The sequence below is a fragment of the Adiantum capillus-veneris genome, chromosome 6, assembly GCF_014529385.1.
Source record: "Adiantum capillus-veneris isolate H3 chromosome 6, ASM1452938v2, whole genome shotgun sequence".
Taxonomy (NCBI): domain Eukaryota; kingdom Viridiplantae; phylum Streptophyta; class Polypodiopsida; order Polypodiales; family Pteridaceae; genus Adiantum; species Adiantum capillus-veneris.
Window position 1 is genome coordinate 57,801,074 of NC_140936.1, and position 72,089 is coordinate 57,873,162.

Genomic DNA, 72,089 nt, shown 5'->3' on the forward strand with positions numbered 1-72,089 from the left:
TCTTACACAGAGGGTTGCCACCGATTACAAACGAGTAGTCCATCTTGAGCTCAAACCTAAGCATCAAGTACTCCCTTAGATTTGCCATATTCCAATCAACATTGATGGCCACGTCACACACTTCCTCCTGCTTGCACACATGCAGTTCAACTTGCTCCATATCACTTATGTCCGAATCGAGTGCTTCCCATTCACCTCGTGTCTACTTCCACAGCCGATAAGGGAATATAATGGAGATTTGATGCTTCACAATGTGGTATCGGATGATCATTTTTTCTATTACAACGATGCACTTTATGGTATCCCCATTATGCTGAACAATCTTTGTAGTCCCAAGCAGATGGAAGGAAGGCATTCATTGTTGTTCCACCCCTAGCAATCCACATGGTAGGCATGCGATGAACAATCACACATGTGGACCAGTAGAACAAAGTGGTACCAGTTCAAATCAAAGAGATGCATCATTATCTTATTATCTACAAGTGCTTATTATCCCTTACGCTTATTTTCCTTAAGGGACTCGGCCAAGGGCCGGTTTGCACCGAGTAGTCGTCGACAATGGGGAGTACGGCAAAACCATCATATGAGGAAGCCCTGATGGGTGACCAGGGGCAGACTAAGGGCTCCACGTCCAAACAAGGGGTAGGGGGCACGGATGCCAGCGCACAATGCAGAGAAAAGGCGGGCAAAGTATGGTCAGAACAACTTGGCTGGAATGAATAAAGAAGAATGAAGAGGGTGCAAAGCACAAATCAAGAAAGAACTCACGGATATCCTTTTTTGCCCTATTGCTGAACAACATCGAGGAAGCAGAGGCTATCACAATTTCACGAGGGGGATAGAGCCTTCCAAGCCCTCAAGAAAATGCTTCCACATAAGGTGGAAGTGGAGGATGCAGTGTTTGGCTTCATGAGCAGGGTGTCGGCCAAAACCAAGTTGGTAAACTGGATGTATAGCCCTAATGTCTTAAACCAGAATGGATCAGTGGTGTTTGTCCAATACCTTGTGAAATGTTTTTTCTTTGTGCAATTCAACGACGAGGTAGTGGTTGCTAAGATTCTTGCCAAAAGCCCGTTGTTCTTCAATCGCTCACCGGTGTGGGTGCTTCCGTGGGATCCATCATTTGAATCCACTAATGCATGTAGTGAGATGTGTCTAGTTTGGGTGGAATTTGTCAATCTTTCATTATGGCTGAGGAACAACCTAAAAGATCTAGCAACAGCACTCGGTATCCCATTGTTCATTCCCTCTTGTAGGGCTGCTAGTATCACAGCTAACAAGGTGTGTAATTGGTGGGATCTCAGAAAGCCCCAGCATAAGAACCTAGTAGTAAATGTGGGGGTCGGTCTGAGGGTCATTCCTCTAAATTTTGGCACCTTTTTTGGAGTGTGCTTTAAGTGTAACAAATTTGGGCACTTTGCTAGATCGTGTATGGTTGCCTTGGTAACGGCCCAGGCACTGATGCCAGCAAAAAAGGCATGACTACAATGCATCAGATGGATATTGAATCAGGGAATCCACCTCAAAATGTTAATGAAACAACTCGAGAAGAGGGGTAGTCCAATGTAGGCAAGGAAACCCAAGAGAAATCAGAGAAGCCCATGCAAACCCAACATAGCAAAGGAAAGGCCACCCCTAGATACCCCTTCATGTCTTGTCACCCAGCAAAAGACATCATCCCTAGTGGTCCAAAAAATTGTCATGCCACCCTCAGATGGAAATAAAGACGAAGGTTGGCAGAAGTTTCCAATTTTTTGTGCAAATGTTTCAAATCCCAAGCACGAGCATTGGGACTGATGAAAGAAGCCCCACTAGACATCCCCAAAACCCCCTTTCTTTATGATAATATTTTTGAGATTCTTCAAGATGCCAAACCCAAAAATTTGATGGTAACCAAGGGGAATGGGAATGGATTGATGGAGGAGGATTGAATGAAAGAGGACACAGAAGAAGAATTCCAAGAGGTTGAGGAGTTTGTACCCCTTTCTCAGCAATGGAAGAGTTGGTTATCCAATCACGGAACCTATAGGGGCTTAAAACCCAAAAAAAGACCTCCCTATTTTGGGAAGAAGTTAGAAAAGGCAAGGAAATCAACTACTAGGCAATCCCAGAGCATCACTTCGATGCCACTAGCAAAAGAAAGCAAGCTATAGGGAAGAAGCTAGTATATTACGGAGAAGGGACTGATGGATTCAGTGGAGTCGTCTTTATTGTGGATAGAGACCTAGAGCCAAAGGGGGTGTTCAATCATCCATTTGGGAGAGCGCTAGGAATAAAGATCACATGGGCAGATCAGCACATTACCATTGTCAACATTTATGGACCATGCTCGGACCATGCTTGGCTAAGGAAAGAGCAAAGCTATGGGAGCACCTGAAAGGTGTCCAGGTGGAAGGGGAATGGCTCCTTGTGGGAGGCTTCAATATGGTGGAGAAGAGAAAGGAAAGAACAGGCTCATTGAACGTGTTAGCTGGATCAAAAAAATCCAAATGGCTAAGCATGTGTGAGAAGTGGCTTTAATGGATTTGTAGGAGGTGACCCGACACAGCATCTTGACTGGATAGATACTACTATTCCCATCAAGCCGATTGGCTACCACTACTACTTGAATGAAGGTGGTGACCTCTTAGTGCCTGTCGGATCATTTGCCGTTAAGAATGAAATTCTAAAAAACCACAAGAAAAGGACACTGCCCACAAGGGTCGAAGAAGCTTTTGACTATAGGGGCTCATCTCTTCAAAGATCCTCACTTTAAAAGCTTGGCCTTGAAAGATACAACCAAGCTTCCGAAAGATGTGGATTCGACAGGACCTAAGGTCTAGATATCTTTGCCAAGAATATTCAAAAAGCAATCAAGACTACAAGTCCTAGAAGGAAGAAACACCACAAGGAACACTTGAAGCACCTCACTGACGAAGTGGAGCTATTAACTACCAAAAAACACGAAGGGTCAGCTTTTGAATATGAGCATAAAACGTGGTTAGAATCAAAGTGTGACTTGATAGATCAACAACTAGAGGAGGTGAGGAAGGCTATAATATTATCTAGAGAAACCTTCCTCCAACCCGGGGAGACTAACCAATCCCACTTCTTCAAGGCCCTCAAAGTCGAGAGAAATCGGGACATCGTCCACTCGCTAGCTGATGCACAAGGAAATGAGGTTAAGGACCCCAATGAAATGGCTCAACTGATGCTTGACCACTTACAATAGATCATTGGCTAGCCTGAGGCCTGCTCCCCATAAGTGGATGAAGCCAGAGCTGCTCTGCTTGGAAGTGTACAAGCTTTGGGCAAAGAGAAGGCTCATTGATGGGATGACTTGACTACGGAATTCTTTAAAGAATTTTGGGTGAGCTTAAGTCCCCAATCACACGTATGGCAAACCAAGCCCTAATCAATGGAGCCCTTGACTTGAGCATCAAAAGAGGCCTCATCAAACTTATCCCCAAAAAAAGCCTAGTCATTATAGTCAGTTTGCTATTTCTCAAAGATAGCTCTTTCAGTCACATGAGTGTTAACTTTGTCTGCATGGAGAGGTTGAGCCGAGCATCCGAGAAGGCTGATCTACCTCAAGGATCATCAGTAACATCTTACTTTCCATCCAAAAAATCCTTGTTCTTGAAAGTGAGGAACAAATCTTTGTCCACAACGAAAACCATTGACGATTTTAGAATTTGACATCTTTTTGGGTCAGAGAATACGTACAATATGAGATCGTAGAATTTACACACCATACACAAAACGATGAGATGTTAGCACAATTGAGTCATTTGCAGAAAGATTATTAGAAACACAAACATCAATGCTTTGAATATAGAATACTCAAGCTCAAACGAGATGCATATGGCTCAAAAGATGCAAAAAGTAAAAACTAAAAATAAAGCTGTAAAAACATATGACAAATGAAAAAATTATAATGTCTTGATTTTTATGGCCAAAAATAGGCAAAGAATTGGCTAATTTTGGCAAAACAACTCAAAATTGAGTAATCACAAGTCAAAGAAGTTTGCACAAAAAACAACGTAACTTACAGCTCAAAGCTCTGTTTTTTGCAAACCTAGACTCAAATTGAAGAATACAAGCGGCTCTACATTTTTTTCCACATGAGATTAGTGTAATAGATTACCATTAATCTCGATCACTTTGCCAAATTCTCAGCAAAAGACCCTTAAAAATTGATCAAAAGTTAGGAGTGTCTAAAAAAACCATCACGCATGCACAATGATGATCCAATATGACTACAATCTAATCATAATGATCACTAAGAAAACTTATTCAAAGCTTGAAACTCATGATGCAATACATGCACACATGAAAACCATCACACATGCACAACAATGATACTATATGACTACAATCTAATCATAACATGACATAATATACAAAACATTCGCAACATGCACAATACTTCAAACATAGACATCAAAATCATAGAAATCATGAGCATGACAACGACTACGCTTGTTTACTTCCTTTTGTCTTCATGGGGTGGTTTGCCATCACCCCATGAAAACCATCACGCATGCACACATGAAAACCATCACGCATGCACAACAATGATACTATATGACTACAATCTAATCATAACATGACATAATATACAAAACATTCGCAACATGCACAATACTTCAAACATAGACATCAAAATCATAGAAATCATGAGCATGACAACGACTATGCTTGTTTACTTCCTTTTGTCTTCATGGGGTGGTTTGCCATAGTGAATTTGTGATAGCTATGATACCATGTTGAGATGTAGAGACAAAGGAGATGAAGAGGAAACCAACACACCATGTACTCTCCCAAAGACCAAATCATATTGATCACAAGTTTGTATAGATAGGTAATACCTAGTCTAGTTAGGACAAGCTATATATTTCTCCAACAATTTTCCCACATTTTGGCTCACAAAGAGAGTTCTCGTAGCACTAATAGTTCAAGATTGTGCACATGTAGTTAAGTGTGTGAACTTTCAAAGAGGTTTTTGATACATGGTTTTGTGTATTTTTGTCATGTAAGACTTATGTGGATACATATGGAGCTTGTGATGGCTCAAATTTGATAGATTCATACGTGTACAAGAATTTTAGACAAGTGGATTTTTCTAGAGATCTATTCAAGTGAGAGTGAGCCTTTTTACCATGCTTTTGGCCTTGATGTATGCCTTTTATGGATTTGTCAATGAGACAATGCGTCTTTCATAATTTTATGCCCTTTGAGGTGCCCCACAATATGTTTTCTTCTCTTCATTGGATTTGAATGGTCAGCCACATGTGATTTGTCTTGGTGTATAACATATTTGAATGAGAGACAAAGTCTTTGATTTTCACATTGCCTATTCGCTTTTGGATACAGGTTTCTTCATGAGAAATCTTGTACATTTAATGTGTTCTTGGAGTCAAATTTCAAATTTACGGTTATGAGAGAAGTTTATGTATATGGTTTGCACTTCCGAGTGCTTTTAGCTCTTATGCATCCCCGTAAGGATCCGATTTTAGTTGCAATACCATATCTAATGTGTTTTGTATTTTCAGATTACTCTCTAATAATATAGTGATCCAATTAATCTCATGGTTTGTGTTCCTATAGCCACTCTCACAAGAGTGAGATTATTTGTATGCTTATTGTGGCTACAAGTTATAGGTAGCTATAGGTTCAATTGGCTACAAGTTATAGGTAGCTATAGGTTCAATAGGCTACATGTAGTTACACATTCTATAGGCTACATGTATAGATTTACTATAGTTATCCCCTTTTGCAGCCTCTGGGATGAGTATTGAGCATCACATTTTCTCTATACATACGCATGTGGTCATTTGTTTTATGCTCCATTGAGAGTTGTTTATCCTAATTATGAGCATCATGTTTTCTCTATACATATGTGTGTGATCATGCGTTTTATGCTCCATTAAGAGTTGTTTATCCCAGTTTTGAGCTCGCTATGTCGTAGTGACACTCATTGTTCTTGAACTATCTTTTTGTGCTTGCTTACACGTGGATTCTGCTTGTTGTGGCAGAGCTTACTCCATTGTTATATGTTGAGTTTTAAAGAATGCATCTATACATCATTTTGGTAGCACCATATTGTTAGTTGTCAAGCTACATTTTTGCATATGCGAACATTGGATTGATGGGGTGATTAGGTTTGGTTAATGTAGTGGTCAAGTGATCTCCTACTTTAATGCATATGTGATTTTCACATTAGATGTCATTGCTTCAGATGTATGAGGCAACAATGGAGATGTATGCAAGATTCAAAGACAACTTTGACATATGCTAGAGAGGTGGGTGAGTATGTGAGTGATGGTGATGTCATAGTTACCTCTTTCTAGTGTTCCTCTTGATTTTATGTCTTCTAGAGATGACACTTCTTCATTTTGGTTACTAGATGAGGATGGAGTTTTCCATGTCATACCATGTCACGAGTGGTTTAGTACCTTCTCTAGTGGGAGTCTTAGAGGATGGTTCAACGTATGACATTACAAGTGTAGGAGATATATGCTTGCCATTGCTCAATGGTGCATACATGCTTCATCATGTACATTATATTCCACATCTGAGATAAAGCTTGATCTCAATGAGACCATTAGTAGATAGTGTATGTCATTTATTGCTTAGAGAGAAGTCTTTTTGCTTTTCAAGGAAAAGCGCCCACACTGGGAACCTTTAGGGCTCTAATACCATAGGCGATACATGTGAGTGAAGTACCAAATCAAGCTGAGATTTCTCTTCCAGCTTAAGATTTTACATTGTGGCACTTTGATTTCTTGTTTGTTCATTTTCAACATTTTAATTTTGCAACTTTGGGGGGTCATATATCACTGTTACACCTCCCCAGGCTCATCACACTAGTAAACTCCCTTTATAATACTTAAGCTAAAGGTCAATAGTGTTAGGAAATAAGACGTAGCTAAATAGATAATTGAGTAGATTACTTAATGGAGAGAGACAGATTTATATACACGAGATTATAGAGTAGAGAGAGAGAGAGAGAGTACACACGATATACGTGGTTCACCCAATGTGGGCTACGTCCACTGGAAAGCAGCCACTCAATGGCTTTAGTACTTCAAAACAAGAAGTAGTTTACAAAGGGATTATACCCTTAATGGAGCTCCCGCCTTGCTTCACTCTCACCACCTCACACTCACCTTGTTGCATCAACTTCACACTATGAAATGTGTGTAGAAATGGCCTCCTTTTATAGGCCAAAAGGGCTGCCCTCTCTTATGAGAGACAGCCATGTGTAGCCGCCCTTGTGCGAATAAGTCCAAATCGGACCCTCCAATCCGCCCATGTGTGGCCGCCCTTGAGAAGACAAGTCCGCTTTTGAATTCGGCCACCGGCCATTGAATTCGGCAACCGGCCACCGGCCATTGACTTTCGACCACCGGCCACCGGCCATTGACTTCCGACCACCGGCCATCGGCCATTGACTACCGGCCACCGGCCAACCGACCGGTTGTTTTCCGACCACTTTCCGGCCGCCGTCCGGCCATAGTATTCTTGTCCGTGAAAATTTTGGTTTCCGGTGAGTGATTTTCCTTCACGCACGATGGCTTCTCCTCATAATGGGGGCCTTACAAATGTGCGCTTTTACCACAGAAAATTACAAGGGTAAATCAGGCTCCATACTTAACAAATAGGGACTAAGCCCACTAGAAAGCCCTAGTACAGTTCACACAATGCTGCATAAATCGGATTAAGAACCTAAGTAACCATTAATTATTAGGAAGGCATTCCCCATGGTATTGAGAGAAGATCTTTAACGCTTAGCTTGTTCAAACTAGCTTAGTCGGACTGCTTGATTTTTAAACCTAGACAAGTGATTATGACAAAAATTACATTGAATTTAATGTTTGATACTAAACAAAGGCACTGAATATTATGCTACCAATCACAATCAAAGCAGACAAACATAGATGCAAAAAAGATAAGGGGCAATGCTAATGGACAAGAAACACTTGTTTGTGTTGATGGTCGCGCTTGATTTGAAGTGTGAACGAGAGAAAGATCCCATGAAGGTCCAAATCCTAACTACAGCAACACGTTCTTGTACACACTAGGAAACACAAAGAATACCTCTAGGAGGCATATCAGTGGGAAAAGGTACCAACACTTATTGAACACAACAAAAAAAACATAAGGAACCCTAACCTAATTATTTGCACTCCCCTATTGTGCATTGCATATCAGTAGTGATTGCAAGGGGAGCAAGGAGTGGCTCTCTTTCATGAATGAAGAGCTCCAGAGTATTGTGCACAACATGTTTGTAGATGCAAAGTTAGAGAAGCCATGCTCTAGTGGCACAACAGGTGTTGTCAAAGTCTGTGTGGATAGAGGTAGAGCGGTTCTACTCCCTAGAGACATAAAGAGAGATGGATGACAATGAGTTCTTTGATATTCTCATGGTAGAGGTTGATATGGTGATGTTATAACTCATAGAACCATATATGGATGACAAGGACATGATAACCATCTTGGTGTCAAGTATGACACATCCATATGTGATGAGTAGTCCTGATGCTGTAGAGTATGCATATAACACTGAGGTGGCTTGCATAGCCAGGATTGCATAGATTTTTTAAGCATTTGGGAGTCTCATGTATGATCTTTTAGTGGCAATCCCTGAGATAGTAGCTATAGTGGGAGCATCTATAGTTGGGTTGTCAATTGAGCGATGATTGACACTATCATGATGCATCTGGAGCTATGTAGGACATTACATGATTCCTGTAGGATATGCATGTTGATTCTAGCAGGGATTTATGCTTTTGTACATTGCTAGCATCTATTTGACAACATGCATGTATTTGAGAGATCCAGTTGGCATAGTTTGAGAGTGCCTCTCACCTATAGCTTGTATATACTCGTAACTAAATAGTAGGTCCACTCATCAACACACTCTCCTCTAAGCGGGAGGTTGTTGGTGTAAAGGTAATGTGTGCCTATTACCCTGGGCCATAGGCATCTGGCTATTGTACATCTATTCCTTATTATTTGTCTACAAAGAATAAGGGGCACTCTTTTGTGGTTGAGAATATCTCCACCCCCATCTCTGTGTCTCCTTGTTTGCATCACACTGTGCACACACAATCCCTTCATGTAGATGGCAAAATGATTGCACAAGTAAGTAGGAACCTAATTACGCAGCCCAAAAGTCCTTCCTATGTGGCTCGACATAAACTCCTTATTGTCAAAAGAGGTACTCACAATATGGTGGGAAAGCCCTTTGAGCAGGTTGTTGTAACCACATGCTTGACATTGAAAAAAGTTATTGCACAATGGTTACATCTCCTTGTCCTTACAGTTCTTGAAGCCAAAGAGCTTTCCTTTTCAATGATGGTCCAAATTTCTAGGGTCTCAATCACGGTGGGGTTCAGTAGTGATTGGTTGCATGGTTACTTACTTTAGAGAGTATAGAGTGATATTTTGAAAATATTTTAATATCTCCACTTTTTGGGCTTGGAGGTGCATGCTTTGGCTTTAGAGGTCCAAAATGTATTTTCAATCATAAAATAGGAAAAATGTGACTTTTGAAAATGTTAAAAATTTCCAATTTTTAGAGTATTTAAAAATCCAAGTCAAAAAAGGAGGGAAAGGGTCAATGTGGTGGCTCCCCCCTCCTCAAGTTCTCAATAGGCAAGAGGCCACTAAGAGGTGTAAGCTTACTTTGTTCCCCTGCTCTTTTGAGTGTATAGAGTGCGTGTACACCATCCCCTTCCTATTGGTTGGCCTCTAATTAACTTTAATGCCAAAGGGCCCCTAAAGGGTTCATATTTTTCTTAACGTGTCATTGAGATTTCTCTTTAATTGCCACAAGGAGACTTGGAAGAGCTTACACACACCAAACATGGAGATAGAGAACTAGTCCTACCATTGTAAAATTTGTTTAAAATTATGATATTTCACATCATAGATCCCAACTTTTGGGGTGTCATGAGAGGAGTGTGTACTTGGAACTATTGGTGCTTTTATTCTAATTTTTACAAGTTCATTAGATCTAGTTTGAAAGACCAAGTTAATTGTGAATAGTTTTGACCAGTCACATGTAAGCCCTAGATTTTTGGGCCCCATTGTTATAAAAAAGGGCTACTCAAGTATTTCTGAAGTTTCCAAGTCTTCATTGAGTTTAGTGCCACTTTGTATAGAGCTTGGACCTTGAAGGAAACTAAGGAGGATGTGCCCTAGCCCTATCCACACTTTTTATCACTCATGTTTTGTATGCAAAACTCCCGCTTGCTCTCTTATGCAAGGTGAAGCAATATTTTCTCTATTCTTTTAGTATTCTCTTTTTCCTTCTCTTAATTTGTACCCAAGTTGAAGAAGTACTTGGTTTTGTAATGCTAATCTCCTTCATATGAGCTTCTAGTTTGGGTTCTTGTTGTTTATATAGTGTCTTATAATAGGTTATGGTAGTCATGGGTTGTTGACATATACAAGCCATGCAAAAGCTCAAAATAAAACCACATGAAAATTTTGAGAACACAAAGATCCACGACACTATTTGAAGCCCCCCTAGAGGATAAATTACCCCAAAAACACGCACCAATGATTGCCTCCAAATCAGAGAGTGGAGCAAGGAGATGTTGACAACGCTATTGAGATGTCAAAACCTCTCTTATGTATGCTTTTGGAATTAGAGATGCAAGAATGCACAAATAGCTAGGAGAAAAAGGAGCAGCTCAAGGGCATACAACACATGATGAAGCTTACTGTTCAAGTATATTTATAACCCTACCTTAGGATGATGGCCTTATGTACATTGCACGAGGGAAAAAAACTATCAATGAGGGTAAATAGTGCCTTGATTGACCTAAATTTTCTCATACACCTCATTTTCATAATAATGTAGCATAGTTAGAGGAATGTCACTCACTTTGGAGGTCATGATGAGAAACATTTTTCGAAGGAAGGGAACGTGAGTGAGAGAATTTGTGAGCATGGGTAAAATTGGGACTACTTAGGGTGGGTTCAGATTGGAGAGGTGGAAGAGAAACACCTTTCCACCACTTCCAGGTAGAACACACAAAGAATCAGCTTTGCCGCCGCCCTAGCGTTCACACAAGACGGTAGTCGCTTTGCCTGCATGGCGCGGCTCCATTGGCTGGAGAAGAAGGCATGAGGGTGGAAGTGCTCACGGGCGGGCGGGGGGGGGGGGGGGGGGGGGGGGGGGTCGGAAGAAAAAGAGGGCAGGGTGGAAGAGAAAAAGGCGAGCTCTTCCTCGACATGGCAGCCCAGTCAACACCTTCCACCGCCTTATGTGAACAAGGCAGCGAGCTGGGAAGATTTTGATTGGTCCATAAGAAATTCTCAGCTCTTCCGTCGGGCGATGTGAACCCAGCCTTATATGATAGATAAGGATCTCTCACTAGGAAAATAGGTCATGTGAGACAAAAGTAGGGATGAAATATATATTTTTGAGCAACACCTACATTTCAAGAAACCGCCTTATTTGGTTAGGTGGACCTATTTTGAGAAAAGCATCTCCAATAATTAGGGTAGCCATAAAGAAAAATCCAAATAAAGAAATTCAAGCCCCAACTATGGTATTAAAGTTTTTTTATTATGGTTATTCTTGAGTAATTTTTCTTGCATAGTGGGTTGATTATAAATGAATCCAAAACAAAGGTTATGCTTGTGAAAACCAACCATAAGGAGAAGCCATGCATTGTGTACAATGATGAAACACTTGAAGTTGTACAATGATGAAACACTTGAAGTTGTGGAGAGCTTTAAGCACCTTGAACTTGAGGTTCAAATGTTGGGTTCTCAAAAAGTACCTTTTTAACACATTGGTGACACGGGTTCTTCTTTATGGAGTTGAAGTGTGGGGTAGGAGCATCTCAAAGTCTACTTGGAGAGAGTTTTAGAATTTTCAAAAGCATTCTCTTATAAACTTTCTCCAAGTTAAGATGCAAAGACCATATATGCTCCTACTTATTGAGTTGATATCTCTTTTGATTGAGGTTATGGGCACAGAAAGGCTTGTGGAGCACATGATAGAGATGCATCAAAACCCCTTACACTGACTTCCTACAATTTCTTGGGAAGCAAGCAAAAAAGTTCAAAAGACACAAAAGCAAGATCTTGAACACAAAATGGATATAAGACATAAAGAAGTTGTTTGCAAGATACGATGCTTACACTTGCTACATGATGAATCAATAGACTCCCAAGTGGATGAATCTTTTCTACAATGCCAATGTATTATGGCTTAGGAGAGAGCTGGTGGGTCGTCCTTCATACATTACACCACCCACGTTGGCCTCAACTACAAAACCATGTTCTTCATCAAATGAGGAAACCACACTCACCCTTGTATGCTTGAGCCTATCCCCTTGTTGGCAATATGCACTATCGCAACCTTTCGGATTATCTTTCACTCCCTTCGATGTGAGGCAGGGTGTTGGTGCAATAGAAAAGCGTCAAATTGACTCTGCACATTATGATCATTGTCTACAAGTTCAAGAACATGATTATCACACACTACTAGAGTGCTTTGCTTTTGCTCACATCCAAAGTTGTTTCCCTCACATTTGCAACCATGACTTAGACCTGCACGCTTTCCACACCCAGTCATAGTGTGGGCTCTTCATTGCAATTCTCATCACCAAAATCTTAGAGGATCGAGAATCACTTATCCATACATGGTGTATCACATGTATCCATTATTAGCTAAATTTGACCTCCAAGGTTGATAATAAAATCTCTCTCTCTCTCTCTCTCTCTCTCTCTCTCTCTCTCTCTCTCTCTCTCTCTAATGCACCGATCTTGCATTTATATGGCTGGCACAACTAGGGATCGCATCTTTGGATCACATCATAGTCTCAGTTTTTCCATCAAATCAAGCATCTCTATGATCTAAATATTTATTTATTTAGTGTATGACCATCCCAGCTACAATCAACTTAATACACGACAAAAGTCATGCCCCTCCCACCCACACCCACAGCACTTTCCATAACCTCTTAGAATGCGATAGGTCGCAACTTGTGTGGCGTACTAATAGAGAGAGGGGGGGGGGGGGTAACCCTTTTAGACTCCTCTTCATCGTCCATAGGTTCATATGTTTGATCATCATGACTCTACATTAACCAAAACAAAGTTAAACAAATTAAAAACTCAAAACAATCAATACAATATGGTTTGTCTAAACTTACCGCCTGTAGAGATCCAATAGCTGAGTCGGACTGCTCGCAAAAGATGTGATGGTTCTCCAAAAACCATCACCAAGTATCAAATTTTGTGAGACTCCCTTAATACTTGACCATCTCTCTCGTCGGGTGACTGGGAGTGATATTCTCCTAAAGATGCAATAACAAGAGAAATTTATAATCTAAAACCTTTTTGAATCAGTTTAGGCCGAATTTAGAAAAAAACATACATATTTATCCTTCCAAGCTACTTTGCCTCTCGAACCATAGTGTGTAGGAGTTTGTCTTGCCCAAGCTTCTCGCTGTTGTCTATAGGATGAGCCCGTTGTAGCTTGTTCACCCTTTTCTTGCATGGCCCACTCCCACTCTACATTTGCCACGTTGCCCTCTACGGTAGCTCCTATCTGGATTTACAACCTAGTTGGCTGCTGCGCGTCGTACGCTTGATTGCTACCAAAATAAACGAACCCACAAGATCCCCCCCCCGCTCATCTCTCTCGACGCTCACTACCTTGAGACGAACGTCAATGCGTGCTACCAGAGGAAGTGAGTCGACGATGCTAGAGTGAAACTAGAGTGGAATGGAGTGGCGTAGGACCTTGTGATGGAAGGGGAGTGGGGCCATGCCATGGAAGGGGAGTAGGTCGGTAAGAAGGAATTGTATAAGGAGGTGCCATTGGTGCGAGGCTCTGGATGAAGGGAGTCCCTCCCTAGATCCCCCATGGCATGGTCTGCTGAGAAAGATCGTAGGCTACAAGCCATTGTGGAGTGTAGCGGCCAAACAATCCCTCCATTGAACGGAGTCTCACAAAGAGAGAGCACGCTAGAGGTCTGGATCTACCACCGGCGGAGGAACCTGGGTAGATGGACCAGCACCTTCGTAGGTGTAGAAGGGCCTTGCCTGCAAAGGACAAAGAGAAATCTACACTCATGCTCCTAAAAAACTAGCTACAAATAAGTTTAATTTCATTGTTTGGACTTACCGTCTGGGTCCATTGGAGGCGATGTACACACTGGATGGGAACCCATTTGGGACGTGAACCAACCAAAAGAAGAATGTGATGGATGTTCCCCACCAAATGGTCTCTTGTTTGACATCTACATTAAAGACTGATAAGTATCAGGACCTATCCCTTTCTATATGTCTCTCTCTATCTCTACCCCTTTCCTCTCTCTCTCTCTCTCTCTCTCTCTCTCTCTCTCTCTCTCTCTCTCTCTCTCTCTCTCTCTCTCTCTCTCTCTCTCTCTAATGTATAGAGGGGGTAGAGATAGATAGAGATTAAAGCATTGGTTTCTACTTCTCTTAGCCTTCAAAAAAATACACCCAAGTAACTACACCCGTGGTTTAAAATATTGTTTGTTGCAAAGAGTAGTGGAGTGGGTTTAACAGTACTAAGTTGGCACCGGTTCCTATCGAGCTTGCTAATAGCTCAATAATGGTTAAGCCATAGACAAGTCTAAAAAGACTCCATTATTAAGACCATAGTTCTTGACGGTGTCCCACAAACCTTGTAAAAAGGTGTGCCAATCGAGATAATAAATCCCAGTCCCACTTACCCTATTGCAATGAACAACTCCAACCTTTCATAGATTAGAGGAGTGCATCTCTTCTTAGGTAAAGAGGAAAGAAACCTACGCTCCACTCTATGACTATCTATATCTACATTCTCTCTATAAACTCGAGAGCGAGCAATAGGAGATTTATCTACTCTTATTGCTCCCTCTCTACTCTCTTGCTCTCCCTTTATCCCTATCTCTATCTCTCTTCCTCCCTCGCTTTCTATATCTCTCTCTCCTTCTCCCTCTCTTTCTCTATCTCTCTTCCTCTCTTTCTCTATCTCTCCTCCCTCTTTCCCTCTCTTTCTCTATCTCTCTCTCCCTCTTTCTCTATCTCTATCTCCCTCTCTTCCTCTATCTCTCCATCCCTCTCCCTCCATCTCTCTCTTTTCCTCTTTCTCTATCTCCCTCTCCCTCTCTTTGTCTATCTCTCCTCCCTCCCTCCCTCTCTCTCTCTCTTCTCCTCTCTCTCCCCCCCTCCCCTCCCCCTCCCTTTCTCCCCCCCCCCTACTCTCTCTCTTCCCCTTTCTCTACCCCCCCCCCCTCCCCCCCCCCCCCCCCCCTCTATCTCTCTCTCTCTCTTCCTCTCTTTCTCTATCTCTCCCTCCCTCTCTCTTTCCCTCTCCCTCTATCTCTCTCTTTCCCTCTTTCTCTATCTCTATCTCTCTCTCTCTCCCTCTCTTTCTCTATGGAGTTGAAGTGTGGGGCGGGAGCATCTCAAAGTCTACTTGGAAAGAGTTTGAGAATGTCCAAAAGCGTTTTCTTACAAACTTTCTCCAAGTTAAGACACAAACACCATATATGCTCCTACTTCTTGAGTCGGGATCTCTTCCAATTGAGGTTATGGGCATGGAAAGGGTTGTGGAGTACATGATAAAGATGCGTCAAAACCCCTCACATCGACTTCCTACAATTGCATGGGAAGCAAGCAAAAAAGTTCAAAAGACGCATAAAAGCAAGATCTTGAGCACGGGATAGATGCAAGACATAAAGAAGTGGTTTGGGAGATGGGATGCATTACACTTGCTACATGATGCTTCAATTGACTCTCAAGTGAATGAAGCTTTTCTACAACGCCAACGTATTACGGCTTGGGAGAAATCTGGTGGGTCACGCTTCATACATTACACCACCTATATTGCCCCCAACTACAAAACCATGTTCTTCGCTGAGAGAGGAAACCGTACTCACACTTACATGCTTGAGCCTATTCCCTTGTCCGCGATACGCACTATCGCAGCAATTCGGCTTAGCTCCCATTTCCTTCGATGCGAGATAGGGCGTTGGGGCAATGGAGAAGAGTCAAATCGATTGTGCACATTATGCTCACTGCAAGTTCGAGAGTCTGAGTACCACACACTACTAGAGTGCTCAGCTTTTGATCACATCCGAACTTGCTTCTCTCACATTTTCAGCCATAACTTAGACCTACACACTTTCCTCTCCCAGCCAAAGTGTGGGCTCTCCATTGCGACTCTCATCACTACAATTTTGGAGCATCGAGAGTCACTCATCAGCCATACACATACTACATCACATGTAACTTTGGTCCCATAGGTCATATTTGACCTCCGAGGACGATAATAGAATCTATCTATCTATCTATCCCTATTCCCTTTCTCCCTCTCCCTCTCTATCCCTCCCTCTCTCTCTCTCCCTCTCCCTCTCTTTCTCTATCTCTCCCTCCCTCTCTCTTTCCCACTCCCTCTATCTCTCTCTTTCCATAGTTCTATATCTCTCTCTCTCTCTCCCTCTTTCTCCCCCCCTCTCTCTATCTCTATTCTCTCTCTCCCTCACTCTCTCTTTCCCTCTCCCTCTATCTCTCTCTTCCCCTCTTCTCTACCTCTATCTCTCCCTCTCTTTCTCTATCTCTCTCTCCCCCCCTCTCTCTATATATCACTATTCTCTCTCCCTCTCTTTCTATCTCCCTCTCCCTCTCTTTTGCTATCTCTCCCTCCCTCTCTCTTTCCCTCTCACTCTATCTCTCTCTTTCCCTCTTTCTCTATCTCTCTCTATCTTTCTCTATCTCTTTCTCCCTCTATCTCTCCCTCTTTCCCTCTCTCTCTCTCTCTCTCTCTCTCTCTCTCTCTCTCTCTCTCTCTCTCTCTCTCTCTATCTCTCTCCCCCTCTTTCTCTCTCTTGTTTTTCTCCCTCTTTCTCTCTCTCCCTTTCTATCTCCAACTTTTTATTTATTTCTCTCTCTATCCCTTTTTCCCTCTTTACTATATCTATATAAACCAAACATGATTTATTTTTCATAACTCTTCAATCTCTCTCTCTCTCTCTCTCTCTCTCTCTCTCTCTACTTTTCTCTTTCCATTTTACTATTTCTATCTATTGTTTTAAAATTCTATTTCTTTCTCTACTCTCCCTCTTTCATTTCTCAATTTTTTTTTGCATTTATGTACTTTAACCTAATTCTTTTTCTATTCAAATCACAATCCATTTGCAAAAAAATATACTCTCACACCTATTTGTAAACAAAGCTACTTGAGTATCCGCTTGCAAAAAAAGCAAACAAGTTTACAACGACACGCGAGAAGATTTATCTACTTCACTAAGCAATCTACATTAAAAAATCTATGTTGCATCAATCGATCAAATGAATGAGGTATGTGCACTTCTTAATCTTCTATTGTTTCTATCTTTAAGCATGTAAGTGTGTGTGTGTGTGTGTAGAATACAATAGGGAAAGAAGGGGGGAGGTTATGTGATTACCTTAAGTTGTAGAGATGGCCGTTAGGTTGAGCATCCTATGTCAATCGCGGTAAGCCCCCCTTCCAAGACTCCTTCACAAACGACCCGAAAATGTGTGTGTGTGTACGCATGCACGTTGAAATAGAACTTGTGTATGCTTGTGTGTTAGTGTGCTTGTGTGTGTGTGTGTGTGTGTGTGTGTGTGTGTGTGTGTGTGTGTGTGAGAGAGAGAGAGAGAGAGAGAGAGAGAGAGAGAGGAAACTTGTGTATGCTTGTGTGTGTGTGTGTGTGTGTGTGTGTGTGTGTGTGTGTGTGTGTGTGTGTGTGTGTGTGTGTGTGTGTGTGAGAGAGAGAGAGAGAGAGAGAGAGAAAGAAAGAAGAAAGAGATAGTAGAGGGGAAGAGATAGAGATTGGGGGGGTGGAAGAAGGAAGGAACTTGGGCTGCAGGAGCGATGGGAGCAGAGTATGCTTCAAATGAGCGGCATATTCTGCTTCTTCTTTCTTTTTTAGGTGCCAAATATTACCGCGTTTATTGCCACGGTTATTACCACTACTATTACCACGACCATTACCGCTTCTATTACCGCGTTTATTGTCGTGGTGGTTATTACCCTAAACGGATACTTTGTATCCGAGGTAGTTGGGGGAAGTACAAACCACCTCCTCTACCTTTAGGTTGTATGATATGCTTTAGGTTGAAGTCCTATGATTGGCACAAGATGCTACAGGTAACTCTTTCTCTCTATTCTCTCCCTCTCCTTCATCTTGACTAGATATTGGTTTGTGTGTGACTTTATCTCACTTTCTCTCTCACTATTTTAACATTGTAGTTCATTTTTCCGATGAGTATGTGCATATGCCGAGACAAGAAAGTGAGGGAAGCTATTTTCAAGCTTGGAGAGTTAGTAAGGTACACCACTCAACTAAACTTTTATATGTACACAATACCTTCAATTACCACTTAGTGTACTCTTGTGTTTTTTCTTGTAGATTTGTAAGCTCCAAGGAAATTGAAATAGATGCCATCCCTGCTGCTTAGACACTTGCAGTGGAAACCGTGTGTGCCATTGAGTATGCCTTTCCTCGGTTGGTTCTTCTTAGCCAAATCCATATCTTGGTTCAAGTGGTTGAGGAGATTGCTATATGTGGAGTAGTGCATGCACGATGAATGTTCTTTTTAGAGAGGTTTCTAAAGACTCTCAAGGATTTTGTGCAGCTATTGTCCCAATCAGAGGCATGTATTGCGAAGGGTGGATCGTGCAAGAGGCATTTGTGTACATCTTGAAGTATTTGGCACAAGTTGATCCCTCGATGTCTCAAATGTAGTCAGACGAGGAGGATGCAAGGATGACATCACACTTGCCAAGTGAAAAGGGAAAACTATTTAACATGGATATGGATCTATCTCGAGTAGTCAATAACTTTTGCATCCTCAATACAAAGGTTATGACCAAGTGGGTGGACTTGTGGACAATGGCAAAGGCAAGGCGTTTGCAGGAGAGGGAAGCATGGAAGCAAGTACATGGAGGCAAAAGAGCACCCCCAATACCTAGACACCTTGCATGTTTCCCATATCTCATTAGTGCCGAGTGGATTCATGAGAGAATGATCGAAGCAAAAGCATGCGGAGAAGACATCACCAACAAAGACTGGGAGTATGTACGAGGTTGCGTATCATAGGTAGAGTACTCATATACTTAAACCATATTGTATAGCCTTTTCTTGATTGTATCTTTGAAATTGATAAAAGATATTTTCTTCTTTTGTAATTCCTTTCCTTTAACTCTATGTGGTCAAAGGGTTGACACTTTTGTACACGTCACATTGACGAGCCTCGGACCACCATGGACTATGGCATCATGGGCAACTTTGACACAAATGGTGATGAAGCCAGGTACTGTGGGACTATTGAAAGGATATTAAAGGTTAATTTTAGAACCTTTCATACCTTCATCTTTGAGTGCAAGTGGTTTGCAAATGTGTCTATACGGAATGAGAATGGCCTCTACATGGTGGAGTCTAGTGTGCATCACACATGGAGGTATGACAATTTAGTTTTGCCACGTAATTGTGAATAAGTGAGGGACTACTTTCTTTACCCTCTCTCGCTTGTAACATTAATTATACCAATGTTACTCACTTTGAGCTTCTCTTCTATAGGTCATCTATATCCCAGCAATCCACCAACCAAAACTTTGGTTCGTAGTTCTCGTAACACCTCGAGGGAGAACCATTTTTGTCAATAATGAAGTGGATACCATCTTCGACCCGCTACCACCTACTACTTTGGATGAGGGGGAGATAGAGGAGAGAGACATCGATGATTCAAGTCCCACGGCCGCAAGTCTTAGCGACGATCATTGTCATGATGATGATGATGATGACGAGATGGAGGATGAAGAATTCGAATATGATGAAGCCAATACATCCACAAACGACAATTATATTTCTCTCTTTATTGATTTAGGAGCAATGGGCTTAGAATTGGATGACGCTTCTTGTAGAGATCTTTTGGAAGATGATTCATAAAAATTTAGTATACTTTAAGTTGTGGAAATTTATTTTTGTGCTGTCCATTTATCTCTCTCTCTCTCTATCCCTCTTTCTCTCTCTAATTTTGTGAAGAATGCTAAATTAGGTTAATCAAGTGAGAATGATTAATTTAATTGATAACAAAATATCTATAAGTTTTTGAAACAATATTTACTTATAAAAAGTAACAAATGCTTTGTATTTTTTTAAGAAGTGTTGATATTATAAAGCGTTATGGGTGCAAGTCGAGCTAGCATTTTGTATTGTACACATTGTTGCAAGATAGCGCTTGAAGAAACTAACATAGGTGCTACCATCTGGTGAAATGTGGACACACTTCACTCTATCATCCCCATGCCTCAACAAAAGATGTCGTCCATGTTTGGCTTCTCATATCTGATAGTGCTTGGTTTACATGGAGGCGCCTACATAACTTTAGCACCTGAAGAAACTAACATAGGTGCTACCATTTGGTAAAATGTGGGCACGCTTCACTCTATCATCTCCATGTTTCAACAACAAAAGAGGTCGTCCATGTTTGACTTCTCATCTCTGACAGTGCTTGTTTTACATGGAGGCACATGCATAACTTTAAGATGGAGCAAGCTTTTCATAGTTTCATGTTAGCCATTGTTTTATGTTTAAATATTATTTTTCTCATATTATTGAAAATTTATATTGTAATGGAAATGGCATATGAATATTGAGAATAACAGAATTAAGAAAGTTATAGTGAGCATTTTCATGAGACTACTTTGAGAACATAAAGGGTGAAATTAATCAGCGGTAGCAACACAACCATTATACTTAATTAACTTGGAATGAACAATACTTTTGCAAGAGAGAGAACTAGAGAACATGACAACAATTGAGGACCGGATTTATGTGGAGCCTGCGGTCCCCCCTTCGATAGGCTTTTGTATTATAGATTCTCCCATAAAGAGAGACTTGGTACAATACAATCTTTGTGTTCCTTGTGACCTAGGTGATGCAATGAAGATGGAAAACTTCATGCATCACAAGCATAACATAACCTTTGTAAAAGCATTAACCATCCCCGGCCTCGGTCCCAAGGCCTCAAACACCTTCAAAGGTGGAGAGAGCTAGCGAGGAATGAGGGTAGGGAAGAGGAAGAAGAAATATTTATATGAGAAAGAAATAGTTCCTCACTTATCATCACTCTTCTTGCTTAGCGTATCATAATAGCATAGTAATGAAGATGGAGAAGATGGCAAGCTTAAGCATTGAAGCATGGCTCTTGGTTGGTTTTGCATTCCATAACCAAGAGTGTTGGTATAGGCTCTCAACTTCTCAACAAGCTTGGAGAAGGAGATGGAGTTCTTGCACTTTGCACAATGAGAGAGATGTGTGTGTGTGTGTGTGTTGGGGGGGGGGGGGGGGAGAGAGTATACCCCCCAAGCTAGCATTCTACTTGCATGGTTGACCCCCTCTTCTAGCTCATGCTTGTGGCTCATTGGCTCTCTCAAGCCTAGCCAATCACAAGCCCTGGTCACAACTAGAAATAGAGTTAGCCTTTGGACAAGTGTCCTCCTTTCCCCTTTGAGAGAGAGGACTTGATAAATGCTTAAACAATTAATTTAATTAGCTAAATTATCATTGGATCCCTCTAGGGATAAGCCAATAGGCTTTAGGCACAATATGAGGGCAACCTAGCTAGGGGCTTGAGATGTGTCCATTTGCCTCTTAGGCACAATATGAGGGCAACCTAGCTAGGGGCTTGACATGTGTCCCCCCTACTCTTGGGGCTCGCCCCCTCCTTTGTAGGCTCATTCTTGACTTTTTGAAACACGTTATCCCCCTAGTACCTTAGTCATGAAGCACCTCAAGCACCTTAGTCAACAAGCACAACAAGCACCTCAAGCTTGGGGCGGGTTCCCACCTCAAGTACAGCCCTAGCTTGCCTAAGGTCTAAGAAATTTTAACACTAACCTTTAAAGGTCTTTAATGAAGGTAACCCTAAGGTCTTTGAGCTCCATTAGCTAGCATTGCTCTTTGATAGACCATCTCTCATTTGAACCCTTTAACTTTGGCCCCGTGTTGAGATATATCCATAAGCACATGTCTATATTCTAACCCTTGTTCCCGGTTATTCTCCCACATTACATGATCAGTTTAATATATGAGAATATCATTTGGGTTGGTCAGTATTAGATTTTATTACATGTATAGTGTTCTTTAATTTGTTTTCACAAGCAAAGTAGAGGGAAACACCAAAACTTGAATGTTTAAGTGAGTAATCTCTGTTATTAAAATTTTATATAGTGTTCTTTAATTTGTCTTCACAAGCAAGGTAGAGGGAAACACCAAAATTTGAATGTTTAAGTGAGTAATCTGGGTTATTGAAATTTTATATTGTGTTCTTTAATTTGTTCAAAACAAGCAAAGTAGAGGGAAACACCAAAATTAGAATGTTTAAGCAATAAGTGCAGTAATATCAGAGGCTATAATAGTGGCAATAGACGTTGTAATAAACACGGTAAAAATGCCGTAATATTTGAAATAACAAGCAAAGTAGAGGGAAACACCAAAATTAGAATGTTTAAGCAATAAGTGCAGTAATATCAGAGGCTATAATAGTGGCAATAGACGTTGTAATAAACACAGTAAAAATGCCGTAATATTTGAAATAACCCCCCCTCTCTCTTCCTTGTCCAACCCATTTTGGACTCTCTCTCTCTCTCTCTCTCTCTCTCTCTCTCTCTCTCTCTCTCTCTCTCTCTCCAAAACGCGATAAAAGTCCGCGGTAAACATATTGAGATTTTCATAGTGTTATCAGTAATTCTGACAGATAACTAAGCCAGCATCGTGGTCACACACAAGCTAGTTGAAGGCGCATTGACGTGAACGCAACGGAGAGGTTCTCAGCTTGTCGCAATTGCAAAAATATAATCTCTCTCTCCTCTCTCTAATCGCGGTTCTCCATCCACATGCCAGCTGCATTTGCGAATTTTGCCTTGTTGTTGTTGCGTGTGACCATGTCTACGAAGCCTTACGGCACAGGGGCTTAATTGGGCTTAGTTCCCAATAACTCCAAATTAAGCCTCGTGTGACCATGCCCTTAGCACTAAAACTTGTAAAATTTTGTCGTTTCCTTCGAGGCAACCTCAAAATCTAACCGGGAATTTGTAATTTTTACTAGCTAAAAATACAATACACAATTTTTAATTTCAAAACTAAGGTCCAAATTTTATTGTGCTCTTTCTTTCAAAACCTAGGAAATTTCATTTTTACCATAAAATGTACACTACAAAAGCAACTCTGAAGCACGTACACTTTCTTGTTTTCGAGACTAAATTTGAAGGAGTCGGCCAAGCCAATTTCCGAAAGTGGGTTGATTAACAGGAATCTGGCGAGATGCTCTCGCAAGGATTTGTTCAAATGTGGTTTTTTTTTTTTTTGGGGCAGGGCTAGAAAAATACATTTTCCCTAGCCGGTGAAAATAAGGGCAAACTTACCAATGTTAAGGTCAAAATTCGTAGCTTTTGTCGGTAATTACACTAAAACTTGTGTAAATTTTTTGATTTTTTTAAAGGCAAGTGCAAAACTTAACCGAGATTTTACAATTTCCATCAATTAAAATACATTGGACCTCGGGTTTTTTCTACCACTTGTTTTTTTTTTTTGGGGGGGGGGGGGGGGGGGGGGGGATGGTTGCCTGAAAAACACATGCGTGAGGTCAATTCTCTATTTTGGCTCGGCAAATGGCTAGCCGCCACCTCGATATGTCCAAGAACCTAGTTCCTCAATGACACCCACCTTACTAAGGTTGGGTTCACACAAGCCAAGCATAAAACTCTACAGTTCTTGACTGCCTCCACTAAGTTGTTCATACAAATTATGATGCTACTAGCGGAATCTATATTTTCGACAAGGAATGCTAGCTCAATGAAACACTGTCCAATTGTAGAGCTATTGATGAGGGTTCAAAACTTGCGTGTCATCGGAGGTTTGTGCTGAAAGGAGGCTAGTAGCTCTGATCCTCCTTAGGGGATTATGGTGGGTCTGGAGAAAAAACATTTTCTCTTTTGTCTAGTGAGGGGCATGCACCTTTGCCTCACGCTTTCACCGCCCCATGTGAACCGCAAGAAGTTTTGGACAAATTCTCATAATAATTCCCACATTATGACTTACCTCAACATCATGAGCTTCTGTGAGGGAGGCAGTGCAGACCTAGCTAGGTACGATTGGGGGCAGGGGACCGCCGGCCCGGTGGGGGGGCTGGTGGTCCCTTGCCCCCAATCGTACCTAGCTAGGTATGCGGTGCCTCTGGAGCAGAAGCTCATGATGTTATTCATTGTAAGAAAAACATTGGAAAAGATTCCGTTTTCCTACATGAGAACGGTGCCGGGGGTCCCCTGCCCCCAATTGTACCTAGCTAGGTATGCGGTGCCTCTGAAGCAAAAGCTCATGATGTTATTCATTGTAAGAAAAACACATTCATTGTAAGAAAAACACTGGAAAAGATTCACATGAGAAAATTTCTAAATCTTCTTGTGTATATATATAATAACCTTCTCTCCGACTGTAACCCTTGCTTTAACGTTTGAACGGAGTTCGAAAGAGGGCGCCAACGTGTCGGTGAGGTTGCGGTGGGTGGCGCAGCTAGCGAGGTGAAGAAGGCGTTCTTAACAATGAAGCGGATCACGCCTGCGCACGAAGGCCAGCAGTTTGGAGTTATCCTTTCTTCAGACAGGTACAGATAAGGGCTCGTCCATATCATGTTAAGCCAAAGAGGATCACCCATGTGTGTGCGGAGAGAGAGAGAGAGAGAGAGCTGCTGCCTCCTGTTGCTAGGGTTGACCGACCCAGAAGCATAATCCCCCTCCGTAATACCATGAAGAACAGACTTCTTATTTGGCTATGCGCTTACGGAAGGCGAGGGAGGTCTCCTTCAAGCTGAAAGTAGCTGGCATTTTATGGAAGCTTCTTCACATGGGCAACATTTCTGTCACCTTCGGCTTGAGGAACGTGATCACCATGGATACTACCTGCATCAAAGCTTTTGTTCTTTACAATTTGGCATTTCATCAGCCTAATGTCAAGGTGGAAATTTGAGCTTTGTGGGCTGATTTAGTTGTTAGAGTGTGTGTGTGTGTGTGTGTGTGTGTGTGTGTGTGTGTGTGTGTGAGTGAGTGAGAGAGACAAGAAAAGGGAAGACATGGGTATTACAGCATCGCAAGAGAATTTTCGAGCTGTCGTGCAAATCAAGCGAGCAGGAGGATACTTGGAAGAGATTTGTAGACCCATCACTGCTCAAGAATTGATGCTTCACAATCCAAAGCATTGGGTGACAAAACCCGGTGTCTTCAAGGCACTGAATCCCGTGGTCGAAGTAGTACCTCCTGAGGTTGTCTTGACACCAGGCCAAACCTTTCTCTTGGTACCCTTCACGACTATGCAAAGTCTATTGGAGCGCCAACGCATGTGCCCTGCCTCTCTTGACCATCTTATGGAACGCCCGGGTTTAGCACTTCCAGACTGGTATTATCAGCAACATGGCAAGGTGGTATCGAAGGTCTGTCCTATGAAGGACTGCAAGTGTATATACGCCAAGGAGCGTAGCTCGAAGAGCTCACTTTCTGAGCCCTCTATGGTGGCTCATACACACATATTGGCCGAATCAGGATGTCCGAGAGTCGCTAAGGTAAATACAACTACGGAAACAAGTCTGTTATCATGCCAGAATGCGTTAAGAGGGGCAGAGGAGTACCCATTAAGCAAAGATGTTTTGGGTCGATCGAGCAATGACAGCATAGATGTGACATCGTTATGCAGTGGGAAAAATAATGCAGGAAGAGTGGGAGTAGACCCATTAAGCAAGGATGTGTTGCACCGATTGAGCAATGAAGGCATCGATGCGACATTGGTGTCGAGCGGGAAAGGGAAGAACCAGCAAGAAGAGAAAAAAAGGTGGACACGTACAAAGCGTTTGCGACGAGGCAAGGACGGCAAGAAGCAAGGAACGGTGAGCTATCCTGCAGGTAGTATGTCTCAGCAAGTAATCGAGAAACGGTTCGAGCATCCGAGTGCAAATAAAGTCACCGAGGAAAGCAAAGCTCAAGAAACAAGTGAAAAGTTTCTTAGGCAAAGGGATTTCTCAAAGTCTGACAGTGTGCAAAAAGGCAGTGAAGAATCAATTGGAAATGGCAGCTTTATACAGTTCCTCTTAGCTTGCTTTTGTTATCCTGCAACTAATGGTGGGAAAGTGTATAAGGTAAGCTCTTCTAGAAAAGGGTTGGTGTCTCGAGGGCGTGTCCGCCGTCATGACAGTCATGTTTGAGACTTCTAGACAGGATTCTTGCTTGAATGCTGAGTGATTCCTTCTTTCTTCAACTCTTTCTGGTTTTCTTAATGGCTCATACAAGTGTTGATGATACAATCGATAATGTATATGCTTTACTTCCATGGCATTCCTATACGTTCTGTATTTTGAAGAAAACTTGTTTACAAGAAGGACAATATTGTATGCATCATGTTGATGTAGATTTTAATGCACCATAATTTTGGTATTTAAGCCTCTGCAACTACAAGTTTCCATTGTCACGAGTATCCATATTTATGGCATTTCCGGGGGCATGTGCTAATGCAACGATTCCAGATTTGGTGGACAATTGTAGCAACGAACATTGGGTACAATCTTCACCAAAAAGCAATGTTTGGCAATTGCTTTTTGGTGAAATTTCAGCTCGTGCTAATGATTTGCTCTCTTTTCTACTTTTTGAACAGTGCCTTTGTCCTTGGATGCCTTGTTACTTGTTTGTATTTGTGAAAGAAAGCAAATAGGCATGTCTGCAACAAATGGACAACAATTTTAACCGTCTAGACGATACAAGTCAACCTTAATTAGGAAGACAAAAGTCTTTTTTGGTTGGATTCAAACTCAAGCTCATTACAACAACTATTTTATCATTCCATATTGGTATGTGACTTGCTTTTTGCGATTAAGGAGCAAAATAGTGGTTTAAGTAGGTCTTTGAATGTGATGTTTGGTGTCATTGTCTTTGGAGGCCTAATGATTTATTTGAGTTCAAAGCCTATCTATCTTGTGTTTGTGATATTTTCATGAGAGAAATGAACACCCATCCTCTCGAGGATCGAAAGATTTTCACAAAAACAGCGGCTATGAAATAACTAGATGACAGTTTTGAATTCTTTTTAAGTGGGTCCAAGGCAAGTGACTTGGCCAATTCAACCCATCACTTATTTTATTCTTTTTAAATGTCCTTGATTATGTCAATATGAGTGAGACTCCCGTTACCTTTGGCGGCGGCAATGGTGCTTGTGATGCCAAAAAAGGAGGGGGAGGAGGAGAGATATAAGAGAGGGGGGATAGGGGTCCATTAATCAATTACCACACAAAGAAGACAAGCTTGCCATCATGGCTAAGGCCAAGACAAGTGTTTTAAGTTAAACACGAAGTAGGCCCCAAGTAAGTTCCCACTACTTTGGAAAATTAGAAAATCTTTAAGAAGTGAAAAAAAATGTTAAACCTTAGGATGTGAAAAAAATGGATGGTCAAGAATATGGAGATTGGAGAACCTAGGTAATTTGTTACCCAAAAATTGTAAGCTTTTTTTGGATTATTTCATACCTAGCCAAGGCCAAGGGCTTTCCAAGGTTGTATGTGTATATGTCAGCTTAAATTTTTTAGATGTGAGAGGAACCTTAGTCCTATTTTCCTACACACTAGAGAAAGAATTGTGCATGCTACAAATAGCTTTGAGGTTCAAGTGTATATCTTCTAGTGATTGCCAAATTCTAGTGCAATTATTTGGGGCTTTTGACTCTAGTGATGAGTTACACTTAGCTTAATCTCTTGTTTAAGTTCATTGTTGTTCAATTTCTTGTGATTATGAATCTAGATTAGAAAGAATTGTAAGGGATGTTTTGTCTAGATAGATTGAATTTCATGGAAAAACAGCTAGAAAAGCTACTTCTTGGCAAGTGTTATTGATACATTGGCCTAATTAGTGCAGCATTCATTAAGATGATTAGAGCAATAACCAATGGCACAATACACAAGAGATATCAAGATGAAAATGAATTAGATTATCAATCATAAACTCACACTCGAAGTGTGTGCAAGAACCGGACGATTCTGTGTATCTATGTACGATACCATGTGAGTGTAAGAGAAGAGGGGGGGGGGGGGGGGGGGGGGGGGGGGGGGGTTTGGAGGCACATAAGCGTATACAATAGGGGGTACCATGTGAGTGTACAATAGGGGGGGATTTTGGAGGTTGCACATAAGCGTATACAATAGGGGGTGGTCCCCTATTATCTCATGCTGATACCACATGTATAAGGGAGAGAGAGGGAGGGAGGGAGGGAGGGAGGGAGGGGTATAAGCTCACAATTTTTTGTCGTTCTCACCTTATATCCTAAACATACATACAATTGCGGAATTTTAAAGTGGAAATCTAAGTTCTATTGAACGCCCTTCTGCCCTTCAAATGGATGTCAACCCTACATAAGAAGGGTTGAGTCATGAAGAACATTGCACTTGAAGAGGTGAAGTTTCCCTTCAATTGCAAAGGATGAAAATTTGCCATTCTATCATTAGAAGGGTTGGTCGCGGCACCCCCGCAACGATAGTTTTTGACAAACTTCTGTCCTTCAAACGACTATCAACCTTGCGTAAGAAGGATTGACTTGTGAAGAACCCTACACTTGAAGAGATCAAGATGAAGTTGCCCTTCAATTGTGAAGTAAGGAGAATTCTTAGGTTCCCTCATTAGAGGGTTGGCCATCCAACTGTCCTTCAAAAACCAAATTCAAAGTTTACAAGGGCTTTGAATTTGATAAGGGTTGCCCATGTGAACATATACAAATAACCTTAAGAGATAAAATGTTTTATCTTGAGCCATGCATAGTGCAGCCCGTGCCAGGATAGCCTGCTCAAGAGCAAGGCTCATTTTTGAAGGATGACCTTTATCATTCATTTGAAGGGTAAATTTTTAGCTATCCTTCATTAAGCTATATTTAGGCAAAAATTAGAAGAGCCACTCAAATATTTTTCAATATTCTATCCTTTTTTTGAAGGGTAAAAATATTTTTGCCCTTCACGGAAGAGTAAAAGTGCCTCCAAAAGGCGTCGAAGCCGAGTTCAAACTTTGACGACAACTTGCTAGCAAGAGAGTGCTGTTGTCTCCTATCGTTGAGAGAGTCCTGACTCACTCCTGCTACTAAGACTCAAGTCCCGACCTACATGAGTTGTGCTTGCCTCCTACCTTGCGATTCCAAATTGCTTCTTGTAGCCACTTCCTGCGCTGCTTCGACACAGAGTCATACACAAGAAGACGTAGAAATTTTCTCATATAGGAAAACAGAGTCTTTTTCAGTGTTTTTCATACGATGCATAACATCATGAGCTTCTACTCGAAAGAACGTGGAGGGAATCAACCTGGATTCCATCTATTAAACGCGCGTGGACCCAAAAAAAATTTAGGTTAGTAGGTCAAATAGTATGGAAATTCATTAACCTTAGTTAAAAACAAATGCTAAATAGTTTGGACATTGCGATTTGGATGAACGCATGGCCAGTGCTAAAAAAAAAAACTTGGAAAATTGGGAAAACTTGCATATGATAAATTTTAGAGGTAAATGTCAAACAAACTATATAGGAATGCTTTCACACCAAACTTCTCTTAATTATATGGTTTCCTAGCCTTCAAAATTAAACTTAGAAGTCTAGGAAAAGAGGGAAATGGAGGGATGCTAAAAAAAAACATACTTTTTTTTTTTTTTGAGGTTGTGTTGAAGCTATCCTTTTTTGGTAAATGGAGGGAATACTTGGATAGCTCTTCCAACCATAACATTGGTTGGGCGACCAATTGCAAGTTACAAGTTCTAGAGATAGTTTTTTATGCCCTTATGTCCTTCAAATGGTTGTCAACCTTGCGTACAAAGGGTTGACTCATGAAGAAATTATCAGTATGGAGAGTGATAGACACTAGTCTTTGAATCAATTGTTTTGTGGTTGAGTGGTGACTCTATAAGTGGTGAGTTTTTAATAGTCGTTTATTTTAATAGTGGTGACTCTATAAGTGGTGCGTTTTTTATGGTCGTTTATTTTAATAGAGCTTTAACATTCTTATGGTCATTTATTTTTAATCTTTTCAGTGATCTTTTATTCAAGGAAATTGTCTACATTTTCACTTCCATTGCCTTAAATCCTATGTGGAAATCCTACTTAGAAGTTTTAGAATTAGGGTTGCATGAAAACACACACAGCTTGGAGAAGACGAAGGAAGCTCAAGGCACACAACAGCCACTCAAGTAGCGAAAAATACTCTTGACAGCCTGCCAATGCGTAGACCTTGGGCTATGCATAAATCTGTTGACCGGTGAGACCTCAAACTGAATATCTGGCCTCATGTTGCATACATAAATGAGGCATCCAATAGTAGTTAGGTAAAGAGTGGCATATGTAGGATCACCAGCATCATGAAGACTAGTTGTGAAGACTACCTTGTACTCAGCCTCATAACTAGAAGTGGCCACGTTTCTTCTTTCTCAACCATGATATACATGAGTTGTCAAGCATGAAACAAAACCACTTGCGGACACTCGCGTGGCAAAACAACTAGCCCAATCTGAGTCCGAAAAAGAATGTAAGTTTGGCGGAATGATCCCCCCTTGGAATAAAACAAGCCAAGATGTAAAATAGCAAAAAATATTCTTGACAGCCTGCCAATGCTTAGACCCTGGGCTATGCATAAATCTGCTGACCTGTGAGACTGCAAATTGAATATCCGCCCTCGTGTTGCATACATAAATGAGGCATCCTATAGTAGTTAGGTAAAGAGTGACATCTGTAGGATCACCAACATCATGAAGACTCAATTTCAAACCTGTTTCCATGGGAGTGACAATAGGTTTGTAATCCTCAAGTTCAAACTTACATAGCAATGAAACTTTTTTGACACAAGGCAATAGCACCATCACACTGCTTAAACTGTATACCCAAGTAATGATGCAACAACCCCAAAGCTTTCATTTTGAAAGTAGCATTCAAATCAGCCTTAAATTCAGCAATATGTCTCTCATTTGGTCCAGTGATCAGTAAAGCATCTACATAGAGAACCACAATGAGAAGTACATCACCCTCACGCTTTACATACAATGTGCTTTCTGTTGGACTGTTATGAAAGCCTCGTTTGACCAAATGAGTGTCAGCCTTCTCATACCAAGCACGAGGAGATTGCTTCAACCCATACAAAGCTTTCTCACATCTCCACACTTCCAATTGATTAACAAACCTTTAGGAGTATGAATATCAAATTGGGGCCTACCCAATAGCAAACTCAATATCTGACTCATCAAGATTGAGAGGGACTTAGGCACTATACCTCTAGAAGTAGACTGCCACAAGTAGAAAGGGGGATGCAAAACCTAATAACTTGTAAAATGGTGGCCAAACATCTAATCAAGGGTCAAATAGGTTACAATTTTTTTTTCTAAGAATCGATTTGTTCATAAATCAATTTATAATTGATATCCACCAGTATACGATGGTAGATTTCATGACCTCCTCTCTAGCCACCATGAAGTAGTCATTTGAATTGGGCATAGTATGACACTTGAAGCAGCATGTCTATCTCCCTTTGCATGGAGATATACGTGATCTTATGATCTGATAGTATACCCAACTAGTGCTAGATAGTTCTCAAATGGATTAATGAATCCCATTATCCAAATAATATACCTCTATGGTCGTATCATCTATACCTAATCATTTCATGAGGCCAAAATTTTCCAACACCACAAAGCCTTCCAATTATATGGTCCTTGTCCTTCATGATGTTACCATATTGGTCTACCACAAGGGCATTGCCAAATTTGAGAAATTGATTCCCCTCTTTCTCCATGTATTGGTCTTCTTGCCAATCAACCCTACCACTTTGGAAAATATAAATCATCAAACCCATACTTATTAAATGGATCTACATAGACATAAGCACTATAGTCATTTTTCAATAAAGTGTTCTAGAATTATGTAGAAATCATGCCAGAGCTTTTTCCCCTTTGAGACTCAGTCCACTCAGAAGCCACACTGCGACTTTGATGCTAAAGAAGTGGTGAATACATCCTAGTAGATGGTATATAGCTTAGTGCTTAGATTTACACTCTTGTTGATCAAGAATCTACTCTCAATACTGCTTGGTTGTTGGATTCTATCATCAACACTTTACCAAACTTAATTATATTAAAGTGCTTGGTATAAGGTTGAAATGCACTACAAAATCAAATTACTAACTCTATCTAGGTTCTAATAGTTGATCTTGTTTTTAAAAAATTGTTTTGCACTATTTTTTCTTTCGTGACCACCATAAGCTAATTTTGATGATACCTTTGAGCAGAGATTTCACTTATCTACTCTACTCGTAATCGCAAAATTAGATACTCATTATTTGGAAAAAAAAAACAATCTATCTAGTGATTGAGTATTTGGGATTTTTGGAAGTATTCAAATTAACTTTGCACAAATTTAAAGAAAAAAAGCGATGAGTCAACTTAAATATTCTTAAGAGACATGATACCAAAGATTCTAAGATTAGCTCTCAAACAATCATGACAATGTTAAAACAAAAGGAAGTGCATTATGACATGAGAATTGCTACCATCTAAGAGCTCTCATCAATGATGACTAGACAATGCAACACAACTATTAAAAGCATTGAGACAAGTATCAATACTTGAGGAGATGACCCAATATGAACATGGATGCAACTAAGGCTTGTCAAGCGGGCATTGGACAATTATCACCTCTTCTTGTGTGTGTAAAAAGTAGCCAAAATTTCATGGAGTGATATATTCCATCAGTGAGGGTTGTAAACGATCGATCCCTTGATAGTTGATTCATGACACAAAGACTGCACAACATAGATAAATTGATTAAAACCATTGAGGATATGTATAACCACCTCAAGACCTACTTTTGTAGCCCAAAGTATATCCAAAATCCCAAAACAATGAAAACCACTCGAAATTTTATTTAAAAAAATCCTTTAAAAAATACTAATTCATTGCATGAATATGGACATATTAACGTAATCAACAATGGGGAAGCTGAGTGATATAAGAATAGCTTGGGGCAGAGAGTCGTTTATGTCAATGGCTACTCAGCTCCGAGGATAAAGGTAGTAGGCAGCAGCAAGCCCCAAATGTTGAAACATTTGTCTATTTGTTTTATCCATCCACTCACATCTATGGTGCAAGGATCTATAAGGGTCCACTTGTGTATGTGTGTAGATGACGCACATTCTTTGCTTGACCTCAATTGATGACATGCTACAAGCTTATGACTGTGGTGAACACTTCATGACTGAATGGCATGAGATCCTTAAGACTCTATGTGGAGGACATGTATTCATGGGGAACAATCAAAGGAAGACACAACCTTTGAGACGCATTGAGCCTCATAGGATGGCCTTGAAAATGCTTTCGAACCTTAGAAGCTAACAAAAAGCTTAGCAACTACTACTTGGAATCCCTTTGACTAAAATGTTCCACAAAAAGAAGCATCAACAATTTTGAGTGAACCATTGGCCAACTCTGCTACTCAATAGACAGCTTGACTATATAAGCCTTCATTCTAGCTAATCCTCCGTCTACAAGAATTTCCATGTGTGGGACCAACAATCATTTCAACACCAACAACCTTGACACCATGATAAACCAAAAAGAAAAAAAATGTTAAGGCCATTCCTCCAATTTATAGAATCTAAGTCGATGATGAATATGTGATCCTTTATGGAGACCATGATGACATGGCGTTCAAGGCTACTTGGCGAGCAATCTCTGAATACCTACATGCCACTAAATTCTTTGCCTATGAGATCTTGGGTCAACCTTTCAAATCTCGTACATTTAAAAGTGGGGAAACAAATACCACCCATTGCACACGATGAGAAAAATATCGAATTGTTAAATGTTGTCTAGTACTTACTAAGTAAAAGCCAGGTGAGTACATGCCATCTAGGGACCAACCTATGAGTAACTACTTGAGCAGATTCACAAGATGTAAATGATGAGGATGGGGCTGAAAATGAGCATGCTAGAGGTAGGCCAAGATGGTTGGTCCAAAGCTTTTGTGAGCAAATCGAATGCACCTTTGTCTAGTCATACTATTCATTTAAGTTTTCAGCATGCCACTTACGCATTAGATTGTTATATTTTGGCTATCTCTAGTGTATATTATGAGAAAGAGACTGTCATTTGCGCAAGCGCAAAATTCAAGAAATTTATTGATTGCAATGTAATATGAGTAATGATGTCATTGTGAAGAATGGAAAATGGTCTTTGTGTGAAATGCCTCTTGGCAAAAATGCCATCTATATTAGGTGGATATGCTGAGAAAAAGCTCTTGATTTTTTTAATGAGACTTTTACTCCCACTTGTTGTATGAAAAACATTTGAAGTATTTCTACATTAGCACCTCAGAATGGTTGAAATGTACATCAAATTGATATAAAGATTGTGTTTCTGATTGGTGATTTACCTAAGGAAGTATATGTATCGCAACCTCGTGGTTGTATCAAACAAGGAGGAAAACCAGATCCGTACGCTTAAGAAAACATTGTATGGTTTAAAGCAAGCTCCACATGCTTGGTTTGCAAGATTCATGCTTATTTGCTTGCACATGGTTTTTAGAATAGTCCAATTGAGAGCACTTTGTATGTCAAGCATGTTGATGATGTATTTCTTATTATTGTCCTTTATGTTGATGACATGTTGCTCACTAAGCAAAATAAGAGACATATTGCTAATTTTAAAACTGATTCCATGCCTCTTTTGAAATGTCAAATATAGGGCTTTTGTATCATTATTTGGGCACATAGTTTAAGCAAGGTGATGGAGGTATTGTTTGTATGTGTACATATATATATATATATATATATGTGTGTGTGTGTGTGTGTGTGTGTGTGTGTGTGTGTGTGTGTTTATATATGCACGCGCATGTGTGTGTGCACACGTGCGCGCGCATAACAAGGCAAGATATGCAATATATACTCTCCTAGATGAGCAGATTTATGCATGGCTTAGGGTCTACACATTGGAAGAAAGTTAAGCAAATCTTTTGCACTTTAGTGGCACTATGTATCTTGGATTATTTTATCCTAAGGGAAATAATTGCTACCAAATTTACATGCCTTTTTAGATTCAGGATGGTTAGTTGCTATGGCACATGAGTGTCCATCAATGGCTTTTGTTTTGTGCTCAGCAACTAATGAGAAGCAACCTACAATAGTTACTTCTAGTTGTGAGGTTGAGTACAATGAGCTTTCACAACTACGATTGAATATGATTGCCTAAGACACCTTTTGACTAACTTGGGACCATTGACAATCATAATGCCTTGGTAGTTACAAGGAACCCAATTTTCTACACTCGCATAAAACACGTTAAGGTGCATTATCATGAAATCAAGGAGAAACTCACTACAAGAGAGATCAATCTGGCTTATGTGCCTATTCAAGTCATCCCTACTTGCCTTTTACAAAGGCTTTGCCTTGTGAGAAGCTCCAATTTTTTTGCAAAGCTTGGGACTTACTCCTTTTTATGGATTGATTACATAGGATATGGCTATATGAGTGCCAATTACTATCCATCATATCACTTCCGAGGGGGATTTGTTATCATATCATGGTAGTGATGTGTAAACACACTCAAGATCACTGGGCCATTTTTTTCCCTCATTAAGAGCTTTTTTCTCTTAACTTGTGTACATGCCCATCACTCTAAGGCAAGCCATAACTTTGTATTGGCACATTCACCAATATTTCATGTGATTTGTTATCTTGAGCTTCTGCTTCATCTTTTCCATTCTTGCTTGCATTCCTATAAAGTGCGGTATTGCCTTTGGAAGAGAGAGAAAGAGAGAGAGAGAGAGAGAGAGAGAGAGAGAGAGAGAGAGAGAACTTCTACCTCTACTAGAGGCTGGTATCGGCCTATGAGACAAGTCAAAGTACGTGGTGTGGATGTCATCTGTGTATCCATGAAGAACAAAATAGACAATTTTACCAAGGATATTGGGGGATGTGATACATGGTGTTTGGGGGTGGGAGCTCTACTACTAGGGAGAGATGCAATCATATATGCGCAAGGTATGTACAAGCATGAGAAATGTTTTAGAAACTAGCTCCATCCACACACACACACACACACACACACACACACACACAGAGAGAGAGAGAGAGAGAGAGAGACCTTTTACTAGTTCCTTCCTACATGGCACAGTTTCAAAAAAGCATGCCCTATCTACATAGGCTCAAAACCCTCGCATCAACACTCCCCTTTCTCTCAAAAAGCAATGCTAAATAAGGGAAAAATATTGCACCCTGTTGGCCATTTAATTGGTCCTCCATCAATACTGCTAGCAATCTCATACTCAAATTCAACCCATGCCAGAACTTCACACTCCTATTGACACAAGCTGCGAGTACAAAATGAGGCAAACCTTTCACACATGAATGCCTCGAAAATAAATACACTAATTGGACCAAGATTGAGGGGACTCTATTTTCATATTACTAATGTGCCCCACTGTCAAAGGAAACATTTTTCCCCCTAATATACAGAACACCCACTTTCCTATAAGATGGTAGTGGTGACTCTTTTGTGAAATAGCACACCCACTTTCACTTCCCTAAGAAAAACAGGCAGCTTCAATACAAGAGGATGAAGAGTTGTAGTCATCCTGTGCTGGTGGAAGCCTTGTGATTATCCTCATCCTCAACAAGACCGCCAGGCTCACATGGGTCTGTCGAGTCCTCGTAGGAAGCTTTCAGTAATGGCTCAATGTTTTTGGCCACTGAGGCATTGCCCCTTGATTCTCTCCTCCTCCGCTTTCGCCTTGGTACAAACCCGAAGCTCGTAGAGAGATTTTGTCCGCTTTCATTCAAGGCCGAGGCCCCATCTATCGTATTTACAGTTGCCTCTTTCTCCACACATGTCGAAGGAGCCAAACTTTCGCTCTTGTTCCCAGGCACATCTTGCTCATGGGTTTCTGGTAGCTGCAGTTCTACGGTCCGCTTCTTGTATGTCTCATCATCACTTTCCTGTGATCGATGATGGAACACACCTTAGACAGCACCATACCGTTGATAGAAAATACGCAGAAACTGATTACCATATTCATTAGCAGACTCAAAGCAGAGATTATTTTCATGTAAGCCAAACAAATTGGAGTACCTCTTCAGAAGAACCGCCTCTGGCTGATACAGTAGCATCCCCTACCTCTCGCCAATGCGGAATCTCAATGAACGCATGCCGTGCAGGCTCAATGTAATTGGCCATCACGGTGTCAGGCATTATCAAACTGTCAGTATCAAATTCAGCACTCCTCTTTCGAGATAAAGATTTGCCTCCTTTAGCTTTGAAGCCTCCCAACAGTGACCAAGCACCCAAATGATTAGGACTAGATGTTAAAGTGTTTGTGTCATAAAGACATACTTGGTGTGATACACCACCAGGGTAGCTAATATCCTTAACCTGTCCTAGAGCATTTCTAAGGGATATGGATCCCCTGGTAAGTTGGTTCTTTAGTCTACAAATATGCATCTGCAAAGCTTCAATATGCCACAGGTATTGCTCTATAGAATCTTCCTCAACCAGAAAATCATCTCCAAATCCATAATCAAAATCAGGATGGAAATCATCAACTGTAAACACACAAAAAGACATTTAAAGAGGAGATCAAATCAAACACATAAAGACTTTCACAGTAGTAGGCTCATACAATCCAATATTTGATAAGAATCGTCCTTATTGTTCTCCTCATTGGCCAACTCCTCTTGACTGCGTTGCTGTTTCTTCTCTGCAAAACAATAGATGTGTTACTTACTTAACTTTCTTACCTCTCCAGAGGCGACAATTGCACCACAAAATTACATGTGTACCATATCTAGAAAAAACAGGATGCTTTGACATGTGCATCTTTGAGTCAGCATTTTCCTCTTCTTTTCGTCTTTGCAAGCGTAGAAGAGCTCGATGCTGATATCCATTATATATAGCACTTGTCCTTGCAGATATGCTTTCCTCTTTTTCCAACTCTTGCTTCATTGTGCTTTTTGCAGTAGCAAGCATCTCGTTGTATCTTTTGGCCAAAGGCTGGAGCTCTTTAACACGTAGCTCAAGCCATCGACATCGCCACTCGATACCTTGTCTGTATGACTTCCATTCCTGGTTTACTGCTTTTTTCTTCCTGGGCATACTAACATGTTAACAACCGAAATTCAAAACAAATCAGTCATAGTATGGTTACGACTAAAGTACTCAAACATAAAAAAACACAGGAGAACTCACAATACATGTATTTGTACCTATTTGAAGAAGGGATATCATCGGACAGCACCATGGCACCATTGCCATTGCGGAGATCGGACTCCACCTCACAGCTCTGTCCATCTAGTTCATCATCAGTAAGGCTAACCTGCGTATCACCGAAAGAGCTGGAGCAATCTGTAGCCTGTTTATCAGATTCTAGCCTGGCAAGGTCGCCAGGTGAGAGTTCTAAAATGTCAACAGTCATAGTCTCTGTTAAATTCTTCTCTACAAACAGTTGGCTGTTTGGAGAAATGGTCTTGTCAACAAAGAATCTGTGTCCCTCCTCACGTTTCTTATCAATCTCTGATTTTACAATGGATTTACTGGAAGCTCGTTCCTCTTTGGCAGCATGAGCAGGCAATCCAACGGCAGGCTCTGGCAGAGGTCCTTGATTTTGTTCTTGTTTCACTTTCGGTGATGATTTCTCTCCCTGAGCACTAAGACCGTTCTGCATGCTTTTGACAGATTCTATAATCGTTCTCTCTTTCGATGATTGCTGTTCCAGACACCTTCTGCCTTGACGAAGTAATGAACAAGCAGCATTCCAAACCTCTGAACGCTTTTGATTGTGCTTCATTGCATTTTGGCATATGCTCTCAAAATCCTCCTTCAAATACGAAACCAAAATTACAAGAATACAAACACAAATATTGATTGGACGACATCAAATTTTTCAAGGGTTTACACACCACAAAAGAATTCCAGGTTGGATATTGTTCAGAGGAGACCTTTTCCTGCATCTTTGAGAAACACATTGGCGTGCAACCTGCATCCGCCGATGCATTCATAAAGTAGCCTTGTTGATCAAACCTGTTCCACCATTAAAAAATGCTCAGTGGTAGAATGACACAGAAACCATCATGCTAAAAAAAACCAGCCTGAAGCTCTGTGATGAATTGGATGTTTCACTTCCTATGCCGAAGTCATCAATAATGCACATACTAATTATTGCTCCATCAAAACTCTCTCATTCTCAAACCATAATTGACCTTGCCTTGATTTTCTCTACAGTAGGGCGACATGCATATGAATGCCATATGAGAGCCATTATATGCTTTCTTGTACTAGAGCTTCACCTACAGACAGGCAAATGAAAGTGGAAAATATGAAGTGCTAGCCTACAAAGCTCCTGTGTGCAGAAAAGGATAGATGTTTCTTAAAATGGGGACCCAAATTAGGTCAGAAGTGATATATGGGCAATGTTTTCAGAGCTACAATTGCAATATTTTTTGCTTCCTTTTTACTAATTCTTAAGCCAAAACCGCAAAAATATAGTGATCAGAGTTGCGTTTCTTCTCAATATGCAGAGAAAAAGAAGCCTCCCCCCACACCTCACCCCCAAAGTCTACTAAGTCTTTCAAAAAACTTGAAACAAAATATGGTAAAACAATGTCAGGCATAAGTAACCTTATGAGCATTTCCAAAACATCGCTCAAGGAGTGACATCCACTGTCTGATAGCGTACTGTCTCCCTCTTCTGGGCACTCAGCCTCACTTTTTGCTTTTAAATCTTCGTACTCTCCATTGGTAGCATCACTACACATGCTGACTTTCAGAACACCAAAAACTTGGAAGCTATGTGCAGATATTGGCAAGACACCCTTCATAATCATTTAAAAGTGTAGATCCCTTCCATATGTCCTGTGAAAAGGAAAATTAAAATAGTTGAGAAAATTCACCAAATACCTCGCAAACTAAGCATGCACATCCCCAGTAGTGTTTCCTCTGGAGACTAGAAAAATGTAGACTACTCTTGAACAACAGACAAAAATATAGTTAGACATGGATGATGGATGGTAGACAGTTGCAATGACAGTTGCAGTTTCAAGACCTGGCTTGCAAGATTTATGCATGCTTAGTAACATGGGACATCCATTTTCGGGCTTCCTGTCCCCACTGTCCTCCCGTTTCCCTCGTCCCAGCACCATCCCCTTGTTTCGAACCCTTCTTGTGGAAATAAGATTCCCTTTAAAGCCAGTCCCCTGTTCCCCGTCTTAGCTGTTTGGGAAGAGTCCCATGTTACTATGTATGTGAGGCTTGCACAATAGGAGTCGGGAAATTTAAAATGCCCACATTTGGATATCCATATATTGAGATTTTTCCGTAATGAAGACAAAACAGAGCCTGCTGGAATTTTCAAAGCAGCAAGCATCTCGGTGGATGGGTCATGCATTAAACACTGGGACCAAAAACGATTGACAAAAGAATTTCAGATTAAAGATCATCAGCTTAATAAGTATCGTGCTACTCATAAGTGTTTGAACTATAGCATGACTCGAGGACGTGTACTTCAGGTGTGTTGAGAAATGAATCAAGTTTTGACTCCATACATCACTCCGACGTTTAATCAAAATCAGTCATCAACATACAAACTCAGTCATCAACATACAACCTTAAGTTCTCTATGGGATTAGTTGCAGACATGATTGGGACATTACCCGACCCTTTTTGAGAAGTATGTGGAGTGTGGGGAAAAGTTTGAGATAAAGAAGGACTAATGTTCTTTCATCCAAGCAGCTCAAGCGATTTGATACAAAGTTTGGACCTCCTGTCAATGCTTAGATGGTTCGCAAAGTAAGTTGCCATGCTACTCCACTTATTGACATCCCTAAGGATCTTTGGGTCACGTTGACTTTGACACTAAGGATGTCAATGACCATGAAGTAATTCTACACATGCCTAGCTTCTACTACAAAAAGCAGTTATGGGAGTTATGAAAAAAAAATTAAGCCCAAACAAAATAAAAGAGAATCACATTCCAATGTCAAACTCAACATGCCCAAATTGTATCGATTGTTCCAAATGATGATGAAAAACTTCTTGGATAATTGCTGCTTGTCAAAGATAATATACCTCCATAAGGTCAAAAAAACTGAACTTACGAATTATAAGAGAGGCTAAAATGCCTACACAAAAACAAAAGCAAGGCACACGAGAAAAGGGATAAAGAAGCAAAAAAAAATCACTAACTATCATATTCACTTTCAACAGAAGGAAGATAAAAAACAAAATAACCTTTTACTTGAAGATGCGTTTAGAAAATGTTTAGGGACTTGCTCGACTGAAACTTTGAAACAAGTACTCTACATTAAAGACAGTTGACAAGAGAGCAGATTCTTAAGTCCTTATCTAAGCTAAGACCAAAATGAGAATCTACTACGTAATGACCTAGAGGAGGCAAACAAAACCTAACTATATGAGCTCCATGTTTTCCATTTTGTCTTCTCAGAAGATCCTTAAATACATTTCATACCGGGATCTCTGAAACAAATGCCTGGAATTTCTTCATCAATATGAAAACTGTTTAGAGCGCCGGAGAATTTTCGTTCAACGTCTCCAGTAAATCCCAAAATACATCTTCCCTGGCCCCCTCCATGTTTTCCCTTTTGCCTTTCCAGAAAATCCTGGAATACACTTAATATCCTGGTCTCTTAAAGGAATGCCTGAAAGTTCTTCAACAACATGAAAATTGTTTTTGAGAGCTGGACAATTTTCCTTCGGCCTCACCAACAAATCCTGAACTACATGTGCCCCTCCAAGCAAAGCATGACATCATCACAGCAAAGCTCAACAAGAGGAGATTATGGACAAGGCCCTGCTCTTTTAGGTTTCATCCAAGCAAGTTTTTTGCCGTTTTTCTCATACCAACTGTCCTCGTGCCAAACAAGAGTACATGATTCCGGATCCTAAGGATTAATGAGATTTTAAGCATCCACGTGCTTTAGCAAATGGGCATGAACAGTAGATGTCACCAACTTTGAATCTAATCTCAACCATACCTTCCGTACACTTTTCGACTTTTCCAAGTTTTCAATCATGCTATTTTGGCTTGAGAAATGGCTGGTAAGCTTTAAATCAAATGTTAGATGGATTAGAGAGATTGGCACACCCTTCTTTCTTGTTACATGCCAAATCTCAAACCAAGCAATAAAAATTATGTGGTCCTTTATGTTCTTTTCTTGGGTGGTGATAATGAAGCACTTCCCAAGAGCTCTGATACCAATGTTAGGTGCAGCAGAATGTTGATGGTGATAGCTCAGGATCGTTGTCAAGGGATATGGATTCGTGAGGTGAGCCAGGTCAGCACAGGGCTGCTCACCGTGAGAAAAGAGAGAGAGAAGATGCACAACACAAAGAAACTAACACAATTGACACCCTGAATGCTTAAAACTGATAGTGATTAAGGGAACTAAAACTTGATTACAAAACTTGGTCGTTAACGGCACTATGTTATCACAGTTAATCATGACATGCTCGTAAGGCAAAAATAATAACTCCTTGTCCCACTCTTAATCTTCCCTTTAAATTTGCAGCACCTTGCTTCTTTCCTATTCTATTTTTGTCTTCCTCTGAATACCTAGAGAGCGATAGATTTTCCCTCTTCTTCTCCATTCTCTTGGTCTCCGCTTACCGAATCTCCTTCCTCGTTTTGCCTTCCTCACCTTGCCGAGGTTGAGAGAGAGAGAGAGAGAGAGAGAGAGAGAGAGAGAGAGAGAGAGAGAGAGAGAGAGAGAGAGAGAGAGAGAGAGAGAGAGAGAGAGAGAGAGAATGAAATGTTATATTAACGTCTTCAAAAGGCCAAAATGACCTATGAGACCAAACTATTACAAAATTGTGAATCGGATACCATGTCTGGGTACAAAAAGACTAGAACAAAAGTACTACTACTACTAGAATCCATCCTCATCTGCACTCTAAATGTCGAGAGAGTATGGCTCGAATCCTCTGTTGTAGTCTCCGTCGATGCTAGGGTAGCCCCTCTCCTCAGTCATGGCCGTCTGGATCTCCGTAGCTCCACTGCTCGGTCGATGAGAGTGCCGGTAGTGATCGAATGAGTGCGGGCCGAGCTCTGCAGTGATGGCTGCTCCTCTGGCTGTCCCATATCTGGTGAAAAGAAATCTGTAATCTGTCTCTGGGACTGTCGCTCTCTAGCTCTCCCTAGTAAAGTGTCTCTATATCTGTGTAACTCAAGTAGATATAGCCGAAGACATCTCTGATCCTCATAACTCATGACCCTAGAGAGAGGACCGAAACCCTCTCTGAATAAGCAGTGGAAACGGCCCCGAATCTCATAGTACACTGTGCAATGACATATGTAATGTAGCTCTATCTCTGGCTCTAGCTGGCACAAGCGGCATATCTTGTTGTCTATTAGTATCCCTCTGAATCTACCAGTCTCAATCTCCAGCTGATGTGAGGATGTGCGTATCAGACCAATGGCACACCACAAACCATGAGACATATGTGTATCCATGTAGCTGGGTCGAATCACAAACCCATCTCCTGTGAGATGGAGAAGATGCATATAGAAAGCCATCTTCGTGCCAACTCCTGTGGCCGCTCTATCCATGTCCTCTTGGTATCCACCTGGATCAGGTCCTGACGAATGAGTCTAGTAATCTCCACCCGTGTAAGAGACATCGAGGGTGTCTGAAGAGGGTACTGGAAAGGGGACAGCATGTCCATGGTGAAGCCATGCATCTGAAACCATGATGTCATATGTGCATACCAGCATGAAGTGTCTCCCTGAAGAGCTAACTATCTGGAAGACTCAAGGGCCAATCTAGCATATCTATCTCTAGTAGTATCCCACAAGCTGTGCACAAAGGAGACTAATCTGGTAAGCGCCTCAATCTCCATAGGAGGGGCAGCTAGCTCTGCTCGAATGATAGCATGGGGTACGGAGGCCTTGGCTCTGATCAGTCGAGAGATCATAGATACCAAGGGCCTCTCCATACGTCTCCAACCATCTTGGCCTACAGAAGGTCCCCATATCTGCACCGCATACAACATAGCTGAGGTTACTAAAGTATCAAAGAGCCATAACTTTGTCCGAAATTCCTGGAACTGAACCTGCGAACACATCCTCTCCAAGCCTCCAAGGCCGCATAAGCTCTAGTCAGTCTAGTCTCTGCTGCTCTCCCCAAAGAAAACCTTGGCCAAGTGAAGACAACCCCAAGGTAAGTATATGCATCTATATACTAGACAATCTCCTGACCATATGTGAAAGTCGGTGCTGATCTGTTGATCCACTGTGGTGTGGTGTTCAACACCATAACCTTGGTTTTACCAAGGTTTACAGACAATCCACTATCCTCTGCAACATTGTGTAATGCATCCAACCGTCGCTGCATACCCTCTGGTGAGTCAGAGATCAACACAATATCATTAGCATATAACAACAATGGGATCCACGTCCCTGCCAGCTCGGCACCTCTATCACCCTCTTTGTCAATGTAATCAGACACCTCATCAACATACATACCAAATAGAGTAGGTGAAACCGGCCTGTTCAATCCAAAAAGGGCGGTAGACTTTACTTCAAACCTTGATTTAGCTTTCACCCATTATTAGTCGTCTATTATACCTGCGCTATAGTGACACAAGAGAGGGGAATGGGATACAGATGCTAGATTGCACCTATATGAGAAGACCGACACCAGATTGGCCCCTAACTTAGGCGCCCCTTTCGGTATTTCTTTATTGTTTATAATAGGGAATAAACGCTCTGGTTCTTTCCAAGCTGCCCCGCACAACCTTGGCTGAATTTTGACTGTTCTGGCCTGATTTCGGCAGCATAACTGTATTAGAACCCTTCACGGTCAGTATTCCCACGCATTAAATGACTTTCCCGACGCATACGGGCACTTTGCAAAACCTGGCGAGAATCTGCAGTATGCTGAATTCTCTGTTTTCAGCCCTGAAAATGCGCTAGATCGCCTGTACAGCAGTCCCCTTGCGTCCCCAAACCTCCTGGGGGTATTAGGGTCCGTTTAGGGCCAAAACCCTAAACCTGCAAAAATACACAGCAGGCTGTAATTTACTGTTTCGGGCTCCGTTTCACGTGCCGGTCGCATCCGTAGCAAGTCCTCGAGCTCCCGCACCTGTAGAGCTACTTGCCCTTTGAATCGGACCAGATTTCGAGCGTGAAACCTCTCCAAATCACCTGTACCTGCGGAGGATTAGCCGCTAGCTAATCCAGTACCTGTGCAAGAGGCTCTTGCCTCGGCAATCGCGCATGAACCCACACAACTGTACATTGGTCAAATGAAGAGCCCACTGGAGGGGCATAACATATTGCCAAAGGGGAGAGAGAGGGCAGTGCGTAGCGTGCAGGGCATCACTCCTGGCACCGCACTGTGCATAAGAGGGAAAGCAAGCACTCCATAGCTCTTAACCTGTGACAAAAGCTGCAAATGAGCCTCTCCCAGCTTAAAATTGAGCGACACTTCCTTCTTGCATTGGAAACTGCACCAGAATGTGCCACTTGGCACATTTATAAGCATTTTCCCGTTTCGGGGTTGCCGCCTAAAAATATCCCAACCGGTTGCCCAGTTGACTTCACGGCAGAGTAAGAAAACGTTCCCCTTGTCATTCCGGAGGTAATGACGCAAACACATTTTCAGGTCCCAAAATAGCAATTCCCTAAATTTTAGGAGATACTGCCATTGTATCTTTCTAGGTCATCCGACCCTCTTTGTACAATGTGGCCACATCCAGAACTGAAATGTAGCCTCTGTAGCAAAGGATTCCACTTTGGCTAGTCAATGACTCCACTTTGGCTAACCATAGTCCTTGTCCAACCTTAGTGCTCTCTTGCCCTCAGGCCTAGACTCCCTCTGGACAGTTCCACACTAGCTATGCAATGCAGGGCAGTTAGATTTCCCGAGGGGTGTTTCCAAAATGTGAAAGTAAATAGATAATAAGAAAGAAATCAACAAAAAGGATAGATAGTAGTCACACGCTGGTGACATACCCCCCTCTTGAAATCTCAAACGTCCTCGTTTGCATCTATGTCGTACATGCTCATAGTCAACACTGATGTATTCAACACTTGTCGACACATATACAACACATACATGCTCATTGTCAACCCTGGTGTATTCAACACCTCGTCGACACATGTATTGCCTGCGTGTGAACCCTGTCCCAATGACATAGTGGTAGCTTCGCTTAGCGTTTTCAGTTTTCAGCGTATAGACTCCGTACCGCAGCCAACAGATCCTCGCCGCACGGTTAGATCAGCCAAAGTTTGCAGATTCAGCCCGCTATTCGCAGATTTCAGCATCTGCGTTTTCAGCACGTCGTCGTCGCCGTCAACATAGAGTCAGAATTCAGCAAATACAAGATTCGCAGATTTCAGCCCTTAGCGTTTTCAGATTTCAGCAGTCTCGTCGTCGACATCGTCAGCAAGTCCATTGCATTGTAGAGATTTGTGCAATCAATAGTAGACCGCTCTCGCCATAGTGATCATTTGCACTCTCTCACTAAAGGAACAGAAGGCTCTCCCTTCCGTAGGTAGAAGGAACCCTTGAGCAAAGTTCGGAGCATAGTTTTTTCTAGGTCAACCATGCAGCATACGTGGGCGGATATGGAAGCTCGCCACAAGCCCGGTTCAGACCCCCTGAAGATTCCATACTATATGGCACCCTGAAAACACTAAAGAGTAGCACAAAAACCACAGAATGCAAGTTTAAACTTTAAAACACTAGAGAGCATTGGAGCAACACAAAACCACAGAATACATTAAAACTTTTAGAGTTAAAAGTTTAAACATCATAGACAATTAAATTTTGCCGGATTATTAAATCGTTGCCCACGTATGGAAAAGGCAATCATACGTCAATCATGCTTGTACGCGTCCGGAAGCATGGTTGGCCAATCGGGCGCGTGAGAAAAAAACTATGGTTCGGAGCACTCATCTTGAGCAAAGTTCAACATTCACATCCGCTGCACCTTACAACTCCTTCTCGTAAAAGAAGTGCCAATAGACCTGCCAGTGTCCTACCCAATAGGATTTGTGGTGTCTGTAGTCAAACCGTATGGAGAAAATGGGGAAGAAGAACCATCGTGAAAATGACGGAAAGCTGTCAATGCATGAACCTACAACCCAAGGTGGCCAGGTGGCTAAGCTGTGAAAAACTCAAGGCAGGTCAGATGTAGCAATCTGCGGGCCTCTGAGAAGCGGGTAAACTCTCCAAGAGAGTCCAAAGCACTGGAGTCCCACTCCAATGTGTAGATCCAAGCAATGAACCTCTCCAAGAAGAGATCCAAGATCCTCTCCCTAAGTCCATGTAGATGCTCCTATGTAAGCAAAGTGATCTGACGTGTCGAGGTCAAGTGGTAAGTGTTTGTCCACCCAAGATGGTGGTGTCTGCTATGGGAATATTGAAAGCCCATATTCCATGAGCATGGCCATATCTCGTGTGAACACCTCTAATGAGTGCATAGGTGCGTCCGTAGCAAACCACAAGTTACAACCCCTCTAGAGTGTGCAACCGTCGAATGATGGTTGGAATGAATGGATCTCCCAAGGATCATACGCCCATAGATGATCAAGCCGACCTCGAAGATAGCGTGTACTACAGTAGTCGCTGAGAAACCGCATGGACCACCATCGGATGGTGTCCTAGCAGTAGGTAACTGTCACAAATTGCTGACATGTCAAGCTACTGAAGAACGGAACCAACTTGCAGATCCCGGCCGAGGGGCCTAAATCCTAAGTGAAGAAGCAGAAGCAGCAGATGTATGGAACTCCGCAATTCACGTTGGCATGCTGACGTGGCAGATTGTACAAATTACCGGATTTCGCGCAGACTTGCTAACGTGGCAGTTGTACGGACTTTCGTAAATTGTGTTGGCTACTTTTGGGGCCAGATGCTTTTTGGACCGGTTGCTTTTGAGTTTAAGGCTTTTCATGTAAACTGCTTTTGGGCACGTAGGGCCTTTAAATATGAGGCTAGGGCTCATTCTCTGACACTCTTCTAGGAGAAGGTGCAGAGCGTGGAGTATTGGCTTGTACTCTGTTGATGCAATATAAAGAAATACCGAAAGGGGTGCCAAGGTTTGGGGCCAATCCTCTCTAGGGTGGAATTCCGCCACTCCGTGCCGCGTGTCGTCTCTCTCTTTCAGTTTCAGTTGTTATTGAAGTGCTAAAAGTTTGTTCAGTCTGTTCTTTTCTATTGGCACATGGTGCTCGTCTTGTGACAGTAACTTCATCCTCTGTGAAATGTGTAACACAAGCCATGTGGGCTGTTGTCCGCCCAAAAACACAACTGCGAGGTGATGAAAACGCTGCTGTCCAGCGATTTTCAGCGTGCTCGTACAACCCCGGCATGGTAGGAGCGATGCAGAGGGTCTGGAAAGGGTTTATCTCTGTGTGCACAACCGTCGAAGGGCTGAAAACAGAGAAAAAACAGCAGTGGGGAATGGCTGAAATCTGATGATATGGAGAGGAATGTCACCGGCAAAGCACCAGATGCAAAGCCGGGTAGGAGGCAAGATCCAAGTGGGTGTGAAGCGCTCCCCCTCTTGTACCAAAAATGTTGATGCCCCAACCTAAAAACGCAAGGGCAGTTGATGCTTTCCAAAAACGCAGATGGCTCCCAGCCTGAAAACGCAACCCTGCCCAAAACGTAGGTGTCTTCTGCTGCTGCTGGTGCAAAAAACTCTGCTGTCCTGCACTTGCTGAAAACGCAGATTGAAGAAGAGGAGGTTCTCGCGATGAGAAGGTCTATAGAGACCAGCGCTGGCAGCCAGAAGCTAAAACGCAAGTAGATCTGCCCTGATAACGTAGGTGGAGGGGGGTCCTCCACGACAAAAAACTCCATATTCCATCGCGTGCCTGGCTTTTGTAAAATGCAGGCAGATCTGCAGAAAAAACGCTGGCTGATCTGATCTTCTTGGGAGGAGTACCTGATGCGGATGATGCAATCTTGGACTCAACTGGCCACTGATACCATGTGAGTGCGCGTGGTGCGGAAGCGAGAGAGAGAGAGAGAGAGAGAGAGAGAGAGAGAGAGAGAGAGAGAGAGAGAGAGAGAGAGAGCACAAACGTTGGTGTGTGGAAGAGGGGGTGATTAGCCCCCCACTGATTGCCAGAGCGAGAAGACCCGTACAATGATCAGATGATAATGAAATGTATACCCCCTGGCCCCATATATACGAGTGCCCAAGGTGGGCGCTCAACTCAAGTGGGCGGCCGGCCCCAAACTCCAGCAATCGGACAAGGTACAACCTAGAATATGGGAGGCCAGCCCGGAGACACTAGCCGTACAAGGAAGTGCCCTAGACCTGTGTGAAGCAAATAAGTGGTGTAATCTAACACACATTAGGCATAAATATCGTCCAAAGCTTTGTCAAACTCCACCCTCAGATTGTTATCAAAATGAAGCATTGCCAATCACCTTAATGTTTAGCATATGCCGCAATCATGGTATTCCAACCGACGACATTTTGGAAAGTAAACTCCTCAAGCACTCTTTGCTTTTTGAAGCGCACCACACTTGGCGTACATATCAAGCGAAGCATTGCTAAGCTCGACATGTTTCTCCAATAGCTCTGTTTTCCAATGACTCCTGCAACGATCAATGTTTCCTTGCAACTCCAAGCGGGTGCTTAGCATTAATTCCTTCATAATCCATCATCCTCGGCCGTGTCTAGCAAATGTAATGGGATGGCAACAAATGCCAACGGAAAAGAACAGACTACACAGACTTTAGACACTTCAAAACAACTAAGTTGAAAGAGAGACTTCACACAAGACATGGAGTACGTAGTTCCACTCCCAAAATGTCAAGCAAATGGTTCTCCTCGTTGTGAAAGAGTGGATCTCCAGCTCCATGCTTCCAAATGCTTCTAGTATTACTTGTCTGCAAAAAGCACCAATGCTCCAGAAACCCTAATTTACTGTTACAAACCCTAATTTTTCATAAATTGTCGGGTCAAAATCCGCTCGTGTCAATGCCTAGGCTTGTCAAGAGAATCAACTTTGACTTTTATTGCATATCCAAATTCTCAACCCTTTGAAGAGATTTTTAGAGGTCTCTGCAACAATAAAAAAGAATGTCATTTCTACTTTTCCGAGCAAAAACGAACGCCTCCTTCTCTGTCCTTTCTTTTTCATCCAACTCGATAGCTTCTATCTGTACGTTCATGTCGGTCCGGATTTCTCTCAAGAAAAGGGGGAAAAAAATGTGTACAGTGTTGAAGCGTCATCTTGCTCTGTCTGCTTGTAAGGTGCTGCGGAAGTGATTGTTGAACTTTGCTCGAGATGAGTGCTCCGAACTGTGCTCAAGGGTTCCTTTTACTTACGAAAGGGAGAGCCTTTCGTTCCTTTAGTGAGAGAGTGCAATGGACACAAACAAAGTGGTGAACATTGTGAATGAAGGTGCTGAGACTGAGAGATAGAGAGAGAAGAATACGACACCAGAATGTTGTCAAACCCTCCTTCGAAGGCCCCACTCTCTATAGCAAGAGCGGTCTACTATTGATTGCACAAATCTCTGCAGTGCTTGGACTTGCTGACGATGTCAACGACGATGAGGAGGAGGACGACAAGACGGGCTGAAACCTAAAAACACTAAGGGCTGAAATCTGCAAATCTTTATCTGCTGAATTCTGACTCTATGTTGGTGACGATGTCGATGGCGACGATGCAACGACGACACGCTGAAAACGCAAATGCTGAAATCTGTGTTTTCCGGGCTGAAACTGCAAACTTCGAGGGATCTGACCGTGCGGCGAGGATCTACTGCGGGAAGGTGAGATCTGCGAGGTTTGGGACTTCTTCTGCGGGTTCTAACTGCTGAAAACTGAAAACCCCGGTCTATGGGCTGATTCTGTCGCAAAGATCTGCAAAAACGCTGAGGGTGTCAAGCTAATGCAAAAATGTTGGGGCTGATCTGGTCTTGCTGTGGAGAATTTGTTAACGCTGGGGCTTCTACTTGGTTTGTTGTCGCCAAGAATTTGCAAGAGCAAAAACGCTGGCTGTCCTGTGGATACAGAACGCTAGCCTTGCCCCCCCGAGGGTGTCCTTGTGAGAAGGTGCCTGTTGAATTGAAGCTCCTGCTGCCACTTCTGCCATAAAGTGCTAGCGCTAGGTTTCTCATATACATGCTTGGTAAATTTGCCCTACCTAGTTCCCAACACAAGTCACTTAAAAATAATGAGTGAAAAATGTCAAAAATAGGGAAAATAGGTCTATGCATTGTAAAAATGCTCTTGATGGGTTCTGATGGAAATCTGATGATCAGGCTGTGTGCAACCAGAGGATATGCATCTACTCTAAGTGTCTACACATGCACGGTCTGCGAATAGACTCACAAAAGTGCCAGATCACTTCCTAATCTAGGCTAATTGACTGAACTGAACCCTTGTCATGAAGTAGCTTGTCCACGTGCACATAGGGTTAGATGTGTCACGTGACATCCCCTTCTTTTCAAAGTGAGGTACTAGTACCGAACTGTATGGCGTCGAGGGAGATCGCCAACAGCGTCTGGATGAATCCTGGGAAGGACTCTTCGCCGGCCCACTCTGATGCGTGGGTCATGCGATACTTGAATTCATAAAGGTCTGCAATGCTTGCTTCTTTGGGCCGCACCGAAAGCGACAAAGTCTTATGTGGCTCCTTCGATGCTTCAACTTCGTCGATAGTCATGCGTCTACCTTCTTCAAGAATCTCCGAAATGAAAATTCCTGAAACCACTTCCAATACAAAAACAAGAACATACCCATTCTATGTAAAGTGACTGGAAAAATTATATTCCTTCGAAAAAATTGTGCATACGAGGCAGATGAACAAAGTGACAGAGTGCCAAACCGTTCATCAAACACATGCAAACAATGAGATCGAATCTTGACTTTCTGATCTAAATCAATCAACTGTGGCAAATCACAATGGAAATGCCGATGCTTGATGCTCAATCCTTCATGTGCTCTTTCGGTTACTGTGTCATGCCAAGGAAGAGACATGGAATGTAAATTCCTTAAGTGCAAACATTTCATCTTTTCATGAAGAATCCGCATACATCCGTGCTCATTCATGAGTGAATCGTGCTCATCGTACAATATGGCATGCCTATGAAAAGGGATCACATAAAGACGGTGACTAAAATACAGGAAAGCATCACGAATGAAACACTCGAACAGTGCGTGCTGACTAATCATTCGAACACATAATACTTCCTGAGGGGGTTCTTTGGACCTAGGCTCGAGAGCCAAGATCGGTTCTTCCTGAGAGGGTTCTTTAGACCTAGGCTCAAGAGCCAAGATCCGTTCTTCCTGAGGGGGTTCTTTGGACCTCAACTCGAGGGCCAAGATCGGTGCCTCGTGATTGATCGTCTCTGCAATGAGGTTGGCTTCACTAGAGAAAGTATCAACTAACACATCATCCTTGTGAACAATCACATCATCTTCATGAAAATCATCATGCTTGTCATTATCACGCAATTCATCATGCTTGTGAGAAATCACATCTTAATCATGCAAATCATCATGCTTATCAATATCAACCAAATCATCATGCTTATCATTGTCATTCAAATCATCATGCTTATCATAATCATGCAAATCATGTGTGTCGTGCTTTGGAGAAGAAGAGACTGAGAGAGTCTCCTGCTCATGATTCTGTTCAAACTGCGCATGCACAATAGAAAAGAGTCGCAAGTCTGCGAACAAAATCACAAAAGTGCCAGATCACTTCCTAATCTAGGCTAACTGACTGAACTGAACCTTTGTCATGAAGTAGCCTGTCCACGTGCACATAGGGTTAGGTGTGTCACGTGACACTGCTCTTGAAGAACTGGAAAAGCACACAATTGGAGCTCTAATACCACCATAGCGGGACGGCACCAAGTGCCAATGGAAAGGAACAGACTGAACAAAGTTTTGACACTTCAAAACAACTAAATTAAAAGAGAGAGATTTCACACGAGACAGAGTGTAGTTCCACTCACAGGGTGCACTAGCCCCAAACTATGGCGCCCCTTTCGGTATTTCTTTATATTGCTTCAACGAGGTACAACATTGGCGACTCTTCTCTGCATCTCCCGCAGCTAGAATGCAAGAGTGAGCCCTTAGTACATATTTAAAGGCCCTTGAACAAAATCAAAAGCATCTCACATGAAAAGCATTGAAGTTAAAAGCTTCTGGCCCACAAGCTAGCACCAAGGTGGGTTGTTCGTACACACTTCCACAATTCACAGGCCATCCGTACAACATGCCATGTCATCATGTCTTCAAGCAATTTTTAAGTGTCTGATTAGTGTCCTCCTTTACTTAGGTTTTAGGCCCCCTCAGCCAATATTCTCCACGTTGGTAGGGTTAGGATTTTAAAGTCCTAACCCCTTTTGTCTTTAGGCCACTCACACAACAAGAAGCTATAACTTGGTCAGTCCTCTTCTTCTTCTGCTTCTGCTAGGGTTTAGGTCCCTCGGCCGTAATCTGCAAGTTAGCTAGGGTTAGGCTCGGGGAGTCCTAGACCTCTTGGGTCTTCAATGGCTTGACACGTCAGCAGTTCGTGACAGCAAACACAGCATCCACTGGATTGAATCAAACCTGAGAAAGTGTGATTTTCCAATGTCACGTGTACATCCAACCATATGTGCTTGTGGACAAACTGTAACTCCTACTTCTAGGGTTTAGGTCAGCCTAGGAAGTGTTTTGGCGCCCTTGTGAGCATGTACGCAGGACGTTCATGTCCAAGCACTTTAGATTAGCTGCATACCCATTAGCATCAAGCATAAGCATTTCACCGCATGTGAACTCATCTTACCGCATGTGAACCATCTCTTATCAAGCCACTTATTAATAAGTAACTTTTTGCCTTAATTTCCCAAATCGTGGAGGCTCAACACAAGACTGTTCGACCCAGCTTATGGTTGATATATAAGCAAGCCTATGGAGAGCCTTGAAGAGAAGGAAACAGGAGAACAAGCAGTACGCAGCACAGGACCAGAAGCTCCTCAGCGCCAGCGTTTTCCTCATCCTCAGCCAGAGTTTTTCAGCCCTTCACTCCAGCATTTTCAGCCCATCTTTGCCAGCGTTTCCAGCTATCTTCGCTAACGATTTCAGCGAGTACCATCAGCGTTTTCAAGCACCAGCATTAGCGTTTTTCAGCCTAGCAGATTTCAGCCCTTCACCGCAATCAAGTTGCAGATTTCAGCCCTGCGCCTTTAGCGTTTTCAGCATTCAGCCCTTAGCCTCGTAGTAACCAGCATCTACGGCAAGTACCATCAACATTCCCGCATCTAGAACTGTTGTACCAACATTTGTGCAATCTAAAGCAAATACCTCTCTAGCAATAGAGAGGAATGTCCTTCACCATCTCATCGGTGAAAAAAGCACGTGTGTGGGCATGGCTCAGGAGTTGGGGGGTCGGGAAGAGGCAGCTGTCTAGGAACTGTGTACAGAGATGATGCATACTGGCCCTAGGCCTCTATAGAATAATGGCAGGAGGGGGGGATTTCTCATGAAAGAGTTGCCATGCCTCACCTGAGTCTTGACTCAAGAATAGCTGATATAGATCTTGCTCTAGTCGAGCCAAAAATGCCCTCTTCTTCCGCCGCACTAGGTGTTGGAAGGCAATTCGTGAGTGCTGAGAGAGAGAGAGAGAGAGAGAGAGAGAGGAATGACACCAGATGGGGCAGCCGATAGGATGAGGACTGGGAGAGCATATGATCATGATGGCTTAGTGGCTAAGCATTTTATACGTGCTAGGGATCTGCTCGCAAAGCTTCTAGCAATGATGTTCAATCGTGCCATGTGTGAGGGCATGCCTGATACTTGGGGCTTACCTACTATTGTTCCTATCTTCAAGTCAGGAGACCCTATGGAGCTTGGGAATTATCGCACTACATGATTGGACACACATCGGCACGGTTGTCCACATCCAGGAGAGGTTTTTCTACTCTTGACCACATTCTAACACTCAGAGCCATTATTGAGGAGGGGGACGGATCTATTGTAGCTTTGTGGACTTCCGCAAAGCATTTGACACAGTTTCCAGAGCTAGATTGATGCGCAGACTACAGGAGATGGGAGTACCCTCATAGCTGATTTGGGCGATCATGGCATTATACAGAGAGAGGGTGATAGAGATGCACAGCTGGCAGGGACATGGATTCCACTGTTGTTACATGTTGATGATATTGTGTTGATCTCCGACTCTCCGAAGTGTTGAATTTACACCTCTGCTGCTTTACACATAGGTCTAGGGCATACATGTACAGCTAGTGTGCCTCTCGGCTGGCCACCCATGCTTGCATATGCATACAGACTGCATTGTCCGACCGCCCACCTTCTTTTGTTCAGGCGTCCTTATATTTCTTTTTCCTCTTGCTGGGTTGTGGGCTGTTGTCTAGCATTGTTCTACCTCCCCTTGGGCACCTATATATGGGACCAGAGGGGCACCCACAGTCATAGTCCGACACACGTATTGAGGGTCTCATGCTCTGCTAGTCCTGGGGGGCTGATCGCCCCCTCTTCCCCTACACCAGCATTTTGTCTCTCTCTCTCTCTCTCTCTCTCTCTCTCTCTCTCTCTCTCTCTCTCTCTCTCTCTCTCTCTCTCTCTCTCTCTCTCTCTCTGCGCTTTTGTCTGGCATTGTTCTACCTCCCCTTGGGCACTATTATATGGGACCAGAGGGGCACCCATAGTCAATAGTCTGACACACGTATTGAGGGTCTCATGCTCTGCTAGTCCTTGGGGGCTGATCGCCCCCTCTTCCCCTACACCAGCATTTTGTGTTCTCTCTCTCTCTCTCTCTCTCTCTCTCTCTCTCTCTCTCTCTCTCTCTCTCTCTCTCTCTCTCTCTTTTTAAGGTCTCTTGGGATAGTTTCCTACGACGTTAAAACTCTCTTCTTCTCGGGTGTGTGTGTGTGTGTGTGGGTGTGTGTGCGCCAATAAAAAAAGGAAAATGGTATAACCTTTCTATCACCCAAGTGTGGTAGATTGGTTATGCCATTTCCCTCTTGAATAACAAGTCTTGAGTTCAACTCCTCGTCGGCTAGATCTTTAAGGTCTCTTGGGATAGTTTCCTACGACGTTAAAACTCTCTTCTTCTTCTTCTTCTTCTTCTCTCGTGCACTCTCACATGGTATCAAAGCTTCGGGCTCTTCATGTTCTGGCACTTCACCTGCAAAGGTTCTCCTCCCAGGAAGAAGATCAAATCAGCCAGCATTTTTTTTGCAGATCTGCCAGCGTTTTGCAAAAGCCAAGCACGTTTAAATGTGGAGTTTTCTGTCACGGAGGACCTCCCTCCACCTACGTTTTTTGCTCCTACACCTTGCATTTTTGCTTCTAGCTGCCAATGCCACAAACTGCTGACGTGTCAAGCCACTGAAGAACAGAGCCAACCTTCAGATCCCGGCCAAGGGGCCTAAACCCTAAGAAGAACAAGCAACAACGAAGAAGAAGTCCTACCAACTTATGGGGACGCCACCAGGCTACAATGGTTGGAGCCCATATGGATACCCTTACTATCCATATCCGGGATATGCGCGTAACCAACCCAAAGATTTCAAAGATGGCGGCACGACAGTCAAATTTTTCACTTTTTCCGAGGTTGAAGATCGCAAGAAAGCATTGCAATTCCTACAACAATTCGACAACATCTCTGCTTTGGAGAACTATACAGAAGAATCCAAGATTTCTCGCGCCGCGGGATTTCTTAAAGATAATGCTATGCAATGGTGGAGTTCAATCGCGACACAACCGCATGCTCCTAGGACCTGGCAAGCTTTCAAGACAGTTTTTGCACGTAGTTACGTGACTTCGATCTTTGAAGTCCGGATTTTGGCAGAGTGGGGCAACTTGAAAATGCTTGGCGCCTATGCAAATGAGAAAGTTGTAGATAAATACATGGAGGTGCTCCATTAACGTCTTCAATAGTGGGCCTAGCGATTCCTAAAAGCGAGATGAACGACAACCTGAATGAGATCAAAAACAAAAAGGATATGTAAAACATTAACGTTCATCCTAAGCCATTTTATAAAATTCACCATCCAAAGCCCTAAGAATGCTAAATACCATCTAATTTGCCCCGCTCATCTCCACAACAACGTTATCACAAGTCACATCAAAGCTTAAAGCGTATTACGCTTGCACCATCCACGTAATTGTTAACATCTATGATAGCAGAGAGAGAGGAGAAGAGGGAGGGGAAGAGTGCTCAAGCAGCAAGAGCAAGCCCTATGCAAATTGCTCATGCAGCAAAATGCCGCAATTGTTTTTTCATCAAAACTTTTAACACGCAAGCCCACGCATAGGGAACCCATATGATTTTGGCCCTCAAAATGCAGTTGGAGATCCTATTCGACGAGAGGTTGCTTGGAACCTTGAAGCCCAATTTGTACCTCCTACAAAGGATTCCCTTGCAACCTTGGAGTGCCTTGACAATGGCACTGAGAAGATGGATGTTGCAGAGAGTTCTCGTGACGTGCACGACACGCAAGAAGAAGACTAAGAATATATGTTAATGACTCTTTAGAGTGTTTGCGACGGTCTACTCCTAGCGAGGAGTTTAAGAGGAAGGCTCCAATGTTGCAGTGTTTTCACAAGATCAAAGGAACGATGCCACAGACTACCATAGACTGGAACGTGCTTATGGAGATGGTATAGGAGACCTACGACCTTATCTTGATGATGCACAATGAGATTGAGCAACCAAAGGCTCCTACCCATCGGTTTCTTTCTTCCAAGGAGCTGGAAAAGCTTGCAAAGTATCAGCACACTAGGATCAACTTAATGGAAGGATCTGGTCATTTATCTTCCTCAATTGCACTGGACAAGCACCTAGACATATTCTGAGTATAAACAATGTTCAAGAGATCTTGAATCACTTGGAGAAAGTTTACAATCGGATGTCGCATATGGAGATAGCTCACCTAGAGATATAGTTACGAACTTGGGATCATCGGCAGTCAAAGTCCTTCATGAATTACGTCAATTAGATGCAAGAGATGCACCATAGATTCTTTAGGTAAGGAAGCTAATCTCTTCGGAAGATATGATTATAATCTTGACGATGCATTCCCACTATTTAGCCTTAATTACTTCCAAAAGGACCACTAATTTGACTTCGGAGGAGCTACTTCCCATGCTAGATCGCGAGGACCAGTTCTAGAGGTCCAGATTTAAAGGGATGAGAGACCCAAGAAGAAGGTGGCATGTCGTGAGGGGGAAAAAAAGGGCATACTCAAAGAAACTGCCCGAAGAAGTTTGGATACGGAGTCCAATGATGCGACTACTACTGCACTTGTTCCAACTTTTACACACTTGGTTCACTTTCCTTCATCTTCCCGGGGCACAAGGATAGAACTCAACTCCATTTTTTTCCTAAACACCAAGCTCGAGCGGTTGCTCCTATTTCCTTGATGGAGCCTAGAGGACCTACTTTGTCTTTGGAGGATGGTGTGACATATGAGTCAAAGGTTTTCATCTATCTTATACTCGGTTACGGGACATGTATCTTGGGTTTCGGCATTGTGAGCTAAACTTTGGAACAGGTTAGCTCCACTAGCTCCCGGACGGGGCACAACTGATCTCCTACTTTTCCTATACCCTATAGCTATTGATGGCATGCCCACACGGCCCAATGTACAGCAGTATTGATGTATGCCATTGACCAACAAGAAAGAACGAACATTAAATTACTATAACTGATGAGAGAGTCACCCAGCTCCATTGCTACCCAAAATCTGAGGAATGACCTAAAAAAGTAGGCAACTTAGAAACTATCCTGCATTATTATCTTCAAACGAGCCCCCAAGCGTTAACCCATCATTACATATCAGGTTGATCAGTACAATGGCGTAAAAAATGACAGAGTATTCATCGAGCGCCAACTACTGAAGCATTCTAGTCATGTAAGCTCGAATCACAAGAGAGCCAACTTGCACTGCTTAACTCTTACAAGCATCTCTATGGGGAGACAAGATCACTGCAAGAACGACTCGGAAGAGAAGGAAATTCTAACCTTTCCAGATCGCTTCAGATGCGCTGCAAATGCACGCACGAACTCGTGAGGGGAGACGTCCTTCACTGTCTTCGCCGTCGCCATGGCGATCTCAGCACTGTCAAATTCAGATGAACTTGCACTGGCATACTGCAATTTGAACCCTAGGCGTTTCAGATTAGGCACGCTTATTTTCCCGACCAACTAATCTCTGCAGGGCCCTGAAATCGCATTAAAAACTAGTCTTGGTTGGTGGGCGTTTCTATAGAACATCTATAGAACATAACAGGACATACTCAGATTGACATCAAGCATCTAGCACTGAAGTAAACAAGTTCAAAGTGCATTGGCGAATTTTAAAACAAGAAGTGCATGTGTATGTATTAAACATGTATGATGATTGATTACCTCTATAGTTGTATGTCCAATTTCATGGCTTTCTCTACAACGGTTTGAGCAATGAGACCCAAATGTTGCTCTTGTCGTATATATTATGATAGATTTTGAAGTGCACTTGATTATTTAGTTAGTTGGTTGTGATTGTTGTTGCCTCGGCTTTTGTTGTGGAACACGAGCGGATAAGTAGAACCAATTGATCGGCAACGACAATAGCTCAACTTGGGACTTGATGAGCATTGGGAAGAAGCAAGTTGTGTCCCATAGCACTCACTATACAACTGAGGGCTACTAAAGGGGATAATTGAATCGATCAAAGCGTTGCATGTTAATCATTCTGCTTAAATCCTACTCCTTGACCTACTTTGGTAGTTGTTTGCAGATTTCCATTCAACCTGGTAATATCGGGCATTTAGTCTCTAGACTAGGGACCCATCTTTGAGGCCGGGGACCCCTTTAAACTCTAGATCGGGGACCCATCTTACTCTAAATCAAGCGTAGTCAATTTTTTTGTATTTCTCGTAGAACTTGTGTGTGTGTGTGTGTGTGTGTGTGTGTGTGTGTGTGTGTGTGTGTGTGTGTGTGTGTGTGTGTGTGTGTGTGTGTGTGTGTGTGTGTGTGTGTGAGAGAGAGAGAGAGAGAGAGAGAGAGAGAGAGAGAGTTACGTGTTGTCCCAATCAGAGGGAGCAAGGAGTCTTGGTTGTCAATCAGAAACCTGGTGCAAACATATTTGAGGAGGAAAACGTTGGGATAAAGGGTTGAGCTCGTGCTACAAAACGATTATGCAGCAAAGGAGAATGTTGGGTTGCAATATGTAAGTTGCATTGCCAAACAAGGACATACGTAGATTGGCATCAACCACCGATTTCAATGTTGAACTCTATTAACACTTCAAAACCACCGATGTTGGCTTTTGCGTGACATCCAAGACCCCTGACGCTATCAATTGCTTAGCTTTCCATTTCTCAAGTAAAACCATTCTCTTCAGTGGTCACCTATAAGATTGTCATACCAAGGGCAACCCTGGAGGTCAAGGAGCGGGGCTAAGGGCCGGCTACCAATGGGAAGGGATCTTAAGCCAGGTGGCTATACAGAGGGAGGTTGGGTGGAGGATTCAAGTACAACATCTCAGGGCTTTACTAGTATTAGAGCTTGGCTATTTTGGGAGCCTAGGGGTCATGGACCTTATCTTGCATGCTCATGCAAAGCTTGAACTGTGGAGAAGCACCCTTGACAGGCGGGGAAGGGCGTAGCTGGAGAAGCACCGCATGTGCACGGCCACTTGCGGAGGGGAGGGAGCAAGCTCAACCTCCATCAAATCGGGCGTGCACCAGCTTTTTGGCATGTCACAAGGGCGACGGTCAGGAAGAAACAAAGCAACGCTCTCTCTCTCTCTCTCTCTCTCTCTCTCTCTCTCTCTCTCTCTCTTCTCCTTGCAGAAAGCTACTGCCCGCCATAGCTCATTACAGAGCTTTCTTTTTCACATTTAAATGCCCAAGGCCATAAGGCCTTAGGGAAAGTTAAGTGGTATTAGAGAGGGTGCCCATGTCCCTCCCCCTGCCCCGCCCCCCTCTCATTGGCATCTCGTCAAGTTTTTGTCATGTCGGCATACTAGCAAATCTTCGGCAAATCCTTTCCAAGCTGCCGTATTGCAAGAATTAAGGATGCAACAATATTGCAAAAGATTTGGTAATGACCAAATTTTGAAAGTTCGGAGATTTTAAAGCAAGCATATATTCGAGCTTTGCACGGCGTTAAGATTACACCCGTATACGGAATGTCAAAGCAGAAGATTACGGATTGCGGATCGACCATCGTTTAAGACTTTAAGATGTAATTAGCACAGATAATTATTGGCATCTATGGTGCATACTACAGCTACGAGCTTTTTTTTCAAGGTATTCTTCTTTCTCTTACTAGCACTGCACAGAGTCGCCATGGATTCCGAGCATCATACACCCGATCTTTCCAATGATCGCTTGCGATTGGATACTCTCACAGGGTACCCACAAAGCTACGGGAGGAGATGAAGCTTACGAATTGCTTCATATTCAAGAATTACGAGCACTTCAAGCACACATGTCTGTGATGGAAAAGAATTTTGCATCTTTAAATGAAAATGTTAATAAATTAGGCACTTAGTGGTACAATTTATGCAACAGTAAGCCAAGGGCCCTGTTGATACACACATGCATGAGCACATAGCCGATCAGGGAGGACAGGGTCCTCCTGATCAGGGACAAGGTCTCCCTCCGGATTCTCTGCACTCTCTCACTCTAAAGAAGGTGGACGAGTTATTGAAAAATACAAAGCCACCAACTTTTAAGGGAGAGGAACAAGAGCGCAATAAGAATGCAATGAATATATTTCTCATCAAGTGGGAAGAATTCACGACCTACGGCATACTACGGATTCAGTCAGGGCACTGCAAACAAGTCTGACTCTGGAAGGTAAGGCCTATAAATGGTGGATGTCTCTCGAGGAGAAGAACATCATACCATAGACTTGGGCAGCCTTTGAGGTTGTATTTAGAAAGGAATTTATGCCCATGAATGAGGCAGACATAAATTGTTCCATCTTGGGATAAGTGTTCCATGCAACAACGGTGCCACGTCTTGGGGCTTGCCTCCCCGGCAAGAAAATGCACACGCTTGCAACCGTGGCATTTGTTTTCGCATATATCACACTATGTACATTGTAGCATTTGGTCCCACACATCAAAAGCATTAATATTGAGGTGGATATTTTTACTTTCACATTACATACGTGCCACATCACAACATCCAACCCCTTTAAGTTGCACATCCTCCAGCATGTGCCAGCATATCTTTAAGTCCACATACATGTCAATTTCATCATCGCTTTCAATGAAATCTAATGCACCATCGTCTCTTTCTTCATCCACATACATAATATTTTCATCAAAGCTTTCATTTTTATTTTTATTCTTCATTTAAGTCCACATACATGTCAATTTCATCATCGCTTTCAACAAAATCTAATGCACCATCCTCTCTTTCTTCATCCACATCCATAACATTTTCATCAAAGCCTTCATTTTGATTTTCCTATGAATCAAAGGGATCTGTATCACCTCTTCTTTTGAATAACTTGATCCTCTTTTCCCTGCGATGGGAATCTTTATTTCTATCACGTCCAACTCATGCAAGGTATAAGGTGCATTCCCATGTACATGTTAAACCACACAAAGGACAAAACCATCTCTTTGAAAGATTTCTTATTGTTGAATGTTGGTTGTCAAGACTACTGTCATACTAGAAACACCCAATCACCTTCCTCAATAGCTTTACGTCTAAGCCTATGCCTCTCATCAAATCTGTCCTTATTCTTTAACCTTTCATCTTTCAATCGTGCTATTGCAATCTCAATATCTTGAGGCCTTCTTTCTAACTGTTGTATGCGCAAAGCAAGAAGGTCTTCCCTACTCATTCCATCTTCCCAAGATAATGCATTGCATGTGGGAATTACATCCGCAATTGGCATTATAGGTTTTTGACCGTACATCAACTCAAAAGGCATATAACCATTAATTGAGCTATGAGTTGTACGATCATTCCATAAAGCATAAGGAAATAACCTAGGCCACTCTCCCATTTTACCTTGCAAGCCTTAGCCAAAGCTTTAATAATAGGAGGATGCCCACGCTCTGATTTACCATTTCCCTTAGGATTATATGCAGGAGTGAGAGAAAGTTTAATGTCCAACCTAGAGAAAAATTCCCTAGCTTTGTCGGCATCCAGCTCACCCCTGTCTGCTGTTATTTTCCCAACACAGCCATAACGGCTAATTACATCATCCAAGAGGAACTTACATATCCCTTCTGTGCTTTTTGTTCTTAGAGCACGACCTTCAACTTGCAAGCACTATGTATCTCATTTGCCTTGAGCCCAATGGCATCGTAACCAGATCTACTACCCACTTATAGTGCATGGCCAATGGGTAAGCAGGGTGCAACCCATCACGATGACATACATTTGACAAGTTTCACAAGACTCCACAAAGGGAGATACATCTTTATACATATATTTCCACCAATACCTCTCTTTCATTTTAGTAAAGGTGGCCCATACACCTCTATATCCAGCATAAAGACTCTCATGAAACTTTTCATAAGCTCATTTTCAGTGTTTTTATCATTCACGACTCTCAACGGCATTCCATTTCTTTGTTTTGGATGCTTCTATACGTACCCATCTTTCAAAAAGTATCCATAGGCATTTCTCCATATTCTTTTGAACTTTTGATTAATTCACCCTTCTTGCCTTGTCAAAGTGCTCAAATAACATCCAATGAGCAACCAGTCACCTTGATATAGGTCCTTTGTAAATGACTCAAGTGCATTTGACAGGAAAACGTGATCACCCTTGGCATGAGAGATACTATAGAACCTCGCGCCTACATCATCGCCCTCAACAATCATGTCTTGTTCATTTTCATGCCTTGCTCTTGAAAGCATATCTGCAACTGGATTATCTTTCCTTGCAATATGTTTACATTCTGGATGTAAGGACTTTATGTAGGAAAACCATCTCAACATAGCAATGTCGAGAGTTGAGCAGCTTGTGATCATTCCAAGAAGGGGAAGACAATCAATCTATACTATTAAATTTTCTCTTATCAAATACTCTCTGTCACATTTCAATGATGCGACTACTCCCCATAACTCTCTTTTTATTTGTGGATAGTGGCATTGACGAGCACTTAGGACCTTTGCTCCAAATCTCCGCTTGTCATCATCATCATCATCTTGCATAATGGCCCGTCCAATTCTTGTGGGGCTAGTATCCACTGTCACAATTACAAAATCTTCCACATCCATAGTTTACTTTCCTCGAAGTTGGAGACATAAGTAGCAACTTCTTTAATTTTCTCATGCCATGGGTATGCATTTCTTCCCATTGAAACTTTTGGTTCTTTCTTAAAAGTTGATACAAAGGTTTTTGCCACATGTGCATAATGTGGAATCCAGATAACATAGAACACACATTCACCCAAGAACCTTTGAACTTCAGTTACATTAATACATGTCTCTTTCATTCTTTGAATCACATCAATCTTTGTTGGACAAGGCCTTCTACCATATGGCGTGCACAAATGTCCCACAATAAGAACTTCGTTCGCACCAAACACTGACTTTTGCCCAGACAATGTAAGGTTCACTTCTTCCAACCTTGATAAGATCTCATCACAATTATTGATATGATTTTCCACATACTTGAGGCACCCGCACCTCAAGTCCGGAGCTACATCTATATCACTTACATCACATTCTTTAATTGGCATACCATTAAGAAAGGGGATTTTAGTTTCACGTATGAAGTCACGTAGGACTTTGTTCATATCATTCATCATATGTGCAACTGAATTAGTTTCTCCCTGAGGTAAGGTGCACATCCTTACCAAATCCAAAGGTGTCCTCATGGTAGTCAGGTCCATGCTTTCCATTGCTAGTTGGAACGGATCATATCCTGAGTACAAATCCCCCATAGAATATATCGCCCTTCTTGCAAATGCCTCTGCAAACTCATCTACAACTGGACATGTACGCACATTTCTGATTGTCACCTTATTCACATGTGCATATCCTGAATAAAGCATAAATAACCATTTTTCTTTGGAACTGTGAACCACCTGTTTGAATACGGAGCACAAGAAGGCTCCAAAATACCCATCTTGATCTTTTCATTAAGCAACTCAATGAGTTTTGGCAAATGAGCCTTTGGAACTGGAATAGGCCTCAAGTTCCAAGGTATAGGAGGGATAGTGAAGATCACCATAGGGGCAACAATGGATGGATAAACACACCCTATCTCATGTGGCTCGAATGCAAAAGCCTTTCCATGTTTGGCAAGCATTTCTTCAAAGCATATGCTTTCAACCTTTGTCGAACTATCCTCGCAACCAATCTTTAACTCCTTCAAAGCATCCTGTGTAAACTTATGCCCAATCCTGCTTGGGTCACGAAGACTAAGCTACAAAGCAGCTTGCTCCATCTTATCTGTGCAATCCTTTGGTAGAGGTAATGCCACAGGTTTCACTTTCCTTGCCACAGACTTATACTTGGTCTCCACTCCTACATCAACACCTTAAGAATTTTTGAAATCACCTCGATGACTTTGTACATTTCTATTGAGCATACTTTCACAACCTCACTTTCCATACGCAAATTGCAATCCAATAAAGACTCCAAGTCTTGCATAGTATTTACAAACGAACATTAATCAAACACACTTGCAATGCATTCATCATCTTCTAAGAAAGCATTCATCTTCAAACCTCTTTGTACACTATTTATATGTTATCGTTCACCCGACTTTAAGTGCTCACACCTTGTAAAAGCAATAGATCCATAGTCTGTTAATCCTACAAAACCTGTAGAAAACGTGTCCTTTGCATATACATCATAAAATAAATTTTCTCTTCATGTACCACTGACATCTTGCTCTACAATGGTCCATGGACAAAACCCCTCATATCCTTGTAGTCCTTGAATTCTTTGTTTGCCTTTGGCAAGGGTTGCTCTCTAAGACTTTCACGGTTCCTTTCATGGTCCACACAAATAGTAAGGAACTGTACTGCACGCTTCCCATCCCTAGTCCTTATCCTAGCATAAGCTGACCCATCGTCCATCACCTTGATTTCCATGCGAGTAGCAATGATCTATGGCTGCCCAAGGATAACTGCCCAAGGATAAGAGAGTATGTAGACCTCTCCTGGACAAAGAAATTTTGGTCATCTTTCACATCCCTTATAGTCACCCTTACATTTGGACAAGCTCTATACAGCTCCCTTGATGAATTATTTGCTACATGGATCATCCATCCATGATTTATATCGATTGGCCAGTGTCCTTTTCAATAAAGACTCTTTGACATAAAGTTAATTTCTAACCCATGATCTATCAACGCAATGTATGGCTCTTCCAAGTATCCCGCTTTTACCTAAGTCTCAGTAGTAGCTGCTTGTTTCCCAATGACTCTTCAAGTAATAGCTCTTGTGAGTGGTCTCAAATTCATCTTCATCATCCAAGAAGCAAAGATGTTTTGCTCCTCCCCTAGACTTGTAGCATCCAACAATGGTTTCATCACCTTGTTCGCCATAGACTTGTACTCCCTATGCATTCAAAGTCTCTCCTTCACCATGTATATGGATAGATTCAATAAGAGACCGTCGATTTTTCTTTATAATATCAATTATTTATTTGTGCAACTCCCGCTTCGCTATGCCTAGGACCTCAACCATGGTAAATTCCACCTTACAGTTCAAAATCCTCTCTTCCAAAACCTTTTTGAGATTTGTCGCTGCCTCTATATCGGATTGGAGTTTGTAGGCCGGACCCTTTGCTTTGGCTTTTTTTGCTTCATTCTTCTTCTCTTAGAGGCTTCCTGCATAGGCACTTTAGGGATATGCATTTGTTGTGGAGAACTTGATCTAGGAGGCACTGTGTCATTTTGCCTCCAATCCTCGTGGCCCTTTTTGAATGCCCTTCGTCCCCATTCTCACGCCTGTGTTTCTCTTCAACAATGGCCTCATTGGCTTGACATTTGGGAATGTACGCATGCACTAACAAAGAGTCTATAGGGTTGTTCCAACCTATTTCTAGCCGAATGCAATCTCCAGCTTCATGTAAAACCTCTGTAGTCATTTTACCCTTCATAGAAGATTCTATAATGCATGGCAATAGCTCTCCAATCCCATTAGATTCCACTTCTCCAACCTTCACTGATCCTTTTTTCTTAATATGCTTCACCTTCAACCGATAGGCGACTGCCTCAACCATCAAGATGGCGTGGCTAGTAGCCATGTCCCCAGCTAGCTTCTTCATCCCGCCTTTTCCAAAGGTTTTCCCCAAGACCTTACCTGTTTCACTTTAGTTAATCTTACCGTCTTTAGGAAAAACAAGCTCCTTCATCAAGGCATCTTTGAAACTTTCATAGTTCCTCCTTGCATGGTCAATAATATCACACCATATGCATCTATTTACAAACCTTCTCTGTTTTGAGGTCGTTGCCCTATAGATTGACCTGATGGCTGCACCTTTTCTTCCAGCCTTGTAAGCTTTAACTTTAGCTCTTGCATTCCTTTAACAATATCATCTAGGATGGACTTGTCACTCTTTGGAACCACAATTACAAGCTTTATGGGACTCTCAAGAAGGATTGGGGCTTGATAGGTTTAACTATTATCTTGTCTCTCCATCATTGTCGCTTGGCTAGCAGTGAAGTTGCATCTTCGACCTCATTCCAATCAGTCTTCAAGCCATGTTATGCATCCTCATCCTCAAGTAGCAACTTTAACTTCTCTTGAATCTCTTTACTTGTAGCTTGCAAAAAGAGCTTTGTCTTCTCTGAGTTTAGAGTAGCCTTTTTAGTCCTTGACAATTGATCATATCGGTGTTCAAATTCCCTTAGTAGTTCGGTAGGTGAAAGCGCCTCTTTTGGCCGACCTACACACTTTAAAAAAGTCCTCTTTGTTACCCTTTTGGAGTCCTCAATGAAATAATCTTTTTTCAAGGCTAATTTGAATGCTTCCTAAGTTCCCCCATGATCATTTCTGATCTCGAGAACCACAACTAGCTCAAAACTTTGTACCATCTCTGCTTCGGGCACTCGATGTAGCTCCATCTCCTTAACATGCCCAGAAAGATACTTTGTTACATCTTTACCATTAAATTGGTTCAATTTCTTCATCCCTGATTGAAGCGCTTCGGTTGATTAAATCTCCCTCCTTTCAGTAGCTTGTTGCTGCTGCATAAACATCATAAAGGCTTATAACATTTGCATTGTGACAGGATCAAACCGCACACCTTGTTGCTCTTGTTGCTCCATAGCTTTAAAGCTTTGGTTTGATACTTTCAAATAAGATTTTGAACCCTCATCCTAGCCTACTTCACATTGGGTTCACCAAAAATGTGTCAATAAGTGCGCAGTGCGGCTAGGAAAGCACCGGGCCTCTGACTATGAGAATTTGTAGCAAAATAAATCAAGGCATAGATGATTTAAAGCTAAAAGCACACTCAAAAAGAAAAAAACTTTATACATGAAAGATTCAATTTCAAAAATAACAAAGATAAACTCAAAACTCTTGTGTGTGTGAAGATTAGGTCTCCCAATTGCACAGATGTAGTGCTCTTTCGACCTGTCAAAAACCCTAAATTGACGCTTTGATTTTTGGTCGTGACCATTTCATGGAAGCTTCAGAACTTCATTGGAGAAGCCCAAGTGGTTATTTGAGGAGGGGAAACCCTAATTGGTGGCCTCACAGCTTTGAACACGTAGTGGAAGCTACGAAGAACCGCAGTAGCACCCTGGATTGGAATGTATGTGTCTCCTTGCTCATATGCCCAAATGAGCTCATTCTTGACTCTATAAGTTCCTTCTCAACTTGAGAAACAATGAAAACATCATTGATGTGGAATTTAGAGCCATTTTGTTCTATTTTTAGGCTATTTTTTACCATTTAGTCCTTTTCGCCCAAAAATACTCCTTTTTGTTCGTAAAATGCCCAAACGAGTTGGGAAAAATCCCTAAATTTGTGGAAAATAACCATTGGGATCAATTTCACGTTGAAACTCATTTTTTAACTTGGAAAACATTTTGGAAACATCCTTTATGGCCGCGCACGAAACCTGCTATTTTTTGCCAAGATCACCCGCATCGAACTTTCTAGGCAAAAAGAGCATGCCACTTCAAAATAATTGACATTTGTACATTACTAAAGCAAATTAAGCATGTTTTAATGTGATAAAACATTCAATGGTACCACGTCTTGGGCCTTGCCTTCCTGGTAAGGTATGCATATGCCTGCAACCGTGGCATCTGTTTTCACATATATCACACTATGTCCATTGTAGCATTTGGTCCCACACATCAAAAGCATTAATATTGAGGTGGATACGTTTAGTTTCACATTACATATGTGCCACAACACGACAACGCCAAATCTTAAGAAGCATGTCAAGAATCAAAACCCCAAATGCTTGAGGAAGCCATAGTGCAAGTTCACACCCACGATGATCTAGACGATAAGACACCACATAGTACTCACGTGCCTGACAATACACATGGTAATACACGCACAAAACATGGGCATAATAAAAGGAAGTTTGTAGTAGCCAGCTCATGTTACCATATACATGTGGTAGTGATGTGTGTGAACACACTAGGACCGCCGGGGCATTTTTTCCCTCTTTAGGAGGTTTCTCCCCCCGTGCATTGTACATAGGCCCAATAGTCTAGGGCTATCTATCTTTCCATTGCACACTAAGTAATACACTCTCAGTTGTGTGCCTTGAGCTTCCTTTGTCTTCTCCAAGCTGTGTGCGTTTCTCTGCAACCCTAATTCCAACAATTGGTATCAGAGCAGGTCACGTCCTCCCGGGCTTAATTGCAAGCAGCTCCAACACACGCCTGCTCACTTTTTTCGATTTTTGTGAGCTTTGGCGAGCGTTCGCAGGTCGAAAAAAATTTGGGGACAGCTTATAGAGCTTAGTCTGCTCAGATTTCTGATTCGGGCTCATTTCGGCCTCCATTTCCACTACAGGCAGGTCTGCACAGGTAACTTCGTCATTTTGTGCAGAATTTCTGTTAGTGCCATTTTCTGCATAAAAGGTGCCTTACAGTCTTCTATGGTTTGTGCTATATAGCTCGTGTTGTTCCCGCTTCATTTTTCCTCTTTTCGGGCAGTTTTCACATCAGGTGCAGCAATTACCATGGCTGACAACAACACATATGTGTTCAAGATGTTTGCTGTTGAGGACAGGTTGGATGGGGACAATTACCCTATGTGGGCTTATATGATGCAATATGTTCTTGTGTCAAAGGGCGTCTAGAATATTGTGCAGGGCATTGATGCATGTTCTGGTTCTGAGGATGTAGACGATGTTGAGGATGTTGCAGGTCTTGCTGCAAGGGTTTCTGCTTTTAGAGTTGTTTTGCCTACGATAGAACAAGCTCGTTGGGATGTAAAGGATGCGCAGGATCATGCATTGATTGCGTTGTCTGTGAAGCGCACCATTGTTCCTCACATTCGTTCAACAAAATTTGCAAAACGGGCTTGGGATATTCTAGCAGGTCTTTATGCAAGCCGCAATGAGGCTAAAATTGCTTTGCTATGTAAAGAGCTGGAATCGAGGATTATGCATGAGGAAGATGATGTGGACACTTTCCTTGATGGTGTCAAGGATATCAATGAGCAACTTATTTCTGCAGGTGAAGTCATTTCAGAGAGTTCCCTTGTGCATACTATTCTTGATGCCTTACAAAATGCATACCAGACTTTTGCTAGTACTTGGAGACTTATGAGTTAGGTCTTCGAGCGAGCGAGCTTTGGAGCGAGTTTTTTTTTTCTTTTTTTGGAGTGTCGCCCTCCCTACCTCCCCTTCCTCCTCTTGCCGCCCATGTGCTTCCTCCTCTTTCCTTCCTCCTCCTCCTCAGCCTCCTCCTCCAACATCCTTCCTCTCCTCCACCTCCTCTCTCCATCTACTGCTCTAACCACCTTCCCTTTCTCCAGCTCCTCCTCTAGAAACCACCATCCCTTCCCTAAAGTCCTCCTATCTCCTACTCTCTTCTTCCTCTCTCTTTTCTTAGTCACTCTATAACCCCTCTCCCTCCCTCTCTCTCTCTCTCTCTCTCTCTCTCTCTCTCTCTCTCTCTCTCGTGATGTCTTCCCTCTGTGCATGTGTCTCTCTCTCACCCCCCACCCCCCTGTCTCGTTGTCCCCCCCCCCCCCTCCTCTCTCTCTCTCTCTCTCTCTCTCTCTCTCCTCTCTCTCTCTCTCTCTCTCTCCATCCATCCATCCATCCCTCCCTTGCCTTTCCTCCCTTCCTAGATTGAGCTCCACCGCCCTCCACCCCTCTCTCTCTCTCTCTCTCTCTCTCTCTCTCTCTCTCTCTCACACACACACACACACACACACACACACACACTCTTATCTAGTTGACAATTCCTTGACTAACCCTTGGTTGACTTCTTCCCTCTTTGGTAATCTCGTTCTCGCTATCTGGTTCACACACACATAGATATACACACATTTAAACAGGTAAATCCTTCAAAATTTGCCCCACACTACATAAAAATATCTTCTAGGTTGATGATTTGCTCAACTGCTTGGCAATATACCTTTTTTATTATTTGGCCTTATCTCAAGATTAAGGAGATTCCTTTTGTCTATCTCTCTATAACTTTTTTTGTGCTCATGCCTCGGCGCTAGGTTTTTATCTGCTCGTCCGCGAGATACAATCCATATTAACCCAGCTGGATTTTCCATATGAGCTCCTCGGGTGATCGGGTGCATACTAGGATACTCCCCAGGTGTTCTCACAATCTCTGACTATTGCAAGATGATTTTTTTTTTTTCTTAAAATTGGCTTTGAAAGTCAAGGTCCAAAACATAATCAAAGGGTCACATTTTTTATGGATTGCCAATTCCAAGTGGGTGTAGATGTGCCCCATGTGATAACATGTATAATAGAGGAGAACATAGGTTCACCATACATGCACCTAACTTGCAGTGGGTGTATCATTGAACTTGCAGCACATGAGCAAAGTATAGAGCAGGGGATAGATACAAATAAACCCAAGCTTCGATAAAAATAGGCAACTAAGGATGTGCGGTTACTTGGATGCCTCTGGCCTTTTGTCGCA

At 42.2% G+C, this 72,089-nt stretch overlaps 2 protein-coding genes across 4 annotated transcripts; one reads left to right on the forward strand and one right to left on the reverse strand.

Annotated features, from left to right (window-relative positions):
- Positions 1–24,484: 24,484 nt before the first annotated feature.
- Positions 24,485–26,297, forward strand: LOC147455558 (uncharacterized). The gene is made up of 2 exons (XM_086515281.1): positions 24,485–24,657; positions 24,759–26,297. Exon 2 carries the CDS (start codon positions 25,123–25,125, stop codon positions 26,242–26,244), a length of 1,122 nt encoding a protein of 373 aa, XP_086371407.1. The 5' UTR covers positions 24,485–24,657; positions 24,759–25,122; the 3' UTR covers positions 26,245–26,297.
- Positions 26,298–36,371: 10,074 nt separating this feature from the next.
- Positions 36,372–59,249, reverse strand: LOC147455559 (uncharacterized). Of its 3 annotated transcripts, none has more exons than XM_086514315.1 (8): positions 59,050–59,249; positions 39,702–39,935; positions 39,023–39,104; positions 38,291–38,901; positions 37,868–38,181; positions 37,708–37,785; positions 37,161–37,630; positions 36,372–37,027 (listed from the first exon to the last, which is right to left on the reverse strand). In XM_086514315.1, exons 2-8 carry the CDS (start codon positions 39,905–39,907, stop codon positions 36,662–36,664), a joined length of 2,127 nt encoding a protein of 708 aa, XP_086370441.1. In that variant the 5' UTR covers positions 39,908–39,935; positions 59,050–59,249; the 3' UTR covers positions 36,372–36,661. The 3 variants fall into 3 exon arrangements, with proteins under 3 accessions (XP_086370441.1, XP_086370440.1, XP_086370439.1); XM_086514314.1 differs by having other exon boundaries at positions 37,868–38,172; positions 38,984–39,104; XM_086514313.1 differs by having other exon boundaries at positions 38,984–39,104; positions 59,050–59,248.
- Positions 59,250–72,089: the final 12,840 nt, after the last annotated feature.

Coding starts and splice junctions, on each gene's coding strand:
- LOC147455558 (XM_086515281.1), top strand. CDS start 25,123: ATGGGTATTACAGCATCGCAAGAGAATTTTCGAGCTGTCGTGCAAATC.
- LOC147455559 (XM_086514313.1), bottom strand. CDS start 39,907: ATGATTATGAAGGGTGTCTTGCCAATATCTGCACATAGCTTCCAAGTT. Junction 37,631..37,707: donor TTCTTATCAAATATTGGATT/GTATGAGCCTAC, acceptor GTGTGTTTACAG/TTGATGATTTCCATCCTGAT. Junction 37,028..37,160: donor GAGGCGGTTCTTCTGAAGAG/GTACTCCAATTT, acceptor CATCGATCACAG/GAAAGTGATGATGAGACATA.